The following is a 71,812-nucleotide window of genomic DNA, read 5'->3' as shown; positions in this document are numbered from 1 at the left end:
CGTGTTTTAACCTGTAAAAGACAATAAATACTTTAATTTTTTTGTGCCAATTAAACAAGACAATAAGTATAAACACATTCTGTGCATTGCAAGGTCTATATAAATGTATTTGTAAAATTCCTACTTTAGATGTTGTGATCTCACAGCTTTATTTACAGATTCGACTCTATTTGCCCCTTTTTGGATGAGGGGGCAACACACAGCTGTGTCCAAGATGAGTGTCCACGGCCTCTGACAGCTATTGCTGTGGTTCAGTGGACTGCAAACGTTGGAACCTCCAGAGCTCCGGTGGATAATCAGGAGTTGATGTTAGAATCTGTTGCCATACTTCTCCAATATGAGCATTGTGAGTGTGAAACTCGCTTTCCTCCTCGGGACATGCTTGCTGAGTGCCTCTTCCTCTTCCTATCCTTTTTACGTTAGGAATAAAGTTGGGTTAATTATACCTTTTCATCCTTAAGTGTCTACAAGACCACAGCGAAAATGAAGAGCAGATTTAAATGAATCTGTGACTTCTAGTCTCAGTTTACGTATTGTATGTCTGGAAAAATAAAGATCAGTAATTCTCAAGAGTTTCTTATCTCCTGGGGTTTACCGTATTTGTATATTTGTAAGAACTGTCCCTATCATCCTCTTTTATCATAAGTAAACTTAGCCGATTTAATGTGGTCATGTTTCTAGAGTCATGCAATTAATATAACCCAACATTAGGAATTATTTAGGACACAATGCTAAAGAAATGGAATGGATTTAAAAAAAGTGTATTATTTTCTCATAGAAATTCTTTTAAACTATAGAAGTAGATTTCTAGTTTTATGTATATATTTTAAAGTTTATTTATTTTGAGGGAAAAAGTGAGAGAGAGAGAGAGAGAGAGAGAGAATGAATTGGGGAGGGGCAAAGAGAGAGGGAGAGAGAGAGAATCCCAAGAAGGTTCCACACTATCAGTGCAGAGTTTGATGTGGGGCTTGAACTCACGAACTGTGGGATCATGACCTGAGCTGAAATCAAGTTGGCTGCTTAACCAACTGAGCCACCTAGGCGCCCCTAGTTGTACATTTTTAAATGACAAATGATGAAGCCTTTTTATTTTTTTTAATTAAAAATTCTAGGGGCACCTGGGTGGCTCGGTCAGTTAAGTGTCTGACTTTGGTTCAGGTCATGATCTAGCAGTTCATGAGTTTGAGCTCCGCGTGGGGCTCTGTGCTGGCAGCTCAGAGACTGGAGCCTGCTTCGAATTCTGTGTCTCCCTCTCTCTCTGCCCCTCCTCCACTCATGCTCTGTCTTTGTCCCTGTCTCTCTCTCTGTCTCTTGAAAATAAACAAAAACATTAAAAAGTGTTTCTAAGTTAAAAGAAATTTAAATTTTTATTTAAATTCCCATTAATTCACATACAGTGTAATATTAGTTTCAGCTGTACATTATAGTGATTCAACATTTCCATACAACCCCTGGTGTTCATCACATGATGAAATCTTTTTGATTTGTTTATTAAGCATACTTAAGCCCTCTATCATAGATTAGGCATACTGAAAGAGGATTTAACATGAATCCCTTCAGAACTTTGCAATCTAGTGAGGCAGAGTATATTGTTCAACACACGACTAGCCTGACAAAAGATTGTATGAAGGATCGTATACAGTCCTCCGTGTACTAAGCAGTGGGTAGTGTTTGAGCTCAGAGAGTAGCAGAGCACTACTGTCTATAGTGATAAAGATAATCTTTATGGAAGGGTAGATTAAACTTTTTAAAAATGTTTATTCATTTTTGAGAGACAAAGAGAGAACATGAGTGGAGCAGGGGCAGAAAGAGAGGGAGACACGGAATCTGAAGCAGGCTCCAGGCTCTGAGCTGTCAGCACAGAGCTTGATGTGGGGCTCGAGACCATGAACCATGAGATCGTGACCTGAACTGAAGTCAGACACTCAACCGACTGAGCCACCCAGGCATGGCTGGGAGGGTAGATTTTACACTGAGCCTTCAAAAGTGGGGACAATTTGCTCAAACTGAGTGAATACAAAAGGATATTCAAGGAGTAGAAAGGTCCTAAGCGGAAAAAGTCTAGGAAGCAGAAAGTGGAAAGAGTATGTAAAGAACCTTGGGATAAAGGCAGCAGGGTCAATGCTTCCTCTTTTTGATTATGGGCAACTCATGTCAGGGATGGCTCTGGGGCCAGCCAGGCAGTCCCTAGCAGTGGCTTTTTGGGACGGTGAGCACCATGTGCTTGGTGACCTCCGGACGAGCCCCTAGTGGCACCCTTAACTGACAAATGCACTTGGAAACTCCAAACTTTCAGAACAGACTATTGAAAACAAATACAGGTCCAACTGGGTGGCAGAAATTATGACATTATTCGTTTTCAATGACTTCACAATTAATTAGTATCTGCTACGGTAAGACATAAGCTAAATTTGTGGAAGTGGCAAAAAGGTGGATCAAACCTAGTACTTGCTGTGAAACAATTTCTGTTCTTAGGTAAAAGCGCTTTTGGTGCCAGTCATATTTCCCCAGCTATTTTTCTTGTTTTTAGAGTTTTTTTGAAATGTGTTTGTTTTGTTGATTTATTTATTTATTTATTTATTTATTTATTTGAGGTTGAGAGAGAGAGAGAGAGAGAGCAAGGGAGGAGCAGAGAGAGAGGGAGAGAGAGAATCCCAGGCAGGCTCTGCGCTGTCAGCACGGAGCCTGATGTGGGGCTCGAACCCACAAACCGTGAGATCATGACCCAAGCCAAAACCAAAAGCCACACATTTAACTCACTGTGCCACCCAGGCACCGCCCCCCCCCCCCCCCCCCCATCTATCTTTCTTCTGTGCTGACCACCACTTTGGCACCTTCTTCCACCACACGTATGCACATGTACGCAGCTCTCCTTACTGTTTGGGAACTTGTTGAAAGAGGGATAATTTCTCATTCATTACTGTGTTCCTAGAACCTAACATGATGCCTGGAATATAGTTGAATTTGCTCTTTTCACCATCTTATCCCCACCAGGTATCTAATTCCATCAATATACTTTGTTTTTGGGTGCCTGGGTGGCTCAGTAGGTTAAGCATCTGACTCTTGGTTCGGCATTCGCTGCTAGCTCTCTGTGTCTCTCTGAATCTCACACGCTTATTCTCTCTCTCTCTCTCTCTCTCTCTCTGTCAAAACAAATGAATAAACTTAAAAAAAACTTTGTTTTCTCCTATCTAGAAAATCATGATCTGAGAAACCTGAAAATAGGCCAACTTAGAGGGGAGGATTTCCATTTACCAGAAAAATTGCAAAATGAGATCAACTTTTTCATCCAGCTTTATTGAGATATAGTTGGCAAATAAAAATGGCATATATTTAAGTTGTATAATGTTATGATTTGATATACACCCATGCACACACACATTGTGAGTGGTTTCCACAATCAAGCTAATCAATGCATCCAAAACCTCACATACTCGCAATTTTAAAAAGCTTTCATTTTTAAGATGAATAAGTTTTGGGGATCTAATACACAGCTTGGTGCCTCTAGTTCAGAATATCATATTGTATACTCAAAATTTGGTATGAGATCAACTCTTAACCAAAAGAAATCAGTCATGAATGATAAATTTTATGGTATTAGAACAGCAGATACTTATTACACAATATTCTTCCTTATTCTTAAAATCAAATATTATCTATTTTATTTATACTTGTTCTAGCAATATTATTTCATAGGAGTCTACTGGAAGTGTATTTTAAACACAACGCTTTAAGTGTAGTAAAGATACCCACTGACAGCCCATGAATCATACATATTGCGAATAATGTTTAGTAAAATAAATCTCAGATTGCCCTATGATGGTGTGTGTGTGTGCGTGTGCGTGTGTGTGTGTGTGTGTGACTGCCTTGCCATGAAAGTAGTTTATTTTGGAACAAAAAGCTATTTGTGGGGTGCTTGGCTGGCTCAGTCACTAGAGCCTGTGACTCCTGATCTCAGGGTTGTAACTTTCAGCCCCGCATTGGGTGTAGAGATTACTTAAATAAGAAATTATATTTTGAAAAAGCGATTTGTAATTTGTTGTGTCAATATGTGGGGTTGTCTGATTGTAAAATGCAATATGATCCAAAGGCCAAGACAAATGTTCAGATTATCTGGTATACTTCATTGTAAGATGGATAAGTCAAAGTTGAGTCAACAAAAGAAATGTCTTAATAGTTATAGCCAGAGTTCCTTCCAATGTGCAATGTTATTCTGTGTTCTACTTTATTACTATTGAATTGAAGGTGAGCTGAGACCCTATATATAACTGTTAATGTGTTGTTTGACTTAGAGTAATCATTCTTGATAGATCAAACCCTTTCTCTGATGACCCCAGTAAGTCATTGATCCTCATTCCCACACACATAATTACGTGATTTATTTTCCACCACTGGCATGGTAGAATCAACTGAAAAAGTGCTAGGGTATATGTTGCCTAGGAGGGCATTCTCTTTAATTCTTAGGCAAAGGGTATAGGATTTGAGATGTTGGATCAAGTGAAATAACTAATATGAAAACCAACTTAGATACTACTTTGGAGATAAAATTATAGAAGATTGATCTGACTTTACACCTAGTTACTCTCCCATGCCTCATCTGGGGAAGTTTCTATAATGAAATCGAACATGGAGATCAAGAAGTCACGCAGAGATAGAAATATAAAGATAGAGAATGGTTTCGATGAAGTTCTCTTCCTTGTCTCACTCGTCTACACTCAAACACAAAGATTCAGGATGCTGTCACTAGGCAGAGAAATGAGAAAATTATAAAGTCAGGTGAACTGGTATAAGGCCAGGATGCTAGAGGTGGTTTTGTGTTTTTGTTTTTGTCTTTGCTTTTGTTGTTGTATGGTTTTGTTTGTTTGTTGTTCTGCTTTTTAACCCCTTTAAAACCCAGAGCCTTCCAAGGCTTTTAGCGCACTTAGGTTTGGGCCAAACTGTAAGATCCACACACAGCCTCAGATGCTCTCATTGTCACTGTCATCAGTACTAGAAACACCCCCTTCGGGAGAGTCTACCCAAGAGTGTGGGGCAGCCTCCACCAGACGTTGCTAGCTATTCTAGCTCTAACAGAGTAGAGGTCCACCACTGAAGGTCGTAAGTGGAGACACGTTTTTACATTTGGCCTACTTGTTATATTTTGCTAGGTGTTGATCCAAGAAATGCTAATGGTGCAGCCACATCTTACAGAGACTTCCACTAAAATTAGATTTTTGTTTTTTTCCCCTCCAATACCACGAAAAGGCAAAGAGAGAAGGTGCAGAGTCAAATCTCAGTGACAGCTCCGTACTGTTCTCAGATTTTATACCTCTCTGAGGGTGGATGTCGTTTATTTTACTAGGTCAAACTCATCAGATCAAGTTCCTGCTTTGTCTTCATTTAAATTCTTCAAGGGGCGCCTGGGTGGCGCAGTCGGTTAAGCGTCCGACTTCAGCCAGGTCACGATCTCGCGGTCCGTGAGTTCGAGCCCCGCGTCGGGCTCTGGGCTGATGGCTCAGAGCCTGGAGCCTGTTTCCGATTCTGTGTCTCCCTCTCTCTCTGCCCCTCCCCCGTTCATGCTCTGTCTCTCTCTGTCCCAAAAATAAATAAAAAACGTTTAAAAAAAAAAAAATAAATTCTTCAAGAATTCTTGGCCTTGATGTAAATGGAAACTTGAAGGTGGTCCCCATTATATCATGTGATATGTCCAGATGTGTCTGTACTGCCCACTGCCCACAGACACACCACATACACACACACACACACACACACACACACACACACACACACGGGGAAGATAAGGGGAAAGGACTTGATATTTGTTGAGTACTGATCCAGACATTTGGAAAACATTATCCCAGTTGCTAGCAGTAACTACTCAATGAGCTAAACATGGGACTCCATTTTACCCTTGAGATTACTCAAGCTCAGAGTGATTGCAAAATCTACTCAAGGCCACACAGCTGGCAAGTGGCAGATCCGCAAAGAAGCAAATCCACAAAGCCTCAGAACAGAGCCCATGCCCTGCCGCCCCAAGAGGAGAGTGAGCAAGAAGATGGCTGCTTATATTTGGAGAGAGAAAGAGGACGTTTAGTGTCTCCTAGGGGATTTAGCCCACATCACCAAATCTGAAAAGCAAACCGATTTGGAGCAAATATTTTCCCCAATAATAGAGCCGGTGAACTTGGCTAGAGAAGTATCTGCTAATCTTTTTCTCACTGACCTCTCCAAAAAATGCACCAGACTCATAATCCGCATAGGTATTCAGGTGATTCATGAAAAGAAGCCCCAGAAGTAAAGCCCCTTTTGTTTCAGGATTCTTGGACTCCATCTCAAAGACCCTGGGCACTGTGGAAAGGGGCCTAGAGAATAAGGAACACATCCAAAGGCCAAGCACCACAACATTCCCAGGTGGTCAGTGCTATGACTGCAAGAGATTCTTAAATGTTAGTGTGCTGAAAAATCTTTCAGCACATCTGGAAAAAGTTGGTCCCCCCCCCCCCACCCGCAAAGTTCTGATTCCATAAATCTGGGGTTGGAAAAAACAATCTTCAACTTCCGTAAGCATTCCAGAGAGGTACTGAATCAAGAAATCCTGGGTGTGGCAAAATGTCATCACCCAGTTTTGTCCTTCAGGGAATCCTTTCTGCAAGCCCAGGCCCAACCTCAGGAAGGCATCCCGATGAAGAAGAGAACAGGGCAGCCAAGTGACAGGAAAAATCATCTGGGTGGAGGTTTAGACACAGACCACAAACATATGCTGTGTTAGACACTATCTGCCCATGAACACCACAGTTAACCACCATCACTGAGGCCAACAGGTGGAAGGGGAAATTCCAGTTTTATGTATGTGCCCCAGGGTTTCACGTTGATTCTTTATGTCTTTCTCTTCAGGAGATATCAGGAATAGCTGTTTCAGCACAGGGAATATGATACAGTCTTGCCTTGAATACATGTTCCTCGGGCAGGAATCAGACAAGCCAGGTCTCAGATTGTGAGGTCTGTTAGCATGGTCTCTCAATCCCAAACTGGAGTATTTCTGGGGGAGCACAGGGAGGTAGCCACCTTTCCCTTTATTTTTTTATTTATTTTTAAAAAATTTTTAATGTTTATTTATTTTTGAGACAGAGAGAGACAGATCATGAATGGGGGAGGGTCAAGAGAGAGAGGGAGACACAGAATCTGAAACAGGCTCCAGGCTCTGAGCAGTCAGCACAGAGCCCGACGCGGGGCTCGAACTCACGGACCGTGAGATCATGACCTGAGCCGAAGTCGGACCCTCAACCGACTGAGCCACCCAGGCGCCCCTCCACTTTTCCCTTTAAAGTGAAGGAAAACACTTTATCCAGGTGAGAGTCCCAGAACAGTACAGTTAATGAATTGCCCATTAATTCCCAGCCCTTGGAGACAGAGCCTCACAACGCCTTCATTCTTGAAATAATTGTTGAGATCATGGAGGTACCTAATCAAGCGAATAAGTGATGGAGATACTGATTTAGGTGAATAGTTATTCCATTTTCCTTTATGGTCTCTGGAGTTTTTTTCATTTAGGAAAAGTTTTAATTGCCCCATATGGGACTATATTCAATTATGTACAAGGGAATCTTGTAATTGGGGATGCTACAGTATTACAGTTTCTACTTTCCATGATACCTTCAGGCGAGAGAACATTCGTACGTATGTACACAGTCCTCAGTGGATTCCAATGTTTATAACTGGACTTTCCATGGTTATCTGTCTTAGGAGTGACATGATTCATGATTTGTGCTCTACAGTTCTTTTGCAGATCCTAGTAAATGGCCAAATGTGTGCGTGGAGTGGATATTCAGAGAGAGAGAAAGAGAGAACACACATGGGTTTCTCATTTTGAAGACATTTTGAGATCCTTTCCTGCTATTTACTAGCTACTGTGTGGACTTTGGGTGAATTATCTCCTCTTTCTAAGTAAAGTTTCTCATTGATAAGATAGATATAATTCCAACGTGTTCTAACTGAACGTTAATGTTTTTTGAAGGTCAAATAAGAAATACATGCAGAAGTGTTTTATACGATATAAAGAGATTTGGGGTGCCTGAGTGGCTCAGTCGGTTAAGTGGCCAACTTCATTTCAGGACATAATCTTGCAGTCTGTGAGTTTGAGCCCCGTGTTGGGCTCTGTGCTGGCAGCTCAGAGCCTGGAGCCGGCTTTCGATTCTGTGTCTCCCTCCCTCTCTGCCCCTCCCCTGCTTGCTCTCTGTCTCTCTCTGTCTCAAAAATAATAAACATTAAAAAAAAATTAAAAAATATAAAGAGATTATACTAATGTATCTATGGAGTACTTGGGGAGGAAGAAGGGGGGCAGGGAAGACACAGTGAGGGAGTCACCGATGTGACCCCCTGACTCCTCTGATTCCACCCATTTTTCTGGATGGGTGCCTGTACAATTCATGAAAACCAACTTTTACAAAAAAAAAAAAAAAAGAAAGAAAGCAAACTATTTCAGGAGAATGTTATACTTTTGTATATCAACCCAATGGACTTTTGTGTGCTCATTGAAGTTATTTTAGAGTTTCTAACTGCCCATGCTATTAGCTGCATATAGTACCTTTTGTTGCAACCATGTAGAACCATGAACATGTGTCATATAACCAGAAACTGGAGGGTAACAAGCAAAAGGAAATTAGCTGTTGTTGTAGGATAGTAGGATTTATGACTTTTTTTCCTAAATATTCTGTCATGTGTTGTTCTCTTTTCTTTTTTGATTTTAATTTTTTTCTTTTCTTTAAAAAAATTTTTTTTTAAGATTTATTTATTTCTTTTTTTTTTTTTTTTTTTTTTTAAATTTTTTTTTTTTTTTTTCAACGTTTATTTATTTTTGGGACAGAGAGAGACAGAGCATGAACGGGGGAGGGGCAGAGAGACAGGGAGACACAGAATCGGAAACAGGCTCCAGGCTCTGAGCCATCAGCCCAGAGCCTGACGCGGGGCTCGAACTCACGGACCGCGAGATCATGACCTGGCTGAAGTCGGACGCTTAACCGACTGCGCCACCCAGGCGCCCCAAGATTTATTTATTTTTGAGAGACAGAGCATGAGCGAAAGAGGAGCAGAGAGAGAGGGAGACATAGAATCTGAAGCAGGCTCCAGGCTCCGGAGCTGTCAGCCCAGACCCTGATGGGGGCTTGAACTTACAAACCGTGAGATCATGATCTGAGCTAAAGTCGGATGCTTATCTGACAGAGCCCCCCAGGCGTCACTTTTCTTTTCTTTTTAATAATGATGCAAAATGCTTTGTTTCTCACCAGTTAGATCTCTCTTTGCCTTTTTTTAAACAGATATTTTCTAACTTTGTCAGTTTCTAAGTCATCAGAGACTAAAAACTTCTGCCTTTCCAAGATCTCTCTCTTTAGCTCTTGCTGTTAGAGAGGTAGAAGGGAATGAAACTTCATTGCAATACAAGTCCGTGGTGAGAGAAAATTATATCACCCATGCGGCCTCTTCTACATTTCCTCTGCAGCAACAACCTGGGAAAGAAAGCCCGGAGTTTTTTAACCCTCAAGAGAACCAAATGATGGGGCAAAAAAAATCACAGTACAGGGATTGGAATGGAGGACAGAAGACAAAATGGATGAAATAAAGAAAGCATATGTACTAATAACTGAGGGGAGAAAACATCTCACAGGTAAAACATGAAATACTCTGGTGACTATATACATAGAAATCCTATATCTGGGGGTAGAGATGAGGAACATAATTTGCTAAGCCTTCCTTTTCCAACACTTTTCTAACACCATAGGTCAGATCCTTGAGGTACTGCTTCCCTTATTCACATGTCCCCTCCTAGTGCATTTTGGGGTGGGGAAAGGTGGATGCTAGGGTGTGTGGTCAATGTCAGGGCGGTGGAAATTCATCTCCCCAACAAATGTTGTATAACGGGAGACAGGCACTATTTCAGACACTGAGGATACGATTATAAACCAAAAAATATGCCTTCTAAGAGCATATGGTCTATGAAAATACACATGCCTACAAAATATTTTAACATTTTGTAACAAATAATTCCAGAAGTATGGATAGGGTGAAGCAGAAGTACAGAAAGGAGACATTTATTGTTATGTATAATATGTGTTGAAAGGTTTGTTCCTGTCAAAAAATGAGACTTGGGGTGCCTGGGTGGCTCAGTCGGTTGAGCATCCAACTCTTGATTTTGGTTCAGGTCATGATCAGGCCATGATTTTGGCTCAGGTTGTGGGATGGAGCCCTGTAGGAGGCTCTGTGCTGAGCGTGGAGATTGCTTAAGATTCTCCCTCTCCTCCTTTACCCCCTGTCCCACTTGCACGCTTTCTCTCTAAAATTAAAAATTAAAAAAAAAAAATGCAACCTGAAAGTGAATGATTGAATGAATAATTAGATTCCTTTTCCAATACCAAAACCACAAAGACATTGTCCGGTCATAGCGAGAAAGAAGGTACTTGACCTACTCTTTGGTCGGATTTCAGCTATGCAAATCCCAAACACTGAATGAAAACAAAGACATCTCATTTCTCTTTTCTACAGAGATTTAATACCCACACAGAGGTTTAATACCCCACATATTAAAGTTACTGCTTGAGACAGTGAGCAAGATTAAAGAAAATCACCTCATTTAAACTTAAAGTTCAAAAGAAGGAAATCACTTGCCCACTAACCAAAAGGCCAGTTAGTGGCAGAATGGGGACTAGAGTGCAGGGTTGTTTTTTTTTTTTTTCCTGCTTGATAGCACCCTTTACATCGATTCACACAGATTGTTAAAGAGATTCCTCTTGGATATGCATGGAAATGTTTTACATTCTTCATAACTATTCATAGCTATATCTTAGAGGATATTCTATTCTCAAAGGCCCTAAAACTGCTCTGAGCATTTGGAAATTGCTTAAGTATTACAGGTAGTAATAAATCATCTTTGTTCCATAATTCTTCATTTTGAGACTGTTTCCTATGACACTGCTCAACATTTCTGTACTTTCTTCAATTTCTTGATGACAAATGAGGCAGAGAACCTTTACAATATGTTTTTATTTACCATTTGGATATTCTCTTGTGATGTGTCTGGTTCATGTGTTTTGCACATTTTTCTACTAGAAAATTTTTCTTTCTCTTATTTATTTATAGCAGTTCCTATATATTCTGGATACTAGCCCTATGTCAGAGATGTGTATTTCAAATGTATTCTTTTACCCAACTATAGGCTTTCCCTTTGACATAAATACAACCAAGGCTCTCTGGTGAAACTAAGGCTCTTTACTGGAACAATCTAGTGAATACTTCTGGAGGTCATGAAGGGCACCTCCTTACCATATAGTCCACAAATGCAGGAGCAGAATCCTACTGTGGTCTTGTCAGAAGGAAATAACAATATAGCAGTCTAGTAGAAAGTGAAATTTATTACAAAGATGGTGAAAAAAAAGCCTTAACACTCAGGTTTGAGTACTTAGATCCCGCGGAGCAGAAACTGAAAGGGCTCTACATAGGCCAAAGGAAAGACCATATCAAATGAGGCAAAATTCTGAAACTACGTCTCTGTCACATGAAGTGGATTATATACTCAATTTTGCAAATCTTTGCTTCCTCTTTTCTCCTCACCAATTCTGAGAAGCCTGGTTTCAGGTCTAGAGTATGTTCCATAGATTCCAGTGGACCTGGGGTCGATCAATGGATACACTTTTATCTGAGTGCTTTAAGTTTGGTAATACTTACCAATATCACAGGATGTAATATACCCCTGTTGCAACTTATTACACCAATGGTGAAGCATATTGCCTTGTGATGCTGGGTTTCTTCATTAGCAATCAATCCTCTTGGAGGAACATGGATGATAGATGTTAGCGCTCCCCATTAGAAGGGAAGAAGATCCTTCTGAGCAAACAATCCTGAGAAGAGGTCTGATGGAGAAAAAGTCATATGAAAATGTCAAACATAACCATCAGTGAACCCTAATGTAAACTATAGACTGGGGGTTAAAACGTTGTATCAATGAGGATTTATTAATTGTTAACAAATGTACCACTCTGGTGGGGGATGTTGATAATGGATGAGGCTGTGCATGTGTGGGGGCAGAGAACTGTCTGTGCTCAATTTTGATGTGACTCTAAAATACTCTTAAAACATCTATTTTAAAAAATGTAGAAAAAATTCCTACGACATAGAAAGCAGTGCAGAGAAAAAAAAATAACCTTAAATCCTGGCATATTAAAAAAGAATTTTAAGCTATCTTAAGAAATTCAAGGGGATAAAAGCAAAAAAAGGGGGGGTGGAATAAGGTAACAGCCTAAAGTAGTGAATATATTAAAAATTATGTTTTCGGGATACCTGGGTGGCTCAGTCAGTTAAGTGTCTGGGTCTTATTTTCGGCTTAGGTCATGCATGATCTCAGTTTGTGGGTTTGAGCCCTGCATTGGGCTCTGCTCTGGCATCGTGGAGCCTACTTGGGATTCTTTCTCTCCCTCTCTCTTGGTCTGTACCCTGTTTGCACGCTGTCTCTCAAAATAAATAAATAAACTCTAAAAAATGAAAATAAAAGACAAATATCCTACGATTTCACTTATATGTGGAATTTAAGAAACACAACAGATGAACACAGGGGAAGGGAAGGAAAAACAAGATGAGAATGGAGATGGAGGCAAACCATAAGAGTCTCAAATACAGAGAACAAACTGAGGGTTGCTGGAGGGGTTTTGAGAGGGGATGGGCTTTGTGGGTGATGGGCATTAAGGAGGGCACTTGTTGGATTGAACAGTGGGTGTTCTATGGAAGTGATGAATCACTGGGCTCTACTCCTGAAACCAATCCTACACTTTATGTGAACTAACTTGACTTTAAATAAATTAAAAATAAATAAATAAAAAGCTACAACCTGTAAAATAAATAAAATAAAAAAATGAAATTACCTTTCAAAAAATAAAAATAATGTTTTCAAATGGATAAATACATAAGGACCTGTTGAAATGATGAACAAAAGTGATAACCTCCTAATAAACCAGATTAAGGTGGGAAGGGAGAGGGAGGAAGTAAATCTACAGGAAAAAAATCAATCCTTATCTTTTTGTGACACAAACAAATATTTCAAGATGAAATTGTCTGCGATTGTTTCAGAATAATTCAGGGGAGGGCCATTGAAATTGGATGAAGGGTACCTGGGAATCATTATGTTATTCTCTATTTTTTCCAATATTGCACATTTCCCTCTTGAAACTACAATTCTACTTTTCTTTTTCCCTTTTTTGCTATTTTTGCTATTTATTCATTTAACAGTTGCCTGTTAAAAACAAAACAACAAAAACTGCCTGTCTCTCTTCTGCCTCCACTCCTGCCCTCATTTTACTGAAGATGCTGTGACCCAAACCACCAGTGACATTCTGATTGCCCATAAAGTGATATTTGTTCAGCTCCTACAAAATGTGATTTCCTTACAGCATTAGCTATCATTGCCCAATCTCTCCTCAAAACTCCAGCCTCTTTTTACTTCCTCAGCAACACTTGTATTTCTCTACCTTCTCTCTGACTGGTCCTCCTTTGCTCTTTATCATAAATATTGACGTTCTCCAGAATTTCCTTCTCTGTCTCTTGTTACATCCCTACATAAGGATATGCACACATGTTTCAACTGCCATCCCTAGACTGATTGATGACCCTTAATCTGTTGTCAAGTTCCAGAACAAAATTCTGTCTATCGTGTGCCCTGTAGACACCTTAAACTGAACCCAAACCAGTATTTACTAACTTCTTCAACAGGCTTGTGTTTCCAGCCATATTTTACATCTTACTTAATGGCATCGTTGACTACTGTTCTCCTTAGCTGAAAACATGATTTCCTCCTTGACCCGTCTCTCGCAAATCCCTCACATCCTACCAGTTTCTCTAATCTGGCTACATCTTTGTATCCTTAGTTCCATGATCTATAAGTTTAAAGGAGGCTTAAGTCTTTCAGCCCAGGAATCCTACTCTTAAGGATCTATTGCATAGAAATAAAAGCATCAATACGTAAGAGCATAATAATATAAGTTGCCATAGTGTGCTCTTATGCTATGACCCTCTTGGTCCTTCCACTACACTAGTCCCCAAGGGTCAAGGGTCAAACAAATAGGTGATTCTATGGCAGTTGGCAGCCCTAACAGCAAACTGGCCCTGGTAAAGAAAGGAAAGGGGAAGGGGGGAGCTCATTTTCAAGACTACCCGAGGTGCTGGCTGCTGAGGCTCGCAGTTCCTGAGAGATAAAGGAATTGCCCTGGACGCAGAAGGGAGTTACCAGCCCAGGAACAGCCTGCATTCCAGGGCAAACTGAGCTCTCTTGCTGCACTCAGGATGACTCCAAAAGCCACACCAGGTCCAAATGTGGTGTTGGCTAACATTTCTTTTCTTGCAACTGCATCTCAGCTCAACCTCTCCTCAAATCTGCTTCCTTAAACACTGGCAGATGTGACTCTTGGCTAAGTACTCCCCAATAAACTCTCCACACACAATTCTCTGCCTCAGAGGTGCTTTTCCAAGGAGTCCAAATTAATACTATGGTAATTGCCTACATGTCATTTGTTATGTGCCAAGAACGCTTTTTAAGTGCTTTACATTCCTAAACTCATGCAATCTTTTTACAAAATTCTTGTGTAGTAGGAAGCATTATTATCTGTAAGATCACAAAACTGCTCACCGGTAGAGCCAGGATGTAAAGCCAGGATCGTGAGTCCATTTTCTTAACCACGGAGCCTCCCTTGTGAGATTAAATATATTGAGCATTGTTTTTTACAAAAAAATTTAAAATAAAATATACCAAGATATGTACAGAGGTCTGGAAGAAAGAAAGCACAGCATGTTTGAAGCAATGAAAGAAATCCAGTTGGCCCATGGAAAGGTCAAAGAAATAGGCAGAGAGAGGCCATTAGATATGACTTTTATCTTAGTTCAGTAAAAGGCTTTTTTTCGGGGTAGGGGGAGGATTTTAATACAAGTCCTCTGACTGAGCTTACTGAATACCATAGTGGCCTACTCAAGGATCCATAAACGTTTTCTCTGACAAGTTACAAAGACAGTTGTCAAGAAATAATGGTCTGGCCTTATAAATGATATTGGAGTGCAATGCTTTGGTGTATCAAGCCAGCTTTTGTGGTTTCAAGGTGCTGGTCTACTTCCCAGATGCCTACCTAACTAAACTTCTTTAAGCGTTCCAAATGAGGACACAAGTTTCTCTAAAACATCCTATATTCTGAATGGTCATTCCCTTTTGTGGTACTAGCTGGCTGACTATTCCTGTCAACGATCTTGAATGCCTTTTTCTCTTCACTGATCCCTACCTAATGTCAAGTAATCCTGGAACATATAATCCTAGCTCTAAAATTGGGCCTATTTAGTCAGGCATGCCTAACCTCTTTCAAGGCCTCTAATTATCACTAAAGCTGGCAGCTCTCTCTAATATGTGATATTTTATCTCCCTCTATATTGGGTAGCTCTCTCATGACCTACTGTAGTCAGCCATGGTCCTCCTACTGCACCAGCCATCAGGGTCAAGGGTCAAGTCAATAGATGATTCCATGGCAGTTAGCAGCCCTGACAGCAGGGCAGGCCACATATAGGAGTAGTGGGGGTGGGATTTATCTTCTTTGGTCCACAGGCTTTATCAGCTCTGCCCCTGCCAATACTTCAGCAATCACTAAAAGTTTAGATTTTGCTCTTCCTCTTGTGAAGAAATAATCAAATCAGAGAAGAGCCATCTGAGATATTGGTGGTGGTCTCGGCTTGAAATCCCCACTCACAATGGGGAACATATCACCCAGAGGTATCCAGGCCACCAACATGGTCTTCTCCTCCTGGGCCTTAGTCTTCTTGGCCATAGGAATCATCATGGAAGAATGGGTTGAACTGACATTGGAAACAAAGAAAAATACAGTAAGCCACAGTCCCTGGATATGTTGCACTACTCTTTGGCCAGAAGGTCAGAACTGCACTATGGAAAGAGACGGGTGGAGAGGGAGGGTTCATCTTTCCTTGACTTCCATTTATCTCACCGGCTTACTCATTATTATTCTCTGGGGCAACTTCTGCTGGCTGCATTGCACCCAGCTCCATAATCAAGAGTCAAGGCTGACTCTAAAATCTCGCCATTTTGAATATTTTGGAGAAAAGTTTAGAAGCTCACAGACTTCACTGCTGGACATTTGAGAGACATTGGCAGTAGCAGCAGGGTGGTCAGCACATCTAGAACATGAGGGAATAAAAGAAAGGTAACTGGCAACAAGGAAAATAGCTTGTTTTGCCACTGGAGGAGGGCAGGATGAATTATATTTAACAAGAAATCTGTTCTGTGAAAAGAATAGAAGAGAAAGAAACTTACAGAAACACTAAGAGAACAGTTTCTTCTGGTTCTCTTTCCCACTCAGCTTAAGGCCCCCTACCTCTTTATTCTTTCCCCTTGTTCCTCTTTATTATTTAAAGAAATACTTTTACCTCATTCTGATTTTTACCTAGAGAATTGTGGAAATTTCCAGGTGGAAATGAGCCTAGAAAAAATATCTGTCCCTCTTTCAACATAGCGTCTGCTTTCCAACAGATGGCCTGGAAGTGGTCAGGACCATGATGATTTTGGTTCTCATCCTTTCCTTCATCCATAACTTGTTCCTGGGTTTGGAATCCACCTACCTGATTCCTCAAACTAAACATACCCTCTTCATCGCTGTCTTCCTCAGTTTCTTTACAGGTAACCTCTTGGCTCCCTTAACACAGGCTTGGAGATAAATTTGGTTTAAGGATCTAGGCTGCAACCATCCTAGTTCTTTGGCTCAGATACGCAGCTTCTGAATTGAATGTACCACTTAGCAAGGTTGGGTTTTTTTTTTTTAAATGTTTGTTTATTTTTGAGAGAGAGAGAGAGAGAGAGCACAAATTGGGGAGGGGCAAAGAGAGAGGGAGGCAGAATCCAAAGCAGGCTCCAGGTTCTGAACTGTCAGCACAGAGTGCAAGGTGAGGCTTGAACTCACGGACCATGAGATCATGACCTGAGCTGAAGTCAGACGCTTAACCGACCAAGCTACCCAGGGCCCCGATTTTTGAACATAGTGCAGTTGTATGTAGGAGGTTTGGAAGTCAAGCATATCTTGGGTTAAGACTTGAGTAGAAGAGCCAAAGTTCCTTAGAAGGGATTCCCCCCCCACCCCCACCCCCCGCCTTCTTTTGTCTGGACATTAGGTCTCCTTCTGCTCTGTGCACTCCTAATGTATCACCAAAAGCTAAGTCAAGGTAAATCCGTGTACTACTCCAGTTACAAGATCACCTGGATCATTTTCACTGCCTACTTAAATGTCTCCCTCTTTGTGGCCTCTGGTGAGTGTTTTCAGGGCCCCTGATAGGTGATTAGAACCAGTCTATCCCCGTTAGAGGAGAGTAAAAGGGCTAAAGTTCAGGTGACTCACTCTCTGAGGGCAGTTCCTTCAAGGGCAGAGTTGGAGACGAGGGCTGTGTGAAATATTCAATAAGCTTGCCTCAAGGGCAGCTCTCATTTCTGCCCTTTCTACTGTCTTTCACACCATCCCCACTTCAGGACAGAGATAACCATCCAAGTCATGACTAAGGAGAGTTGCTGATGGAGAATGTTTATTGATGTGGCAAGGGACAGTATACCCTGGGTGTCCCGTGTAGTGTTGAGGCACTTGGAGGTCAGAGACAAGCAATATCTGATGTTACGTGGTCACCTGACAACCCTGGAGACCCTCATTTTCTTAAAAAGTCTTGAAAATTTCATTTGGAATTGCACTCACAACCCAGAAGCATGTCTTCTTTCAAAATGACATGAACAGCATTTAAGCTATTGTGGATACACTTCTGGTCTCTTCCACTAAAGCATCCTCCTCTCCAGTGGCCTGGGGCAGTTCAAAGGGACCCACAGGGCTTTGGGTTGGAGTATCTCTGCTGACATAGAGGGAAGTATTTCTGTAACTCTCCATTGACCCCTCATCACCCTTCCCTGGCTTCTCTTTTCCCCAGGAGTCCTCTCTCTCCTACAGTACAAACAATCCATCAAGAGCTTTGCCTGCCTGACCATCCTCCGTACATCCAGCAGAGAAATTAAGGACAGACAGGAGTCTGAGAGTTCTATCAAAGTTATTTCCTTACCAGAACAGCCCGCAATGCTTCGTAGTATTGTTCACACAAAGGAAGATTTTCCAAACAGAGCACACATCCAAACACGTCGTGTAACCTGGGCTGTATGATTTGACAATGTATCTTTCAGTGTGTGCTTGTCTTAATAGAAACAACGTTGTGTGTATGTATGTGCATTGTGTCTCTACAGCCGTGGTGTCTTTGTTTGGCATTATTTAATGCATGTGACTGGGTTAGGGTCTGTAAGAAGATCTGGAAGGTGGTTTTTTCATTTTTATTTATTTTTTTTCGATCCTGACCTGCTGAACAGTTTCTTTTATTTGTTCTCACCATTTAATAACATTTGTTATTCATTTAATAAATATTATCATTAACTAATACTTGCTGTACTGTTAACTCTATACATCACACTTATTTTATTGTGAAATATTTCAGACATTCAGAAAGAATACAAAACATGATAAACATCTGTGCACACATCACTCAGCCTTATGAAATTTTACAATTATGCCCTATTTGCTTTAGATGTTTTCAAATTAAATTTATAGACAAAACGGATGTTCCTCTAAAAAGTTCCTTAATCTCATTTCCCTCCCTTGCTGCTCGTCACAAAACACTTTCAATGATGCATCGCTGATCATTTTACATTCATATTGTCATTTTTTAGAACTTAATGCATCTTTAAAAATTATATAGATTAGCTTTCCAAATCTTCAAAGATCATTAAAAGTCAGACTGTACAGATCATTTTTGCAGCTTGTTTTTTTCACTCAACTGCGTGTATGGTTTTGGGATTCATTACGTTTTGTTTGACTTCATTCATTGAAACTACTGCTAAGTTTTCCATTGTAGAGATATAATGTAACATATTCATTCTCCAGTTGATGAAAATCTAGTTGTTTTCTTTTATTCTGTTATAAATAGTGCTGTTATGAACTTTCTTATACACAACTCCCTCTGTCCATGAGCTAGAGTTTCTCTTAGGGTATTTATCTAGGACTAGAATAGCAGAAACTCTCTTTATTGGGGCGCCTGGGTGGCTCAATCAGTTGGGTGTTGGACTTCGACTCCGGATTTGTGAGTTTGAGCACCGCATTGGGCTCTCTGCTGTCAGCACAGAGCCCACTTTGGATCCTCTGTCCCTCCTCCCTTCTGCCCCTCCCCCTTCTGCCCTTCCCCCATTTGCACGCGCGCGCGCACTCGCTCTCTCTCAAAAGTAAACATTAAAAAAAAGAAAGTATCTTCATTTTCAAGTTAACTAAATATTGACAAAGTGATGCAAAAAATGGCTGTTATAATTTGCGCTTCTGCCAGCAATGTATGAAAATTCTAGTTTCTTTGTACCTTGCCAGTCCTTCAGTGATCAGTCTTTTTAATGTCTGAACTATCACTGAGTTTGCTCACTTTTTAAGAAAATGAGGGTCTCCAGGCTTGTCAGGTGACCACGTAACATCAGATATTGCTTGTCTCTGACCTCCAAGTGCCTCAACACTACACTGGACACTCAGGGTATACTGTCCCTTGCCACATCAATAAACATTCCCTATCAGCAACTCTCCTTTTCATTTCATTATTGAGCTTTTGGGTTTCCTCTTCTCTGAATTACTGTGTTTGACCATTTTTAAAATGAATGATTTGTCTATTTCTTATTGATTTGTAGTTCTTATATATTGGAAACTAATACTAACTGGTTGTGCCTTGGCTTTTAACCTTGTTTATGAGGTTTTTTTTGTTTTACAGAGGTATTCAAATGAAATGTAATACAATAGATCAACCTTTTCCTTTTAGTTGGTGCTTTATTGTGTCTTTTTTTTAAATTTTTTTTTTTAACGTTTATTTATTTTTGAGACAGAGAGAGACAGAGCATGAACAGGGGAGGGGCAGAGAGAGAGGGAGACACAGAATCCGAAACAGGCTCCGGGCTCCGAGTTGTCAGCACAGAGCCCAACGCGGGGCTCGAACTCACGGACCGTGAGATCATGACCTGAGCCGAAGTTGGACGCCTAACCGACCAAGCCACCCAGGCGCCCCTATTGTGTCTTATTTAACAATTCCTTCCTTGCTCTCTTTACTCTTATTGGGAATAATCTCTGCGTATTATATAAGGTAAAGATCCAATTTTACCTACTTTCCATGTGGATAACTATCTATTCAGAATATTTTTATGGCTTAATTCCTTATCTTACTGCGTTGTAACATAATCACCTACATACACCAAATATACATAAAAGTCAGTCTGTTTCTGATCTCCATAGCTTATTCCATTGGTCTATTTTTATATCCCTGCATGGCACAACGGTCTTTTTTTTTTTTTTTTTTTTTCATTTTTTCATGCACAACGGTCTTAATTACTATGTAGAGAAAGAAAGTGTTGATGTTCAATATGCCCAAGTCCTTATTCTTGTTCAAAATTATCTTGACTTGTTCTTGGTCTTTGGTCTTCATATAAATAGCAAGATTAGCTTGTATAGTTCCAGAAAAATCCTACTTATGATTTGATTCAGAATCATATTAATTTATTAACTAATTTGGGGATAATTAACAATGCTAATAATATTTTTTCATCCAATGCCAAAATATGATACTATGTATTTAGGTCTTCTTTCATGTCCTTCAATAATGTTGTGTGATTTATTTTTTCCAGACAGATCTTTCTGTTAAGGTTGATTCATAGGTAACCTGTAGTTTTATGCTTTTCTGAATTGAAATATTTTATAACATTTTCTAGTTGCCTATTACTGGTGTAAAGTTGTTGATTTTTGTCTCTAGAAACTTTACTGAATTCTTATTTTAGTACTTATAATTTTACCTGTATGCTCTCTTAGGTTATCCTTGGAAAAAAACATATTGTCCGCAGAAAAGATGTTCACTTCATTCCAATACTTATATCACTTACTTCTTTTGTGTTGTCTTATTCATTGGCTCAGATCTCCAAGATAAGGTTGAATGGGAAAAAAGATAGTAAGCATCCTTTCTATGTTCCTTATTTTAATAAGAATGCCTCCATAATCCTAATAGTTGATATTATATGCACTGTAGAATTTGTCATATTTGCCTCATCAAATTAAAGGACTTCTTGGGGCACCTGGGTGGCTCAGTGGGTTAAGCATCTGACTTTGGCTCAGGTCATGATCTCATGGTTCGTGGGTTCAAGCCCTGTGCCAGGCTTTGTGCTGACAGCTCAGAGCCTGGAGCCTGCTTCAGATTCTGTGTCTTCCTCTCTCTCTGTCCCTCCCCCGCTCATGCTCTGTCTCTCTCTGTCTCTCAAAAATGAATAAGCATTAAAAAAATTAAAAAAAAAATAAAGGACTTCTTCTATATCTAATTTGCAGAGTGAGTTTACCAAAAGTAAATGATTAATTTTATTGAAAATTTCTATGCGTCTATTGAGATCAGTGGATTTTTTTCCTATTCCAGTAATAGGATGTATCTTTTATATAAATTATAATTTGTGAAAATTTTCTCTGTATTTTATTGTGAAATATTTTAAACATACAGAACAAAGTAGAAAGCAATGTGATAACCACTTATGTACCTATTGCCTAACTTTTTAAAACTTTAACGCTGTGCCCCATTTGTTTTAGATTGTTTTAAATTAAATTTGCAGACTCACCTGATGTGCCTGTACAAATTTTACCACACCAACTTTCCTCTCTTGTTTCTCATTGTTAAACAGTTTGCATACCCGGGAAAATTCCCGTTTAGTCATGTTTCTCTTAATAAATTGCTGAAATAAATTTTCTAATTATTTTAGAATTCTTGAATCCATGTAAGGCAAATTTGGCTATGATTTCTCTTCTCGTACTCTCTTTGCCCCCTTTATTTTATTTTCATGTGTTATTTTGTTTTGGTTTTGGAAGAAAGTTTGAGTAACCTTTTTTGACATATGACATGCATATATACAAGTTCGCAAATGGTAAGTGTATAGCTCTTTAAGTGTTCACAAAGAGAACACACCTGTGTAATGAACACTCAAATAAAGAAACAGAATCTGAATAGCACTCTAGAAGTCTCCCTCATGCCATTTGAATATAATATTTCATATTATTGTTGTAAATTTTTATTATGAATATATTATATGTATTTAAAGTTTATTTATTTATTTTGAGAGAGAGAGAGCATGCTAGAGCATGAGCAGAGAAGTGGCAGAGAGAGAAGAGAAAGAATCCCAAGCAGGTTCCACAATGTCAGCACAGAGCCCAATGTGGGGCCCAGACTCATGAACCGTGAGATCATGACCTGAGCTGAAATCAACAGTCAGATGCTTAACCAACTGAGCCACCCAGGTGCCCCTCGTGGTAGTGTTTTTCCTTTTTAATGCTTATTCATTTTTGAGAGACAGAGAGACAAAGCACGAGTGGGGGGAGAGGCAGAGAGAGAGGGAGACTCAGAATCTGGAGCAGGATCCAGGCTCTGAGCTGTCAGCACAGAGCCTGATGCAGGGCTCAAACTCATGAGATCATGAGATAATGACCTGAGCCGAAGTCAGATGCTTAGCTGACTCAGCCACCCAGGCGCCCCTGCCCCTCATTGTAGTTTTGATTTGTATATTGCTAATGATAAGTGATGATGAACATCTGTCCATGTGTCTGCTGGCTGTCGGTATGTCTTCTTTGGAGAAATGTCTGTTCATGTCTTCTGCCCAGTTTCTAATAGGATTATTTGTTTTTGGGGTGTTGAGTTTTATAAGTTCTTTATAGTTTTTGGATAGTAACCCTGTATCAGATATGTCATTTGCAAATATCTTCCTCCCATTCTATAGGTTGCCTTTAGTTTTGTTGATTATTTCCTTTGCTGTGCAGCAGTTTATTTATTTAGTCCCAATAGTTTATTTTTGCTTTTGTTTCCCTTGCCTCAGGAGACATATCTAGAGAGAAGTGGCTGAAGCCCATGTCAAAGAAGTTATTGCCTGTGTTCTCTTCTAGGATTTTTGTGGTCTCACGTCTCACAGTTAGGTCTTTAACCCATTTTGAGTTTATTTTTGTGTGTGGTGTGGATAGATAGATAAAGATAGAAAGTGGTATAGTTTCATTCTTTTGCATCTTCCTGTCCAGTTTTCCCAACACCATTTGCTGAAGAAACTGTCTTCTTCCTGTTAAATATTCTTTCCTGCTTTATCGAAGATTAATTGATCATATAATTGTGGGTTTATTTCTGCATTTTTTATTCTGTTCTATTGATTGATGTTCCGTTTTGTGCCAGCACCACACTATTTTGATAACTACAGCTTTGTAACGTAACTTGAAGTCCCTAATTGTCATGCCTCCAGCTTTGCTTTTCTTTTTCAAGATTGCTTTGGCTGGTTGGGGTCTTTTGTGGTTCCATACACATTTTAGGATTCTTTGTTCTAGTTCTGTGAAAAATTCTGTTAGTATTATGATAAAGATTGCATTAAATGTGTAGATTGCTTTGGGTAGTATAACATTTCAACAATATCTGTTCTTCCTATCCATAAGCATGTAATGTCTTTCCATCCTGGGTATCTTATTATTTTGGGTGCAAGTGTAAACAGGATTATTTTTTAAATTTCTCTTTCTGCTGCTTCATTATTGGTGTACAGAAATGAGGCAGATTTCTGCACAGTTGGTTTTGTATCTTGAGACTTTACTGAATTTATTTGTTACAATAGTCAAGATATGGAAGCAGCCCAAGTGTCCACTGATTGATGAGTGGATAAAGAAGATGTATATACAATGCAATGTTATTCAACCATAAAAAAGAATGATATCTTGCCATTTGCAATGTCATGGATAGAGCTAGAAAGTATGCTAAGCCAAATAAGTCAGTCAGAGAAAGACAAATACCATATGATTTCACCCATCTGTGGAGTTTAAGAAATAAAACACACAAGCAAAGGGGGGAAAATAAGAAAGAGAGACAAATCAAGAAACAGACTTTTAATTATAAAGAGCAAACTTGATGGTTACCAGAGGGGATGTGGATAGGCAGATGGGTAAAATAGGTGATGTGTATTAAAGAGTGTGCCTGTTGTGATGAGCACTGGGTGATGTATGGAAGTGTTGAATTACTACATTGTACAACTGAAACTAATATAATACTGTGTATTAACTGACTGGAATTAAAATAAAACCTTAAAAAATAAAAGTAATTAATATATAAGAGGGGAAACTAGCCTCATGAGATATCAAAACAGACTCTAAGCCTTTATATTTAGAAAGTGTGATACTGACTTGAACAGGTAAGAAGACTAGTGAAATAGAATAGAAATTCTAGAAATAGACCAAAGTACATGCAAAGGTTAATATATGATAAAGATAGAATCTCAAATAATCAGGGCAAATTTGGAATTTTTAATACATAGTGTTGGGACAACTAGTTATGTCTTTGGAAAAACATAAAATTAGATTTAAAATTAGACTTCATATCATTTATAAGGATAACTAAATGTAAGAAATAACAATGTACAAGCATCAGATGAAAAGAGGTGATTTTTCTTTAAGATGGATTTATGGAATATTTTTCAACTATAACTCAAAATTTACATGCAACAGAAGAATAGATTGACATATTTGACTCAATAAAAGCAAAAAAAATTTTTGCATTAGAAAACACCATAAACAAAAGAAAATATTTACAACATATATCACAGAAAAAGTGATAATCTCCTCAATATATAAAGAATTCTTAAAATTTAGAAAAAATGTTCAAAACGTAGAAGAAAAGTGGGAAAACATATGAAAAAAAATTCACAAAGATATTCCAAAATAGTTCCTGATGTTCAATCTTACTAATGATAGAGGAAATGAAAATTAAAACCATAATGAGGGGCGCCTGGGTGGCGCAGTCGGTTAAGCGTCCAACTTCAGCCAGGTCACGATCTCGCGGTCCGTGAGTTCGAGCCCCGCGTCAGGCTCTGGGCTGATGGCTCGGAGCCTGGAGCCTGTTTCTGATTCTGTGTCTCCCTCTCTCTCTGCCCCTCCCCCGTTCATGCTCTGTCTCTCTCTGTCCCAAAAATAAATAAACGTTGAAAAAAAAAAATTAAAAAAAAAAAAACCATAATGAAATACCATTTTACATATATCATTAAGTTAAAAAAATTATTTTTCAAAATTAGATACAACCCTAGTAAACACTTTTGGTCAGTTTTATAAAAAGCATCAAAAAGTAATTTTCCAGGGGGCCTGGGTGACTCAATCGGTTAAGCATCCAACTTCGGCTCAGGTCATGATCTCACAGTTTGTGAGTTCGAGTTCTGTGACGGGCTCTGTGCTGACAGCCCAGAGCCTGGAGTCTGCTTTGGATTCTGTGTCCTTCTCTGTGCCCCTACCCTGCTTGCACTCTGTCTCTCTCTCTCTAAAAAATAAGTAAGCATTAAAAAAAAACAAGTAATTTTCCAGAATCCAGGAAAACTTGAGATAGTCCCCAATTCATTAGATGTTATCTGGATATCAAGACCTACCAAGACAGCATGAAATGTAGTCTTTAGACTGATTTCACCACTGGATTCATATGTAAAAGTCCTAACATTAATACCAACAAACAAAAACAACAGCACCTTAAAGTTTCACCCAGAAATTTTAGAATCTATTTATACTAAAAACTGTACATAAATTCATTTCATGTAAACTGATCCAATTATAAATATTGATAACCTCAATAAAATAAAGCAACCATCAAAAAAATTTCAGGGGCGCCTGGGTGGTTCAGTCAGTTAAGCATCTGACTTCAACTCAGGTCATGATCTTGGGGCTTGTGAGTTCAAGCCCCGCGTCGGGCTCTGTGCTGACAGCTCAGAGCCTGGAGCCTGCTTCTGATTCTGTCTCCCTCTCTCTCTATTCCTCCCCTGTTCACGCTCTGTCTCTCCCTCTCTCTCAAAAATAAATAAACGTTAAAAATATTTTAAAAAATTTCAAAATATTTAGTAATCTAGTAATAAAGTGATCTTCCCTCACAAGGAAAAATAAAAACCATAAGTATTAAAATAAGAGAAAGAAACCAAAGATTTTTGCTCTCACCATTACCTAATATCTTTCTGGATTTATCGCTAAATTCAAATCAGTGAAATATACATAAATGTATTAGTTTAAAAACAAGTAAAGCTAGGATATACTGGTATGAGAATTGATAAGACTTTTCAATGAAATAAAATCAAATGTTGAAACAAATCTTGATACATATAAAAAAACTTAGTGTATGACAAAAAGTATATCACAAACCAATAGCAAAGGTATAAGTTACATAAAAAATAGAGTTTGGAAATTTAGCTTCTTAGAAAAACATTAATGCTTCACTTAAACTTCCAGACTCTCTATAGATTTAAATGGAAAATAAATAAAGGAACAAAACTGAATAAAATCTAGGTAATCTAGGATGCACATTAACTGGGAAAGGCCTTTCTAAACATAAAAAACAAATTATGAAATAATATTTAAAGCACAAAAAAGTGGGGGCACCTGGGTGGCCCAGTGGGTTAAGCATCTGACTATTTTGGCTCAGGTCATGATCTCATGGTTCATGAGATTGAGCCCTGCATGGAACTCTGTGCTGACAGCACAGAGCCTGCTTGGAATTCTCTCTCTCCTTCTCTCTCTGTCTTTCCCCTTGCACATACTCTCTCTCTCAAAATAAATAAACAAACATTAAAAAAAAAATTTAAAACACGGGGTCTTGACCATTGAATAGTCAAGAACGTAATAGTTTATATAAATTATAAACACATATAAACACATATATTTAAATAAATACATGCCTAGTTACATATAAATATTCATGCACATGAATATGTAAATGGATGTTTATTTATATGTAAATACAGCTTCTCTTCTTAAAATAGCACAAAAATAAGAAAAAGTATACAAAAACAACGCGCCTGGGTGGCGCAGTCGGTTAAGCGTCCGACTTCAGCCAGGTCATGATCTTGTGGTCCGTGAGTTCGAGCCCCGCGTCAGGCTCTGGGCTGATGGCTCAGAGCCTGGAGCCTGTTTCCGATTCTCTGTCTCCCTCTCTCTCTGACCCTCCCCCGTTCATGCTCTGTCTCTCCCTGTCCCAAAAATAAATAAACGTTGAAAAAAAAAATTTAAAAAAAACAAAAACAACGCACGGGAAGTCTGGGAAAGGAACAGAAAAAATACTAATATCAATATGAAAGTCTTGGAAGAATTTTGAAATGACAAAAGAAATACTACCCTCAATAATAATTTAAAAATATATTAAAATTATATTTTTAGAAATTCTATTGAATATGATGTAAAAATTGATAATATCTCTTAGTGGCAAGAAAGTGATGAGCTTGGATATCTCACATACCTGAACTGAAATAAATTTTCTGGAAATCAATATACAACAAGCATTCAGTGGACTTTGCATATCTCTGAAGAATATGTTCTAAGTTGTCTACAAATTTGAGGATTTTGTGCAGTATATAATTTTCCTCATGAATATGCATAAATATTATCAAATATACAAATGGTCTTTTAAATCTTTAACAAGAATAATTGTGCAAAAACTAGTTGGCAGAGGATAATAAAGTCTGATCAAGGTATTGGTTCAAGGTAGTTGTCTGAACTCTTTCTTTTTCAGTGAACTTTGTCATTGGTTTATTTTTTTGCATTTAAATCTTTGATCTGTATAGTAATTTGGCATGGCTGTACAATAAGATGCAAGAGAAAGATGGGAAAAGAGAATTTGCAAACAAATAATTACAAATTTAATCTTTGAATTACGGGGCTGTGAGGTGATATAGAAACATCTCCAAACTAGAGGGAGAGCAGTTAATTTATCCTACAGGGATGGTTTACTAAAGTCATTGCCCTTCCCATGGTCTGGTCCTTTATGTGGTCCCCTGTGACTTTTGGCTTGGGAGAGCACCTGGCAGGTTTGCTTACCTAATGCCTGGTATTTTATGTCTTGCTCTGTCAATAATCCCTTTGCACTAAAACTAGCAACTTCTGTTCCCCAAAGCCCTCTCAAAGGCCTGATGGAATCTTGGCAGTATTAAATATTTTGGCCTGAATTTATATATCGATGATTGGGATATCTTAAGTGGGAAGCTCCAGGTAAGTGAGCCACAGCTATTTCATGTATTTCTTGGGCTTTTTCTCATTCTTTAGGGATATTCAAGCCTGAAATTATCCATTGGAGAAACACGGAACAGAATTTAGTCGTTGAGAACTTAGCAAGTCATTTTCTTTCTCTGTCCCTCAAGTCTAACTGAATGACCTTGTATTAAAATCTAAGACCATTTTCTTGCTATGGTCTCCCCACTTTTAGGAGGAGGAATAAGATTTATGATTAGACTAAGTAGTTCCTTTCTGTTGTTGTTGTTGTAGTTTATTGATTTTGAGACAGAGAAAACATGAGCTGGGGAGGGGCAGAGAGAGAGGGAGGGAGAGAGAGAATCCCAAATAAGCTCCACACTGTGAGCACAGAACTGGATGTGGGGCTGGAACCCATGAACCATGGGATCATGACCTGAGGCAAGCTGTAGTCAGACGCTTAACCGACTGAGCCATCCAGTAGTTCCTTTTTAATCAGCAACACATGTTGACTTAAATAGAGTAACTGAACAAAAAGTTCATGCATTCGTGATTCTCTTAGCCAGGGAAAATTCACAAGCTTTAAGTCATTACTTAATTTGAATGTTCAGGGGTGTCTGGGTGGCTCAGTTGGTTAAGCATTGGACTCTTGATTTAGGCTCAGGTCATGATCTCACAGTTTGTGTGTTTGAGCCCCACATCAGGCTCTGTGCTGGCTTCATGGAGCCTGCCTGTGATCCTCTCTTCCTCTCTCTCTCTGCCCCTCCCCTGCTTGTGCTCTCTCTCTCTTTCAAAGTAAATAAATAAACTTAAAAAAAAAATAAATTGAATGTTCAAATGCCACAGCTGGGCAGTAATAAGCCTACGTTTGATTCCCCCATCCCCCTGCTCATAAACTCTAAAACAGGAACTCTTTAACCTGACATTTACCTTTTCCAATATTATCTCTTATCACTATTTCTATTTTAAGTTAGGCATTTTCACTTTACTCAGACATTCCTTCCACTGTCACATCTCTACATATTTCCTCCATCTGTCCCTTTACCTCTGAAGTGTATCATTTCTGTTCTACCCTATTTCGGTCACTTAAAAATCCTTTCCGAATTTCAAGACCTAGCTACCATTTACTTACATGCAAGATAGTGCTATCTAGCAGTCTTCCACTAGGCTTTGGGCTAAAAGCTTTCTGTATGTTATCTGACTTCACACTTAACCCGATCCTACAGGGTAAGTGTTATGATGTTCATTTTACACTATAGAAAAGTACAAGGTAGGCATCGTTGCTCCCATTATACAGATTAGACTCAGAACAAGAGACTTTGCCCAGGTGTTCACAGTTAATGGGGACCAAAGCAAGGGTCATTACAGATGGTGCTGGATACCTGCTATCTCCTCTGTCAAAAGTTGATGGTATAGTGTTGGCAAATGTTAGTTACTGAGCATCTGCAGAGATCCCAAAATGAATGAAACATACTCCTGTCCTTGAGGAGTCACAGTTCTTTGGTCCTCCAAGGAGAAGGGATATTTTCCTCCCAATAAGGCTAGATCTATAATCTTTTGGAGACATTTATCACATTTGAAATTTATTCTTTGATTTAAAACATTTTTTTATTTTTTAAATAAATTCTACACAACACGTGGGGCTCAAACTTATGACTCTGAGATCAAGAGTCACATGCTGTATTGACTGAGCCAGCGAGATGCCCCAAATTTATTCTCAATTTATATCTTATTTTCAATTCACAAAGTGGTTATTTCCTTGTCTTTCCATCTAAAATAATATACATAACTTGCACACTATAATAAACAACTGAACCATTACGTTTTAGTTGCTGGCTCTCTCTGCTTCAAACAAAACATTCTGAGAACAAATCTTCACCGAATTGGATGGAATAGAAAATTCTCACATGTATGTATAGAATTGTACCTAACAATGTGTGTTGAAGAAAAGCCTCCCGTGCCAGTCAAAAATCTGAAATCTACCTTGACATTTCTAGTTATAAAATTTATTACAGTGAAGATCCCATAGAATCTAAGGAAAGGTTTCAGATATGATGAATTAGAGTAAAATCTTCTCCATCCTGTCCTATATGTAATAGTAAATCTGCTTAAAATCAGTTTGGGGAAAAAAATCTTACCTTATTTAGGACAATAATCATATCTTGTTTCTGTAGATACCATACTTATGATGCCTCAGTGAGGCAAACTGAGTATACTTTTTACCATTTTCATTGTACTGACAAGAAAACTCAAGTTGAGAGAGGTTAAGAAACTTTCCCAAGATCACATACATATGTCAGCAAGAAAGTAGAACGAGAAGCCAGGCTCTCTGATACAGTTTGCACAGGAATACGGGCTTTTGTCAGGCTCTTTACAGGACCTTGGATTCAAACTAGCGTATTCTCCGTTGGTCCAGGCAGAACGTCTCTAATTCTTCAAGATTTTGTGGCTGATCTTACAAAGTGTTTTGTATCAGAAACAAGATTTTTTGTAGTCATTGCTTACAATTTCCTAAATAACTATTTGGTGTCAGGGAGATATTGATAGGGAATTTGAAAGCAGCACCATATCATTGTAATACAATTAGCTTTGAAGGTTATTGCTCGATTTTCATACATGTCGTTGATCAAGTTCATTTTGAGATCAAAATAGGGCTTTATCCTTTCTTTCTTTCTTTCTTTCTTTCTTTCTTTCTTTCTTTCTTTCTTTCTTTCTCTTTGTTTTGCTTTTTTCTTTTAAGAGACAGAGAGTATGTGAGAGGTAGAGGGAGAGAGAGAATCTTAAGCAGACTCTGCCCAGTGCAGAGCAGACAGGGGGCTCCTATCTCACAACTCTGAGTTCATGATCTGAGCCAAAAGGTCATGACCTGAGCCAAAGGTTATTATTTTAGATGTTTAACTGACTGGGCCACTCAGGCACCTCATCTTTCTTTGTTTTAACAGTGTTGTTCAGTGGGGTGCCTGGGTGGCTCAGTCGGTTGAGCGTCCGACTTCGGCTCAGGTCATGATCTCACGGTTCGGTTCGTGAGTTTGAGCCCTGCATTGGGCTCTGTGCTGACAGCTTGGGGTCTGGAGCCTGCTTCAGATTCTGTGTCTCCCTCCCTCTCTGCTCCTCCCCTGCTCACACTCTGTCTCTCTCTCAAAAATAAAGATTAAAAAAAAATCTTTTTTAAGTGCTGTTCAGTAGAACTTTCTGTGACGATAGAACCATTCTGTATCTGTACTGTTCAGTATGGTGGCCCCTAGCCACATGGAGCTATTGACAGTGCTTGAAATGTGTCTAGTGCATCTTAAAAACTGATCTTTCAATTTAATTTTAATTAATTTAATTTTAAATTGTCACATGCGGCCAAGGGCTCCTGTATCGGGCAGCACATATTTAGAAGATTATCCTCATTGGAGCTGAACTGTTTCAGAAAGGTGGGGATTTGAGTAGATAGTAAAAAGCCTCCCAACTAATTTTTTTTCTAGTTTTTCCCTATATCCTCCATTTTCTGGTGTTTCATTTTACTTTTTTTTTTTTTTTTAATTTTTTTTTCAACGTTTATTTATTTTTGGGACAGAGAGAGACAGAGCATGAACGGGGGATGGGCAGAGAGAGAGAGGGAGACACAGAATCGGAAACAGGCTCCAGGCTCTGAGCCATCAGCCCAGAGCCCGACGCGGGGCTCGAACTCACGGACCGCGAGATCGTGACCTGGCTGAAGTCGGACGCTTAACCGACTGCGCCACCCAGGCGCCCCACATTTTACTTTTTTTATTATAACATTTCCTTTAACTTTTCTTCAGGTGTTATTGAAATACATTTACTACAAATCATATAATAGAGAGCACAGTTTTCTATAAAGTAGGCACTCAGTTGGTTGGATATAGTATTATCTGTAGACTCAGGCCACAGGGACTCTTGCCCAGACCGCTTATCTTCACAGGGACAAGGCATCAGAGGGACCACGGTAAAGTGCCTGTGAGTAAATCCTAGAATCCACTATTTTTCCAAGAAGTCTTGGTTCCTCTTATTAGATACTGCATTAGAAACCAAGGTCCGAGTGCTATGTGTTTTTACTACTGGGACCGAGCAAGGGAATATAAGAGTGTTTACTTATCCATGTAGGTACACATGTCTATAAATATTTCAATATGTAACCATCTGTATCTTTATTAAGATAAACACGAGATCCTACTGGTGACTCCAACTCTAGTCCATTACAACATGGGTCATTCTAGCCTTTTTTTTCTTGTTTACACTTTCCCAATAGTGAGAAACCTGACACTTTACCATAGCCATTCACTTAATTGTTCAATTCCTGTATACATGTAGAGTGGGGCCAGAATTGTTATCCTATAGCTCCAGGGAAAACTACTTTATAACCTACAGTGCAATGCCTTTGTATAGTTACCTGCTTTTTAGTCTTACTGACTGAACTCATTTCCAAAATTACTTAGGTCAGTTCCTTTGTCCCTCCCCCTCCTCAGTGAGGTTGTTTCATACACTTGTAATACAATTAGATTGTTTTGTAACATTGTGCATTTCATCCTGGGATCTCATGACCTGTTAAACGATTCTTTTTTTTGAATGTTTATTTATATTTGAGAGACTGCAAGCAGGGGAGGGGCAGAGAGAGGGCCACAGAGGATCAAAGTGGGCTCTGTGCTGACAGCAGGGAGCCTGATGTGTGGAGCTTGAACTCATGAACTGTGTGATCATGACCAGAGCCAAAGCCGGCTCAACCAGGTGCCTCTCCCCTACAGTGATTTAAAAAAAAATTTGCGGGGCGCCTGGGTGGCTCAGTCGGTTAAGCGTCCGACTTCGGCCAGGTCACGATCTCGCGGTCCGGGAGTTCGAGCCCCGCGTCAGGCTCTGGGCTGATGGCTCAGAGCCTGGAGCCTGTTTCCGATTCTGTGTCTCTCTGTCCCTCCCCCGTTCATGCTCTGTCTCTCTCTGTCTCAAAAATAAATAAAAAACGTTAAAAAAAATTTAAAAAAAATTTGCATACATTAAAAAATATTCACATACATTAAGGTTCAATTTTTGTAATGTGAAAGTCTATGGGTTTTAACAAATGCAGAGTGTCTTGTATCCACCCTTACAGTATGAAACAGTGGTTTCACTGCCCTAAATACCCACCTTGTGCTTTACCTATTGAACATTCTTTTTCCATAAACATGATAACCATTGAGCATTTTATCATCTCTATTTACATTTCTACCTTTTCCAGAATATCATATAATTGGAATCATATTCTCTGGCTTTTTCAGACTAACTTTTTTCACTTAATAATACGCACTTAAGATTCATCCATGTTTTTTGTTTGTGTTTCATTTTTGTGTGTGTGGTTTGACAGCTCATTTCATTTTATCACTGAATAATATTCCATCATACAGATGTACCCCCGTGTGTTTATCTATTCATCTATTGAAGGACATCTCGTTTGCTTCCAGATTTTGGTGATGATGAATACATCTGCTATAGACATTTATGCAAAGGTTTTTGTGTGGGCGTAAGTTTTCTAACCAGTTTGATAAATACCTAAGAGTGCGACCCTTGAATTGAATGGCAAGACAATGTTTGGCTTGGGAAGAAAATGCCAAACCCTCATCCAAAGTAGCTGTATCCTTTTTGCATTCCCACCAGCAATGAATGAGAGTTCCTGTGGCTGTCATAACCAGCAACTGATATTGTCAGCTAAAAAAAAAAAAAAAAAAAAATGTAGTCATTTTAACAAGTGTATTAGGTATATTTTTTCATTGCTGTTTTAGTTTGTAATTTCTTAATGACAAATGATGTTTAGCATCCTTTAATATGCTTATTTGCCATCCAGAGATCTTCTTTGGTGAGATATCTGTTCAGATCTTTTACTCATGTAATTGGATTGTTTGCTTTCTTGCTGTTGAGGTGTGAGGTCTTTGTATATTTTGGGTTAGAATCTTTTACCAGATATATTTTGCAAATATTTTATCCCAGTTGGAGCTTACCTTTTGATTTTCTTCATAGTGTCTTTTGCAGAACAGAGCCTTTAATTGTTTTTAATTTTGTATTAAAAATTTTTTTTCATGTTTGTTTGTTTATTTATTTATATATTTATTCAGAGAAAGAAAGAGAGACAGCATGAGCAAGGGAGGGGCAGAGAGAGAGGGAAAGAGAGAATCCCAAGCAGGCTCCATACTGTCGGTGCTGAGCCTGACGGGGACTCGATCTCACAAACCTTGAGATCATGACCTGAGCCAAAATCAAGAGTCAGATTCTTAACCAACTGAGCCACCCATGTGCCCCAGAAGTCTTTAATTTTAAGAAAGTCCAGTTTATAATTTTTTTCTTTTCTGGATTATGCTTTTGCTGTTGCATATAAAAACTGATCACCACACCCCAAATTATATAAACTTTCTCCTATTTTTTTGTAGAAATATTATAGCTTGAATTTTACATTTAGGTCTAGGTTTCATTTTGAGTTAATTTTCATGAACGGTATAAAATCTATGTACAATTTCTTTTTTGTATACGGATGTCCAATCATTCCAGCACATTTGTGGAAGAGACAATCTTTTCCCCATTGAATTTCCTTTGCTTCTTTGGCAAATATCAGTTGTTCATATTTGTGCATGTTTTTTTTTTTTTTTTCTGGACTGTCTATTATATTCCATTGGTCTATGTTTCTATTTGTCTCTATTTAGTGTCATGCTGCTTTGATTATGGTAACTTTGTAGGAAGTAATGAGATCACTTAGTGTGAGTCACCCAACATTGTTTGTCTTCACTATTGTGTTAGCTGTTTGGGTTTTTTGCTTTTTCATATAAATTTTAGAATCAGCTTACTGACATCTATAATATAGCTTGCTGGGATGCTGATTGAGATTTTGTTACATTTATAGGTCAGAGTGATGTGGGGCTGCTGAGTGAACAGTCAATAAAGAATGTTCCTGAGACATTTTTGGTGCAAAAAGATGTTTTGATTAAACTACAGGGGCAGGACTCATGGGCAGAAAAAGCTGCACTGTGATCTTGGGCAGTGATTGTTTATATACTTTTAAGTTGGAGGGTGGTAGAGATAAAGGAAATCTCTAAAGAGATTTTCCTACATTAAAGAACACTTACAGGATTCTGGAGGTCTGGCTCTCATTAAGCTAAGGTGGTCTTTTGCCTCTAGCAAACCATTAAGGTAGCTAGTGAGTTCCTTGAGAAATAGCCACGCTTTGCCTCAGGTATTTATCAGTGGGCTGCAAGTTGTAAGGAAATTTAATTGTGTCTACATTTCCTTTGCCTTTGTTCTCCAGATCAAGAGTCTTCTCATTTCCTCCCTCCCTGAGTGGATTGAATTTTGTACCCTCCCCCCATTCATATGTTAAAGTTCTACCCCTAGTGTCTCAGAATGTGACTCTATTTTAAGACAGCTCCTTTACAGTAGTAATGAGCTAAAATGAGGTCCTTAGAATTGGCGTTAATGCAATGTGACTGGTGTCCTTACAAAAGGGAATATTTGAAGTCACAGGCCATGTGAAGATGAAGGCACAGATGTAGGTGATGCTTTTACAAGCTAAGGAATGCCATGCATTGCCAGCAAACCACCAGAAGGAGGCCCAGAAACAAGAAACAGATTCACTCGCAGCTCCCAGAAAGAACCAGTTCTGACAACTTGAGCTTGAACCTTTACCCTCCAGAACTGGGACAATACATTTTTGCTGCTAGATCACTTAATTCGGGGTGCTTTGTTATGGCAGCCCTAGCAAACGAATGCACTCCCGTCCCTATGACATTGCTGTCATTCTTTCACTTACTCATGACTTATTTATTTACCCGTAACCTAATGTATTGTTATTTTTCTTTTAAGAATAAGAAAAAGTTAAAAAGTTATCTTCTCTTCATTTATTCTTTCTCTGACACTCTTCCTTTCTTTATGTCCGTGAGGAATAAGCCCTCTGACCCAGATAAAGGAGGGACACAGAGCCTGGGAGCGCAGTGAAGTGAGGCTGTCGCCAAGGTTCTCGCACAAGCGGGTGTCTGATGGACAGGCACACTCAGGGTCGTTACGGCAGACAATTTATCTCCTGGCGTGCAAATCCCTCCCCCGATTCCTCATTGGCTGAGTGCTACAGAGGCTACAGCCTTACCCAGAAGTCTCCGATGCTCATGTAAGGCCAAAAATATTCTGATTGGATCAAACGAACATTTCCCGGGGTGAGGTAGAGGCTTTCAGTCCCTCCTTTGTTCTTTGGCGCATGCTCATTGCAAAGCTTGGGATAACAAGCCTGAGAAACAGAAAGGGGAAGGAGAACCAGGAAGTGAAGTGTCCAAGGGCTTGGGACTCCGTTATGGGGAACAGTTTCGTATCTGTTTCCAATAGGCTGTAAACCTACTGTTAGTTAGGCAACACAGCTTTTCTTTGTTTGTTTGTTTGTTTTTAATTTTTTTTTTAATTTTTTTAATTTATTTTAAAAAAATTTTTTTTTTCAACGTTTATTTATTTTTGGGACAGAGAGAGACAGAGCATGAATGGGGGAGGGGCAGAGAGAGAGGGAGACACAGAATCGGAAACAGGCTCCAGGCTCCGAGCCATCAGCCCAGAGCCTGACGCGGGGCTCGAACTCACGGACCGCGAGATCGTGACCTGGCTGAAGTCGGACGCTTAACCGACTGCGCCACCCAGGTGCCCCTGTTTTTAATTTTTAAATGTGTATTTATTTTTGAGAGAGAGAGTGTGTGCAAACTCGCACCTGCAGAAGAGGGGCAGAGGACGGGCAGAGAGAGGGTGACAGAGGTTCTAAACGGGCTTCACGCTGTGGGACAGCAGAGAGCCCAATGTAGGGACTGAACTCAGGAGCAGTGAGATCATGACCTGAGCTGAAGTTGGAAGCTTTAAAGGACTGAACCACCCAGGCGCCCTTGGTATGTCTGAAAATGAATCATCTCCCTTACTTCTCACAATGTAATCCAACTTTCTGAACTATATCATTTTCTTTCTCTCTATAATAACTCCTTTTTAACATTTCTTGCAGGGCAAGTCTGCTAGCGATGAATTCTTTCAGCTGTTATTTGCCTGAGAAATTCTTTATTTCCCTTTAATGCTTAGAAAATAATTTTGCTGGATTTAGACTTCTAGACTGGTGTTCTTTTTTTTTTTTTTTTTTTAAGTTTATTTATTTATTTGAGAGAGATGGACACAGCATGAGCAGGGTTGGAGCAGAGAGAGAATCTGAAGTAGGCTCTGTGCTCCCAGCACAGCCTCCCGGATGGGGGGCTCGAAGTCAGGAACTGTGAGATCATGACCTGAGCCAAAACCAAGAGTTGGACGCTTAACCAACTGAACTACCCAAGTGCCCCTAGGCTGGTGTTCTTTTTCTCTCTTTCAACACTTGAAATGTATCAGTCCACTTACTTCCTGTTTTCTTGGTTTCAGACAAGACTTGCCTTGTAATTCTTATTTTTGTTCCTCTATTGTTGACAGTTTTTTCCCTCTAACTTCTTTCAAGATTTTTCTCCTTGTCTTTGGTTTTCTGTTGTTGAATATGACATCCCTAGGTGTATATTATATATATTTCTTTATTTTTGGTATTCTGTTTGGTGTGCTTTGGCCTTCCTGGATCTGTGGTTTCATGTGTATCATTATTTTCAGAACATTGTCAGTGATTATTATTTCAGGTACGTCTTTTACTTCATTCTGTTGTTCCTTCTGGTCTTCCGATTACATTATGTTGCATCTTTTAAAACTATCCCAGGGGCGCCTGGGTGGCTCAGCTCAGTTGGTTCAGCTTAGGACTCTTGGTTTTGGTTCAGGTCATGATCTCGAGGTTTTGTGAGTTACAACCCCACGTCGGTCTCCGTGCTCACAGCATGGAGTCTGCTTGGGATTTCCCCTCCTTTGCCCCTCCTTCACTCCCGCTGTCTCTGTCTCTCTCAAAATAAATAAATAAAAACTTGAAAAAAAAAAAACTATCCCCAAATTCTTGGATGCTTTATTCTGTTTTTCTTTTCCGTTTCTAGCCTTTGCATTTCAGTTTGGGAATTTAAGCTTACTTATTCTTTCCTTGGCTGGGTCCAGCCTACTGAGGACCCCATCAAAGCATTCTTTATTTCTGTTACAGTGTTTTGGACTTCTAGTATTTCATTTTGATACGTTCGTAAAATTCCCATCGCTCTCCTTACAGTACCAATGCAAGTTGCTCACTTTCTCTGTGGGAGTCCTTAACACAGTAATGAAAGCTGTCTCAACTTCCTTGCTTGATAATCCTAACATCTGTATGATACAGGAGTTTAGTTCTCTTGTTTACTTTGTCTCTTCAGACTGTGTTTCTGCTTGCCTTTTAGCACGACTCGTGATGTTTTTGTTGAATAGCCCAACATAAAATAATAGGAAGCGTCAGGTCATGGGAACTGAGGTGAAGACACTTTAGCGTGAGAATTGTTGTGAATCCGCCTGGTAGTTGCCGTAGTTGGGGAAGGCACCTCTTGCATTGCCTTCAGGCATCCTTAAGTACTTGTCCTTAAGAGTCTGTGTCTTGTGGTTGTTTCAGCTGTAACCCACTGTTTTCACACTGGAGCCCTGCTGGTGTGGAGAGAAGGTCCCTGAAGGAGAGAAGCTTTCTACAGTCTTGTGATTAAACTTCAGTCTTTAGTCAGCCTGCCTCCCTACACTCACCCCCATAGGTGATACCACAAGGCTATAGGGCGCTGAAGGGGGGAAAAATGTCCTTCTCCCAGGTGGGATACGGCTCTAGCAAAGCTTTTCATTCTAGACAATAGATATTTTACTTCTCCTCACACTCTTCCAGTGCTAGGAGAGTATCTTTCATCATTCTTCACTGTGGAGATCAAACCGTTGAAAGTGTAGGGTTTCCCTAAGATGGCAGCCCCCAGGAGTTTCCCACCGGCATGCTAGTCCACACTCAGCCTCCAGCAATTTGTCAGAATTGCTAGTTAGGTGCTCCTATCTGTGTATGACTCCAGTGTTCTGTGCCAGGTAAGTGGATCTCCACTACGACTTCCTCTTGCCTCCCTTGTCCCTCCAGGGTTTGAGGTAGCGTTTTGCCCTGTAACCTCCAGTCTCTGATGGCTCCGAGAAAAGTCATTGCCTGTCACGCTGTTTAGCTTTTTCTTATTTCAAAGATGAAAGTCTTGACTTCCAAGTTCTTCCCACTGGAAACTGACTGGAAAGCCCAATGTTGTGTATTCGAAACATTTCCTTGAAATGAAGATGAAATAGGAGTGCCTGGGTGGCTCAGGTGGTTTAAGCTCCCAGCTCTTGACCTTGGCTCAGGTCATCTCATGGTTCATGGGATCAAGCCCCACATTGGGCTCTGAGCTGACAGGGCAGAGTCTGCTTGGGATTCTCTATCCCTCTCTCTCTCTCTTTCTCTGCCCCTCCCCTGTTCACTCTCTTTGTCTGTCTCTCTCTCGAAATAAATAAATAAAATTTTAAAATTAAGATGGGGGTGCCTGGGTGGCTCAGTCAGTTGAGCGTCTGACTTCAGCTCAGGTCATGATCTCGTGGTCCATGAGTTTGAGCCCTGCGTTGGGCTCCGTGCTGACAGCTCAGAGCCTGGAGCTTGCCTCGGATTCTGTCTCCCCTCTCTCCGCCCCTCCCCCGCCCACGCTCTGTCTCTCTCTGTCTCAAAAATAAACATTAAAAAAATTAAAATAAAATAAAATTAAATTAAGATGAAATAAATACATAGAGATTAATAAAGAAAACCAGGGAAGCATGGGCTGAGCATGGCAAGTTCAAGGAACTTCGGGTAGCTCTGTATATATCATTGTGTATGTGTGAGGAGACTATGCATAAAATGATGAAGCTGGAGGGGTGGATAGGTGTCAGAAGGTGAAAGTTCTATGCAAAATGTGTCATGGGTCTTATTTTCGAAAATTTCTCAGTGTTTAATATAGTGCTTAGTAAATAGAAGATGCTTAGTACATGTTTATCGAATAAAGAAAGAACAAAGGCAGGAAAATATAATTGAAAAGTCATAATTAAAATTAAGGGCGGAATGACACGTCACACTTCCATTGAAGAGTATGAAGACATTAATTCTAGAAGTCTCACCAATAGCCAGCTTTTGAACATACTTAAATATACAAAACACCCTTTTTATTTTTAAGGGTTTCAAATGTTGAGGCAGCTTTGCACGTAGATAGTGATTTTTTACCTTCAGATAATATTTGTGGCCTTCTCTTGCTGCTTCTCATATGAAAAAGCAATTATTCTTTGGATGATTTCCCTGAAATTAACACTGACAAACACATTTTTGGGGGGCAGTTCAGTATTCTAGTTGCTTTTCCCTGTGTTTCCCCGGGGACTATAGTTTCTCTGGGTTTCCCAGAGCCACTGGACAGGAAGCTTCTTCTTCCACATGTTTTCTTATCTAACTTTAAGAAGACAGCAGTTCACGACCTTTATAGGTCTAAATATTTGGCCTGTGGGAATTTTTCGGGTTTTCTAAATAAAGGCTATCTATAGCTATGAGATATTAGACTGCAGGAGAGCGTGCAGGTATTTTGGCTAATTGACATCATGGATGAGGAGAGTGAGAGAGAATTTTGGAAGATCGTTCCTGTTTTAGACCACTAGGTACCGGGAGAAGTGACATTTACTTCCAGGGTTGCAGTTTTTTCTCTGTGTATCACTTCTCAAGTTTTGAAGGCTGATTATTTTTGATTTTCATGAACTATAAATAGTAGCAGTGTTACCCTGAGTTTTACGCTCCTGTGCTTGATTATACCAATATGGGATGTTCCAATGCGTGGTTTCCTATAGAACTTCTTAGGATAGTTGTCTTATAGTAAATGAGACAGGGGAGGATTCCCCAGAGAGGGCAGAGGAAATGATCACAGAGAAGCTGGTGGATCCCGTGACGAGTACGTGCGTTTTCTTCAACAGGTTCGCTTACCAGGTTATACCAAACAGATGAATCCAGCAAATCATTCCCAGGTGACAGGCTTTGTCCTCCTGGGGCTCTCTCAGGTATGGGGGCTTCGGTTCCTCTTCTTTATTATCTTCTCTGTTGTGTATCTTATGACCGTAGCTGGAAATCTCCTTATTGTGGCCATAGTGACCTGTGACTCACGCCTCCACACAACCATGTACTTTCTCTTAGGCAACCTTTCTTTCCTAGACCTTTGCTACTCTTCCATCACAGCACCTAGGATGCTGTTTGACTTGCTCTCAGACAACCCCATCATTTCCTTCGGCAGCTGCCTGACTCAGCTGTTCTTCTTCCACTTCATTGGAGGCATCAAGATCTTCCTGCTGACGGTGATGGCATATGACCGCTATGTTGCCATCTCCCAGCCATTGCGCTACATGCTTGTGATGAACCGCACAGTCTGTGGGCTCCTCATGGTAGCCTCCTGGGTGGGGGGCTTCATCCACTCCATTGTGCAGATTGGACTGACTATCCAGCTGCCATTCTGTGGGCCTGACAAGCTGGACAACTTTTACTGTGACGTGCCTCAGCTGATCAAATTAGCCTGCATGGATACCTTTGTCTTAGAGCTTCTGATGGTGTCTAACAATGGCCTGGTGACTTTGATGTGTTTTCTGGTGCTCCTGGGATCCTACACGGCACTGCTAGTCATGCTCCGAGGCCACTCACGAGAGGGCCAGAGCAAAGCCCTATCCACTTGTGCCTCTCACATTGCTGTAGTGACCTTAATTTTTGTGCCTTGTGTCTACATCTATGCGAGGCCATTTCGGACATTCCCTATGGACAAGGCAGTCTCTGTTCTGTACACAATGGTCACTCCCATGCTGAATCCTGCCATCTATACCCTGAGAAACAAGGAAGTGATCGTGGCCATGAAGAAACTGTGGAGGAGGCAGAAAGACCTTCTGGGTCCCCTGGAGCACTGACCGCCCCCCCCCCCCAGATTAGCAGAAGCAGAGACCTGAGAATCTGAGAGCTGTTTCTCTGGGGCAGCCTGCTCAAGAAGACCTACAGAGTAGCTAAAACCACTTGTCTACTCTATTACTTACCTGGATTACTACTTACTTCTGTGCTGTTCTCAACCTCAGTCAAGTTCTAGTGACCTGAACTTTTAACACAGCTAGAAAATGGAATGAGTACCCTAGAACTTCTCCCAAGTGCCTCCTAGAGAAAAAGTCTCAGCTGCTATGCAGGCTTGATGTTTGGGTCAGATGGCACTTGCTCCTATGATGATGTTGGCCCTGTTGAGAAAGTTCCAGCTGAAGTAGGCATGAGGGTCATACATCTGGTGTTTCTTTTCTGACATTTCTTCTTGGACACAAAATATATCCGAGGAGCCCAAAACAATTCTTTTTTAACAAGTTTTTATTTATTTATTTATTTTGAGAGAGAGAGAGAGAGAGAGAGAGAGAGAGAAACAGAGAGAGAGAGAGAATGCATAAGCAGGGGAGGGGCCAAGAGAGAGGGAGAGAGAATCCCGCTGCCAGTTGTAAAGTCATAACTAGCACATCTGTCTCCAAATCCATGCAATAGCTTCCTACTCCATTCTCTAAAATCCACTTTGTTTCCCTCTAACCTGTTGTCCCCACAGCAGCCAATTAATTTTTTAAAATATGATTTGATCACTTCCTTGCTTAAAACCCTTCAAAGGCTTTACATTGCCTTATGAAGGAAGAAAGCTCCCCATAAACCTTATAGATAAGGTCCTATCTGAACGGACCTCAGCCCACCTCTCCTTCTCCAGTCCTCATGTGCATTTGTTTCTCTTATTCCCTCATCTGACTCTGGGTCCTTGCAAATACTACTTGTTTTCTCCGGAATGCTGCTCCCCTACTTTCTCCCTGGATGATTGCTGCTCAGTCTGAGGCCTCAGTACAGAGCTCATTTCCTCGGAGGCATGTTCCCTGGTCTTTAATCCAGATTGATTTTCCTTACTAGTCCCTCTAACAAAACTCGGCTCTTTTCTCAAAAGCGTTTGTCACAGATTGCAACTACATAGTAATGTGTGTATTTAGGTTTTCTTGTTTGTTTGTCTGTATGTTTTTTCTTTTTTTGCCAGCCATCCCAATTACACTATAAATTGTATAAAAGTGAGGGCTCTGTCTATCTTGTTTACTACTACATACTCGAGGTCTAGCGTTGCAGACTTTGAGTCTGGAGTTCTCTCTTGTCCAGCAAGAAAGTGGATGCAGAATTGAATATGAGAGAGGCTAATGTCTGGGAAGAGACAAGAACCCTGAGTAAAGATCCTTGCTCCGTATTTATTAGGATCAGAAGGCTTATAAATGTGATACACGTGCAGAAAGAGACAGTAAAACAGTGGCCATTAACTCATGTGTGTGAGAGAAAGGGGGTTTCGAAGGTATGCAGTGTTAGGGGTTAGGGTAAATACAAATCAAAGTCCTGGCACTGAGCAGATGGCTGTTTACTGCAGGCACCAGGCACCAGGTCTGTCTATCTTAACTTTTCTAGGGGCTAAGACAGATAGAGCATGCTATCTCAGGGTTAAAAAGGCATTTTTCTTGCTAATTAGCTCTGGGCGTGTTGGCCCTGTAGCGGCTTTCCACTCTATGCTTGTTTTACTTAATGATAAATCCTGGGCATTTTCACCCTGCTGTGGCGGCTTTCTGCCTCTACCTGTTCTTGGACGCTTTTGTCCTGTGGAAGCGGCTTTCTGCTCTATGCTTTGTTCTATGCTGGGTGCTTTCACCCTGTGGTGGCTTTCCGCCCTGAGTCTTGTTAACCCATTGGTGCAAGCTCAGGAAGCTCTTTTTATTTATTTCTTTATTTATTTTATTAAAAAAATTTCTTTTAATGTTTTTATTTATTTTTGAGACAGAGAGAGACAGAGCATGAGCAAGGGAGGGGCAGAGAGAGAGAGGGAGACACAGAATCTGAAGCAGGCTCCAGGCTCTGAGCTGTCAGCACAGAGCCTGACGCGGGGCTCGAACTCACGGACTGTGAGATGATGACCTGAGCCGAAGTCAGACGCCCAACCGACTGAGCCACCCAGGCGCCCCATGGAAGCTCTTAAACTTATTCCCCACAGTCTAGCTCCACAGCCTAGATTTAAGAGCAGCAACGGAGGGGCCTTGATGCAGCACCAGGGAATCATATACTCTCAGGTTTGTGCACAGCCTGACCCTGTACTTGCACAACCACGTGGGTGTGTGTCTCTTTAAAATTTGTGCCCTAGACATCTCCCTTGGCCCTAGACGTCACCCTAGTCCCATCCCTGCCTAGCTCAGTGCCTTAATCCTACTGGGTATTTAATATTTCTTAAATAAGTGATTGGATGATTGGCTTTGTGTTTAGAGTCTATCAGGCAGAAGTTGACTTGGGAATTTGGGATATCTAAATATTTCACTGGTCACAGTGTTTTTCCTTCAGGAGATTCCTGTAGGAGCTGCTAGTCACCTAAACAGCAATGGCAAGTGAAGATCAAAGAAACAGTTATTACCGCAGCCCAAATGGAATTTCCCAATGTTCAGGTTCTGGTTAATCTTGTTTGTAATAGTCTAGATGGAAGTCATCAGAAGCCTTCTTCTTACTCCCCTCTAAGCTCCAGATCTGAGTCTCCATATTTTTAGCATTCTCTGATTGGCTTTGCATGACAGGACCCTGAAGCAATAGTAAGTACGCTTGAGAATACACATACGGAGGAAGAGGAACGGCGTCCCTGAAGGAAGTCCACACGCTTACCTGCCCCAAGGGAAATGTGTCCTAACTAGAATTCTGAAGTGTGGCCAACTGGATCAGCCTTCTTTATGGGGAGGGGAGGGCATCAGGAAGAGAGGAGAGAGGAAAACGAAGGCTCTCTCTCTCTTTCATGATGCGTCATTCTGGAGGCTAGTTTTTAATTGTCTGAGAAAAGTGCAGGGTGTTGTTGGACTGATTTGAACTTCAAATACATTTTTACAAATTGCATACATTTTTAACCTCTTAATCCAATATTTCCTTTTACTTGTGACCCTTATAGTCTCTCGAAGCCATGGTTCTGTGCCACATCAGGGCATCTCTTAGGGCCTGCTTCACCTTATCGTTGCGGAGACTGAAGATGAATGGGTTCAGGAGGGGTGTGATGATACAGCTCAGGACGGAGGCCCCTTTGTGGAGCAGCGTGGACTGAGCCTCTGACATACGGATGTAGAGAAAAATGGAGCTGCCATAGACAATGATGACCACTGTAAGGTGTGAGGCACAAGTGGAGAATGCTTTTTTTCGCTCCGCAGGTGTGGGGGCCCTGAAAACAGTGGCAAGAATGCAGGCGTAGGAAACCGAGGTCAGTGCCAGCGAGCCCAGTAACACTGACGTGGAGAGCACAAAAGCCACCAGCTCCAGTAAGCGGGTGTCTCCGCAAGAGAGCCTCAGCAAGGGCCAACTGTCACAGAAAAAGTGGTCAATACCATTGGGGCCACAGAAAGGCAAGTTGGCCACAAGGATGGTGGGGCACAGGACCCAGAGGAATCCAGCTAACCAGGAGGCCAGAACCAGTTGGGAACAGACACGGCCATTCATTAGAGTCTCATAGTAGAGAGGTTGGCAGATTGCCAAGTAACGATCTAGAGACATGACAGCTAAGAGGAAGAAGTCGGTGGTGCCTAGGAGGAAGTAGAAGTAAGACTGGATGATGCAGGTGGCGAATGAGATGGAGTGGTCCCCCGTAAGAATGACGACAAGCATCTTGGGAACCACAACAGACACGAGCAACAGCTCCAGGAAGGACAGATGCCTCAGGAAGAAGTACATCTGTGTGTGCAGGTGTCGATCCGTCCAACTGAGCCCAATGATGAGCAGGTTGCCTGTGGCCGTTACAGCGTAGGCTGCCATCAAAGCCAGGAACAGCAGGAACTGCAGGATGTGGCTTCTGGGGAAACCCAGAAGGACAAACCCTGTCACGTGAGTCCAGTTTTCAGGACTCATCTCTGGTCATCGGCAGGAGGAACGAAACAGAACTTCATAACTGGATCTACAGCCACAAGTCATCAATTAATCAATCAATAAAATAATAGGCACCTAGCACTTGATTACATTCTGAGAATATATTAATCTGTCTGCTTACTGGTGACTTACACAAAATTATGATAGCAAGAGCATACTAATAATAACACAGATGATATTGAACACTAAGTACGTATTGGGAACTTTTGGATGCAGTATCTCCTTTCATGTCAGCTCTCAAAGATAAATATAACTGTTCTCATCTTACAGATAAGGGAAGGAAGACTGAAGAAGTTTAGGGAAATTTTCTATGATCAAATAGAGAGCAGTAGAGGCAGAATTTCCTGCCAACTTTCTGTGGCTCTCACGCACATACTGCTTTCCCTGTTTCACTTAGCCTGGGTACCACTTGAGTAGTGTGAACTTAGAAGAATCCAGAAGAAGGAAGGGGTCAGAGAACAAATGTACTATGAAAAAATCTTACTGGGATCAAGAACTCTGAATGTTTGTGGTCCTTCTGTTTCCTGGCTTAGCATAAAACAACAATAAAAGTCAGGGCTTTCAGTGACTTTAGAGATCTTAGTTTCCTTAATCAGCCAGAGAGCCACAGGGCATGAAAACATGCAGAGCCCCTGTTCTGATTGTGTGTGTGTGTGTGTGTGTGTGTGTGTGTGTGTGTGTGTGTGTTTTACCAAGACTTCTTTCTGTAGGTTACAGACCTACAGACCTTCTTTCTGTAGGTCCCTCTTCCTGGGTTAACATTGACCAGTCTTCCCTCCTCCTCAGCTCTCCCAACATGTTCATGGCATAAGGTGAGAAGGGAGAGGGAACAAAGGGCATAGTATGTATCAACTTGCCTTTTCAACTTTTGCTTTACTTTGGAGACAACCTCATCTTGTCCTCGTAGCTTTGGGCGCCACATGAAATTTATCCATAGATTTTGAAGGGTTGGGTTTCACTAGAAATCTTGGTTCTAAGCTCCTTTTCTCACGTCCAGCATCAAATACTCTGAACTTCACAGCTTCTGCCTGTCAGTTCAGGAAAATGTTGAAAACATTCTGAGACAGAAAGAATACAAGTTACCGCCAACTTACTTTAGTTAATTGATAAGGAATGAAGCGTTGAGAGTTTTGGCATAGTTTAATCCCAGATCATCCATTAGTCTAGACTTCCAGCATTAAAGATGGGGAGTGTAAGTATTTTCTGTATTCTGTCTGAAGCAGCCTTAAGAAAAATGATCAGCCAAGGCAGGGAATCTTGGTTACAAGGCCGAAAGAGAAAGGCACTCAGGGCAAGTTCTGGTTGTGTCAATAAGGAATAGTCCTGGGATTGAGTAGCTAGCTAATAATAAAGCTTTATTCTGCTAGCCTAGAGATTATATCTCCCAAATCAATGAAATACCTCAATAAAACCCAGTGTAGGAGACTAGAGCACTATTTCAGGATGACATAGTCATTTCAGATAAGGAAAATGTGCTAACTGTGGCTTTTTCCAAAAGATCAGGTAAATATTATGATTAAAAATAGCTTGTAAAGCCTAGCTGTCAAATGTTTAATATTATCTTTTATCTACTATTATAAAACACATACACCACATACACACATTTCCCATTTGCTCTGCACCATGACTTAACCCACACAATTACATAGCTACTCTTGCTGTCCACTTTACAACTGAGCAAACTGGAACAGAGCAGGTTTAAAAAACCTCAGAGGTAGAGCTAAGATGAACATTTAAGGTTATCCAACCCTGATGTCAGACGGTGGCACTAGTAAGTATGGCTATTTTTACTTGAAACTTGAACCTGCCAGAGGGAAAAAGGGCATTGATTTGGAATAGCACAATATAATAATGCCTCATAATATAACAACAGCTAGCATTTACTCAGTAGCTATTATGTGTCAGGAAAGGAACTTTTCATTCATTTCATTTTTATTTTTTTTATTTAAAAAAAAATTTTTTTTTTACAACGTTTATTTATTTTTGGGACAGAGAGAGACAGAGCATGAACGGGGGAGGGGCAGAGAGAGAGGGAGACACAGAATCGGAAACAGGCTCCAGGCTCCGAGCCATCAGCCCAGAGCCTGACGCGGGGCTCGAACTCCCGGACCGCGAGATCGTGACCTGGCTGAAGTCGGACGCTTAACCGACTGCGCCACCCAGGCGCCCCTCATTTCATTTTTAAATCTCTCAGAAACTGCCAGATAAGCATTACTTAAGCATTACTTCCACCCTACAGGCAAGGGAATTAGTTAGAAATTAAGGACCCATATCTACTGAGTTAGGGATTGGAATTTTAGAAAGTCTGACTTTGGAGGCTTCACTTGTAACTGCTCAGCCATCATATCTTAGGTGAGAGAGAGTTTGTGACTATGAATTTGATTTGATGTCAGCTTCCAATTGTTATCCTGCTTCCTTTGTGGGCTAATGATAAGAATTCTACGTATAGAAATTAGTTAATGTAGTTTAAAGCTTTGATCTTGAAAAAATGAAAATACTCCTCAGAATGCGTGCTAGACTGAGCCTTATCTCAGAGGATTTCAGCTCCCCTTACAGAGCAATAACAGGTAGGTGTTTGGACCCCAATCACTCCTAAAGAAGATGGCCTCCCTTACCTGAGTACATTGCAGAAATTTGTGCTCCTTGTCTTTCAAGTTCTATCACAGGATATTCTGGATGTCTCTCATGTAGAAAGTGGAGCATTCTGCTTGGAGCTTATAGATCTAGAATCACACACAGGTACCTACCTACTTTATCATTCCCAATAGGTACTCCCTCATGGCATTACACATTGGGCTTCTTATCCTAAATCTGGTTGGAATCATCAAAGCCCTCCCATCTCCTTTTTGAAAGATAGGACCTTCCTGCCAGGACTTACCGTAAACCTATGCTTATGAGACCTCTTTCTCAGTGTCTTCACCCACAGGGACCATTTGGTCTTGTAAATTTCCAGTTTCCATGATGTATGTCCACGTGTCCGTTTAGTCCTCCAAGCTCCTTATCTTCCACCCAATGCTCCTCTTATGCTTCCCTTCTCCAAATCCTCCTCATTCTGCTGGCAACACATTTGCTTCGCTATTTTCTCTTTTCTCCTCTTTAGGTATGAGCTTGGCATCTTGAAGTTTGAGTAATTTTTAAATTTTTATTTATTTATTTATTATTATTATTATTATTTATTATTATTAAGAGAGAGCACACAGGCAGGAGAGGAGCAGAGGGAGGAGAGGATTTCAAGCAGGCTCCACACCCAGTGCAGAGCCCAATGTGGGGCTTGATCGCACAACCGTGAGATCATGACCTGAGCCAAAATCAAGAGTCAGGTGCCTAATTGGCTGAGCCACCCAAGCACCCCTTGAATGAATTTTATGCCTTATTAACCAAGGGTGAATCTAGGTTTATTGAATATTTCCTAAGAGCATGGAGAACCTGCATCAGAAGTTTAGTTTGTCTATTAAAAAGACATTTAGTTTGTCTATTAAAAATGCTGACTTTTAGGCTCTACCTATAAAAATGCAATAATTCTCTGGGGTTAGGGCCCAAGAATACAGGTTTTTGACAATTTCTCTGGGTTAATCTTATTTACCTTAAAGTTTGAGAAATACTGGGTTTAGAGAGAAAGAAGACAGTGAGAGTCGGGCAGTTCGAACGTGATTAGGAAATAGGGACTGAGGTATAAGAGAAGGCTAAGTGGAAGGCTGGATACAGAAGAGTCCACAAATGGGAAGCCTAGTTTTCTAAACTAAAACCATCACCAACTTTGTAATGTGGTAGTACAGCTAACTTTACAGACGACCAGAGAAGCAATAAATCCACACTTGTAATTCTCACAACATTCCAGATGGCTGGCTCATGCCCCAGTGTGCCCGTGAATAGGGAATGGGCCAGCTAAGTACTCCCCATACATACAAGATCAGATACAATCTTGAACACTTCGTGCCAGGAGTTCTCCCCGATACTGGAGACACAAAGTTGTGTAAATTGCTAAGGAGCCATAGTGTTGTAAGGGTTAGATATATTGATTGCAAGTGATAAGTTCCATTAGAATTCATTGAAGGCTCTGGTAAATGTAAAATCAAAGTCGTGTGGGGGCAGAGAAGAGAAAGGTACGTTTGTTTGGGGGCAGCATGGAATACTTCCTAAGGTTGATAGCATTTAACTGAGCCATTAAGGATGAATATTTGCAGATCAAGAAGGGATAGGAGACTTTCAGGTTTTAAGTAACCCAAAGTATCAAAACTTTTGAGCTTTTCAATAGGAAAATGAGATGATAAAGATTACTCGGTTTTTATTATCAAACTACTGCATAAAATACTCTTATAATTATTATGTAAGTATATTCCTCTTTAAAGATAGCCAAGACAAGCACATACTATTTGTTGGATGAAGAATGATTCAAACCTGATGGGGCTTAAAGGCTCGTAGGAACAAAAACTGGATTGGCTCTTGAGACAGACAGATGGAACTTAATTTTTACCTTTGGATCCTTCCCATTTCTGCTAGCAGTGTCTTGTATACCTATTACATGGATTTTTGCTTTTAGGTTTGTCGAATAATCATTCGAATTGTCGAATAATCATTAATGTGTTAATTTAAAAAGAGATGCGACTATTTTGACTTATTTACTTCTTAACAAAAATAATTTAGTTCTTAAAGGCTTGAAGTTGGGATGATTAACACAGTAACTGTAGAATAAAAATTTTCCCCGAAATTGTATTATTTGGGGCAGCGTACTTTGGGCTCTTTCAAATACAGTAGGTTACCAGTTACTTCTATACATGCAGCACATGATTCTCACATGAAACCTTAGTGAGAAGAATAAGGACAAAGTTTTCCAAAAGCTGGAGATGTGGTGCTTGAGCCCTTAATGAAAGAGAAATTTGTTAGTCTTATTATCTGGGTATTCAGAACATAAAAATCAGAGCTTCCTGTAGTGAGCACGATATTGGCTCAAGTATCGATCTATGTGTGTAGAACTCAACGGCCAAAAGTAGGAATGAAGAGTTCTCATTCCTATCTTCCTTTAGAAAAACAGAAATTGTATTACAATATGCAATGAAATGTACCGTATTTTTAGTACTCTAAAACTAGAAGCCTTAACGAGACTTAATTCCACCAAGTTCCTTTCTAATTCAGGAGTAAGAATAAATTTTGAGCATACAAAGTTGTCTGAGATTGGAAGCTGATAGAAATTGGCTTGTACCTGTTCTAATACTGCATTCCTGAGGCTTCTTCCCCTGGCCAATTTGAAGAATGTGCAGTCAGAGGACTTATGACTCCTGTGTATGGTCAATGAAGCACACAGAAGGCTTCTTGTTATCAATACCTGTGTGCTTCAAGTGATACCAAGAAAAACCCCTCTGTGGTGTTGAAAGAAAAGTTCTTATAACTTGCATGATTATTTCTTCCTATACCCAATCAATTAAAATTTACTTTAACTTGCTTTGAACTTGCTTTGAAATCCCAAAAGGGAACAACTTTGGCCCAACTTTATTGAAAATAAACAATGTAATTAGTCCTTTGAGGTTATAGGAAGTACAGTATTTGAGATTTGTCATAGACTGGCAGCCATACTCTTTAAAAAAAAAATAGAGCTATTTCTTGAGTAGAGGGTAGAAGAAAATTTGCTACTATATCCAACCTTTGGGAAATTCTTCTAAACTTGGTAGTGACTCAGTGAGACTTTGGGGATCTTGATAGTGTAATAAAATTATAAAAATTAAATCTATATATTCATAACACTAATAAGAAAATAAATCCTATTTTAAAAATACTGGATATTGAATTACATACTAGTTATGACACAACTAGTTGCATGAACTTGAATATATTACTTAAATTCTCTGAGCTTCAGAGAACATACTTACATCGGCAAAATGTGTTTCATAGGGTTTTTAAGAGAATGGGTTGTGTATAGTTTGTACTAAGATAATCAATAAAGATTAGAAAAATCATTTAAGGGGTGCCTGAGTGGCATCAGTTAAGCATCCGACTCTTGATTTTGGCTCAGGTCATGAGCTCCTGGTTTGTGGGATGGAGCCCCACCCATGGCGGGGAGAATCCTGCTTGGGATTCTCTCTTGCCCTCTCTTCTGCCCCTCCCCCCGCACACTCTCTCTGTCTCAAAATAAGTAAACAGACTTAAAAAAAAAGAAAAGTTATTTAAATGTTGTTCATTGTCAAGCAGAATAAAAATTCTCTTCTCACATACATGAATTCCACAAGCTCGGAGTGTCCATTTTTTTTCTCTGTTTCCTCCACCTCCCATCCCCTGAATAAATATTGAACTTACAGTCCTTTAAGGCAACACTGTGAACTGTTAGGAGCCTGAACTTTGTTAGATGCCACTCTACTAAAAAATTCTGCACACTCTGGAGCATGAAGTGGATTGTGAATGCTATTGGCTTAGCAGAGATATAATAAAATCAAAAGAACAATTTTAAAAGTTCCATTGACGGTTGTCCAAACTTAGTTAGAATTAAGAAATACAGTCATGTCAGACCGTGTATTGGCGATTTTTATTTGTAGCTAATTATGTCTTTTCCCCCTCTCTCCTCGAAAATGAGAAGATAGTCTATGATACTCTTAGCGGCTCATAGGCTAAATAAATTATGGTTTGAAATACACAATAGTTAAAAGATAATTTTGCACTGATTAGAATTATTGGTCTAGTGAAAAGCTACTGAGGGTGAGTTCTGCCCACTTCGATTCTCACCTCTCCAGTGGGTCAGATTTGCAGAGGACGAGGAGTCAATCCTGGAGTTCCAGTCTAGAATCCATTTCCTAAGTGCAGCTGGTGATTTTCTAAGCACTTAATTCCCTGTAATCCTCTTTGCTTAAAATTCCTAGAATAGTTTGTTTCCTTCACTGAAATCTAACTGATAAAATTCCAATTAGAGTGAGACTTCTATAAAGTGTGCCAGATAATCACCTTACCCTGAGGATGTTTTGGTGCTATACTTGACCCCAAAGCTTTCTCTCATAGGAACAGGCCAAGAAACAAGAAATGAGTCCAAATGGGTTGTTTAATATGCACCTTGTGATATCTACATTCATTCTCCTATCCAAGTACTAAGCAGGCCTGACCCTACTTAGCTTCCAAGATCAGATGAGATGGGGTGCATTCAGGGTGGTATGGCCATAGACAATTCTGAGAAAATTTCACCTTAGACTAAAGAAGGAATGTCAGTCTGAGGGGAGATTAGTATTATTGTTATCTTTTCCAAGACACTTCCCCTCTTCTCTTTTCTTCTTTTTTCTTTATGCCTGTTTGCTTTGGATAATCAATGAAAATGTTAGGGAAAATTGAACTCTCTACTGGCTGAGTTAGCTCAGAAAGTACTCTATAATAACATTAAATTATCATATGGGATGCTGTCCAGGTTGAGAATATGTGTTGAAGTATGTGAAGGTTGTCCTCGGTGCCTTCTAGATCCTTTTCTGGAATCTGATCATCTTCTTCCTAAACAAGATCATTTATTGGCTATTTAAATACTCATGGCAAGTACTTCTTATTCTTTGTCCCTCGCCATCAAAATTTACCCTCACTTGTCATCCAAGTTGGGTATATACAAGAAAGGGGTGGATTACTGACTGTGCCATAACACTCCCAAAGGCACTAGCATAAAAAAAGTCATAGTTTAGCAAAGAAGAGTACCAGATTGGTAAAATTTCAGGCAGGCAGTTCCAAAAATGAATGAAAAAATATCTTTCAGTGTGGGGACATCTGTGTGATGGTAGGGTTCTCCCTCAAAACCAACAACTCACGTAATATGTATTTTATCTGAAGTTATAAACAAAAATTCAGTTTGATTCCAAGTAGAAGCTGAGAGAGACTGAATTTGAATTATGGTAGAACATGTCATCTAGAGATGAATTATTGAATTGTGCTTTTATATTTTGAGGAAAACATGAAGGTGATGCATAGAATAGTAATTTAGTAATATTGGGAACATTGGTATTATTAATATAATAGTAATAACATTATTATTACACCAGTGCATATTTATTTGGCTGTTTCAGTTAATATGCTACATTCTTTACATTCATTAGCATACTCAGATCTCACAACAGTTCAATATGGTGATAATGACACTTGACAATGAGTGCTTTCTTTGTATACCGAGTACTTTGCAAGCAGAATCTTATTTAATCTTCAACAATGCTATGAAGCAGGAACCATTTTGTCCCTATTCTAAAGATTAGGAAATTGAGTTTTAGAGAAAGCAGCTTGCCTAAGATCAGGCAGCTAACAAGAAGATGATGTAAAATTTAAAAACAGCCATTTTAAAGAATATGTGGTATACACACACACACACACACACACACACACACACACACGTATATATACACAATGGAATATTACTCAGCCATCAAAAAGAATGAAATCTTGCCATTTGCAATGATACGGATGCAGCTAGAGTATATTATGCTAAGCAAAAGAAAGCAGTCAGAAAAAAGACAAATACCATATGATTTCACTCATGTGGAATTTAGGAAACAAAAGAGATGAATATATGGGAAGGGAAAAAGAGAGAGGGAAACAAACCATAAGAGACTCCTAACAATAGAGAACTAACTGAGGGTTGATGGAGGGAGGTGGGGGGGGGGATGGGCTAGATGGGTGATGGGCATTAAGGAGGGCACTTGTTATGATTAACACTGGGTGTTGTGTGTAAGTGATGAATGAACCACTGAATTCTACTCCTGAAACCAATATTGCATGGTATGATAACTAACAAGAATTTAAATAAAAATTTGAAAAAAAAAATATGGTCATTTGCCTTAGGAGCTAGGCTCTTACCCACTTCCCACTTTATTACACTGTTTTCCTCATATGTGTGATTATTTCACAAATATAATCTGATGGCAGCATCTATTCTTTGCCCCTCGCCATCATTGACATTATTTGCCATCAAATGACAAACATTTATTGAGCACCTGGTCTGTGTCAGATCCTGTTTCCTAGCATTTCAGAAATATTTATTCTTTCCTCTCACATTTCCATGGAGGAAAGGACTTCCTTTCTTCTCCACATACTGGAAATTTGGGCTTTTTCTACCTTTTACCCGATTTCATAAGAGAAGAGAAATAGCTAATATGAAGGGTCTAAAATTCTTTGAGCCATACCTTTACCACTAGGTGGAGCTATTGTGCTTCAAAAGCAAGAAGACCGCTCCCTCCTCCTCTTTGGACCAGTTCATTTATAAACAGAAAAATGACACTTTTTGGCACTATCTCACCACCCTTACTCCTGCAACGTAATTGGTACATGGAATCCCTTTTCTGTCTGTAGGGAATGTCCACAATTTCCTTTTGTTTACAGTGGATCAGACAAGAGGGAATAGGCAAGAGGCTTCATTTGGCTTTAAGATTAAGGTGTACTTTTCCAGTCTAATATTTACTAGAGAGTTCTGCTTTCTACAGATAATGGTCCACCTGCCCATTGCTTCAGCTGATTCATTTATCTTATTTGACTACAGGCCTTCGTGTATTTCTTTACTGATTAGATTTTAGAGAAGAATTAATCTTAGGATGAGCTAACTTAAAAAAATGCTTATGATTTATTCAGCCTTAAAAAAAAAGAAAGAAATTCTGTATCCATTCATCAGTTGATGAACATTAGGGCTCTTTCCATAATTTGGCCATTGTTGATAGCACTGCTATAAACATTGGGGTGCATGTGCCCCTTCGAATCAGCGTTTTTGCCTCCTTTGGATAAATACCTAGTAGTGCAATTGCTGGGTCATAAGGTAGTTGTAATTTTAACTCTTTGAAAAACCTCCATACTGTTTTTCCAGACTGGCTGCTTTTGAAACAATATAGATGGACCTGGAGGACATTATGCTCCGTGAAGTAAGGCAGCTATGAAAAGACAAATATTGCATGATTTCACGTGTATATGTAGTCTAAACATGTCAAACTCATGAAAGCAGAGAGTAGAATGATGGTTGTCAGGAGCTGGGGAGTGGCCAAAAGGGGGCGCTTCTCTTCAAAGGAGACAAAGTTTCAGTTTGCAAGATGTATAAGTTATGGAGATCATATACAACCTTGCAACTATAGTTAACAATACTGTATTATATACTTGAAATTTGCTAAGAGAGTTGACCTTAAGTGTTCTCACTACAAAAAATTCGTAATTACATGAGGTAATGAATATGTTACATGGCTTGGTTGTGATTATCATTTTATAATGTATACATATATCAAAACATCATGCTCAATGTTAAGATACATGGTTTCATTTTCTGCATCCTTAGAAAATATAGCATCACATAAAGGTTTAATTACCCCTGACTTTGACAGGTTAGAACATATCGGGTTTGAGTTACTTAAAAAGGAGTCAGGCGTGGGCAAGAGGTGCTATGATACATTTCAGGGAAAAGATGACCATTTAGCATTGTTATAACTGAATTAGGCTAAGGTGACCATTATGCAGGTGGGAGAAAGGAAGGGAGGAAATGAGAGTTTTGTGACATAAGGCTAAGCCCAGAATCTTCTATAATCACTCCACACTTGCCCAGAATCTCCTATAATCACTCCACACTTGCCCATATTTACATGGTGTGTATTAAACATGAAAAAATACTTTCAGCTCTAGCTTAGAACCTTAGCCCTAGATTTTTCTTATTAATGTGATTTGATAGAGTTTGGAGGGAGCATTTCTGGTTATTGTATCAGTTAAAAAAGAGTTTGTAACTTTCCATAGAAAATGCATTTTTACCAGGTGCCTGGGTGGCTCAGTCAATTAAGCGTCTGATTCTTGATTTCCGCTCAGGTCATAATCTCCTGGTTCATGAGTTCGAGTCCTGGCAGCGCGGAGCCTGCTCGACATTTTCTCTCTCTCTCCCCTTCTCTCTGCCCCTCCCCTGCTTGCGCACTCTCTCTCTCAAGATAAAAAAAAAATAAACTTTAAAAAACAACCTAAAAAAAAAAAAAAGAAGTTTTTCTTCATCACTGCTGCAGTCCAAGGCATATCTGTCCAGTGGGACACTGTTCAAGTTTGGTCTGAGGAATATTTAGTCCTCTAGTAATTTTGAGGGGTCTGAGAATGATAATTGGGACTCATTTCCGTCACTGTTTGGTTTTAAATTATCCTAAGCATAAAACCCACAATTGGAGGATTTCTCAAATTTTCTTCTTGCCCTTCTAATCTTTTTCTCTGTATTTTCTCTCACTGGGTTTTACCTGATCCCATGGCTTTAGCCTCCAGGGAAACCATCCCCAAATCTTTTTTCTCATGTACCAACCTTCCTCCTTTTCCTTCTTACATTTATTTGACCTTAATTGGGCATTTTCCTAACATGCACTTATGCTTGGAGGTCCTGTTAGCAGCTGGCACTCATCATGTTCAACACTGAATGTATGATTGTTATAAATATCTCCAATATTTTTGAGTTATTTTTGTTTGTAGGATAATAGCATAGTTTATCCAAACACCTAGGCTAGTATCTTTTGGAATTTTTTTTTTTTTTTTGTCTATTTCTACTTTCTTTGTAAGAAGTCCTAATGGATCTTCCTTTGCAACATCTCTAAGAGTATGTTTGTTTCTTGGAATTACTCACAGTAGCACTATTAATTCAGGGCACTTAAAAATCATTCACTGGTTATTGTGATTGCCCCCCAAAGCTGACCCTGCCTCTTGTCTTCCTTATACCAGTCCATCTTGCTGGTGCACACTGTGTTAATCTTCTCGAGTCTGCATTTTGATTATTTCAATCCTGTGCCAAAAAAGAAATAAAAATCCTAATGCCCTCCCATCATGAGTTGACCTGGATTTTGGCATTTTAGAGCTTCGTATACTAATCCAAATCTGTCTTTTGATCTGAGTGTATGCTGTAGTCCCTGGGGAGAGACATCGGGACCTCTCTGAGAGCATGTGGAAGTCCTCTATGTGACATTCAGAGAGGAGGAAGATTATATTCTTTCTTTGAGTTCAATACTTTTGATCTGAAGTGCTCCTACATGACCACTAAGAGTTCCGCAGTGGCCTTCACTTACCATACTAGTGTTTTTCCTGTTCTGCACTCAGGTGTGCAAAGAAAAGGGTTGACACCACGTAAGCCTTTGCCTGTGGGGCAAGAATTCTGTTGTAGTTAGTATCCAGGAAGGATGGAAAAAAGGGATTCTCATTCATTCATTTAATTAAACAAATATTTATTCAGTACCTACTATATATGCTTGGTAATACTTTAAGTTGCTACGGAAAGAGTACTGAAGAAAACAGACAAAAGCCTGCCCCTTTGAAACTTAAATTAACATGGATGTGAGTATATGAAGGTATGTGTGTATGGATTGTGAAAAGACACAACAAACCAACAAATAATGTATAGGATTTCATGTAGCAAGAGGTGCTGTGGATGCAGGAAAGATCATCTGCTTTTCTGCTTGGGGATATGCCCTATTTGGCAACAGACCAAAATGTATGTAAAAGGGTAAATTCCAATAATGCAGTGTCATTATAATGAACTAGGCTACAAATGCAGAGTAGGTAATTTTGCTACAAAGCCTGATCTCTGGGGAAAACACTGGGAGAAATGTCTTCCAATATTTAATCAGGTCTCTAGGATTTCCTAACTCATGAAAACCCTTGAGGTCATATTAGCAGGGGGCTCTCTGGGCATGAGTAGATACTATTTACTACCCGCTAGCCTGGAGAAAAATACTCTGGGCAAAGCCACCATTAGATATCATGATCTATAACTCACGGCTTCTCAGAAGTCTGTGCTCTGGTTCCTTTCATACAAAATTCGCTCAGAACAAACCCAGTAACAAAGAAGAATCTCCGTTTTGGGCTACTTGCCTGGAAAATTCATCAGAGCCCCCTGTGCCCCCTTGAAAATAAGGGAGAAGGGTTAGCACAGCCCAACAGTGAAATCCCGATGCAGAAGGGTGAGTGATGAATTTTATGTATCCCCTTATTTTTCCAAACCTCAGCTATGAGGCTGAAGATCTGAAATGCCATGATCTCCTGTCTGCTAAGACAGCCATTGAGCATTAGGGGGGGCTGAGGGACTGTGAAAGCTGAAGTACAGCAGAGATGACGGAGTCCTGATCCCTCACGGGGTACTCAGTCTTCCCCCTACAGCACTTGCCTGCTGGTGTTTTTGATAGACATCTTTAAACAATCTCAGCCTTTATCCAATGGAGACAGCAAAGGCACACAGGAGGGTGGGTGTGAGTTCATTCTCATTCTGGGACTCTGTCTCATTACGGAGGGATTGGGGGAAGAGGGCTGGGTGCTCATTTTAATGTCACCCTCTGTCCTGTTCTCACAGATACGCCCTAGGGAACAATGGCAGCAGGCAATGACTCTTCAGTGACCCAGTTTATCCTGCTGGGTTTAACACAACAGCCAGAACTCCAGCTGCCTCTCTTCTTCATTTTCTTAGGAATCTACATGGTCACCGTGATGGGGAACATGGGCTTGATTATTCTGATTGGTCTGAAGCCTCACCTGCACACTCCCATGTACTACTTTCTCTTCAACCTTTCCTTCATTGATCTCTGCTACTCGTCTGTCATAATGCCTAGAATGCTGATAGGTTTTGTAAAGCAAAACACCATCTCTTACGCAGATTGCGTGGCTCAGCTCTGTTTCTTCTCCTTCTTTGTCATTGATGAGTGCTATATTTTGACATCGATGGCCTATGACCGGTATGTGGCCATCTGTAAGCCCCTGCTTTACAAGGCCATCATGTCCCACCAGGTCTGCCTCATGCTGATGGCAGGAACATATGCAATGGGGTTTGTGGGTGCCATGGCCCACACCGGGTGCATGCTGAGGCTCACGTTCTGTGATGGCAACATCATTCATCATTACATGTGTGACATACCTCCTCTCCTTCAGCTCTCCTGCACAAGCACCTACGTCAACGAGCTGGTGGTTTTCATTGTGGTGGGAATCAATGTAATAATGCCCAGTCTCACCATCACCATTTCTTACACCTTGATCGTCTCCAACATCCTCCGTATCCGTTCTACAGGGGGCAGGTCCAAAGCCTTCAGTACCTGCACCTCCCACATAGTTACTGTTTCTCTCTTCTTTGGAGCATCGGCATTCATGTATCTAAGACCTTTTTCTACTGGGTATTTGGATCAAGATAAGGTATCCACAGTTTTTTACACCATTGTGGGGCCAATGTTGAATCCTTTTATCTATAGTCTGAGGAACAAAGATGTCAAAATTGCACTGAGTAAGACTTTTAAGAAAAGGGTGTTCTCTTGAGTAGAAACGGTGTTAGTTACAGATGCCAACTCCTAGTAAAGGCAGACAGTGTATGAAGCTATGGAGAGAACAGTAAGAAATCAAAGTAGAAATGCAAATGATTCAAATATAGGGTAAATTAAGCTAATTATTTATAAGTTATTTCACAAAGACAATATAAGGAGGAGGAGGATCAGTCCTTTACCTTTTCATAGGAAGTAAAAAAACAGTTCATGTGCCATTCTCCAGCTTATTTTTAGAAGTTATATAGTTTTTTTTTATTTTTATTTTATTTTTTTTTCAACGTTTGTTTATTTTTGGGACAGAGAGAGACAGAGCATGAACGGGGGAGGGCCAGAGAGAGAGGGAGACACAGAATCGGAAACAGGCTCCAGGCTCCGAGCCATCAGCCCAGAGCCTGACGCGGGGCTCGAACTCCCGGACCGCGAGATCGTGACCTGGCTGAAGTCGGAGGCTTAACCGACTGCACCACCCAGGCGCCCCAAGAAGTTATAAAGTTTTAAGTATAAAAGGTTCAATGATGGTAAATCCAAAAATGGTAACATTTGGGATTTTTGACTGAGGCATGTCTGGATTCCTGTGAAGCTTTGTCTTGGATATGTGGACTTTGGTGGACTTTAGATTTGGCCTTGTATTCATTTGTTCAATAAGCCTGTATGGAAAGATTATGGTGGCCATGAGAGTGGTCTATTTGAGTGCTGTAGGGCATTTTGTTCGGGGAGACTCCTTCATTTCCCAAATGAAGATAAAAATAGGAAGATGTTCTTCTGCGTCTGGTCTCTGGTCTCAAAGGACTGTGGTAAATGGAGATTTCCTCCTGATGCTGGATCCTAAGGACAAGAAACCGAGGTAACTTTATAGAGCCATCAGGAATAAAGGGAACCTATACTGGGTTTTACCTCTTGGGACTTCAGGGCAGGAAATATAGGTATTAGGAGAAGCTATATTAATTTTACTAGAAACATTTACCAATTATTGGTAGGAGAATGTTTGTCCTTTTCTCAAATAGACCTAATAATCTCTAATCCCATAGCAATCAGCATTTTTCCTTTATTATTTTCACTCCACCTTTTGTCTCAGAGGTTTACTGGCACAAACGATGTAGTTATTTAATGAGTAAACAGATACTGAGCACCTATCCTATACCAGGCTCTGTTTTTAAACATCGCAGACACAGAAGTAAAAGACACACAGTGTCTGTGCTCTCATAGGGCACATAGGGTTGTTTTCGTAGTCTTGAGATTTGGGATTTTTTATGTCTTCTGAATGCAAATTGTATCAGACATATGATTCATAAATATTTTCCACTAATCCACCTCTCTTTTCATTCTCTTGATAGTGTCTCTCAAAGAGCAGAAAATATTAATTTTAATGAATTCTAATGTCTCAATTTTTTAATAATGGATTGAACTTTTGGTGTCATATTTGCTTATCCCAAAGTCCCAAGGATTTTTTGCTTATGTTTTCTTCTCTATGTATCATGATGTTTAAACCCATGATCATTTTGAATTACTTTTTCTATATGGTGTGGGCTGTTGATCTGAGTAAATGTTTTTGCATATGGATATCTAATTATTCCGCAACCCTTTGTTGAAAAGTAGTTCAGACTCAAGATAGGTCAGCAAAGATATCTGGACCCAGAGGTAGTGGTCGAGGAGGAGGGGAGATGTGTGGATCTGGCAGTGCTGGTCACTGATGAATGCCCCTGTGCTTCTCAGGGGGTTATATGAAAGTGTGGGGAGGAGAATTGCTGGGCGAAATGGAAAGTCTATGTTTAACTTTTTATGAACCTGCCCTACTGCTTTCAAAAGAGGCTCTACTGGGTGGATCAGTCAGTTAAGCCTCCGACTTCAGCTCAGGTCATGATCTCGCAGTTCACAGGTTCGAGTCACATGTCGGGCTCAGTGCTGACAGTTCAGAGTCTGGAGCCTGCTTCAGATTCTGTGTCTCCCTCTCTCTCTCTGCCCCTCCCCTGCTCATACTGTCTCTCTCTGTCTCAAAAATAAATAAACATTAAAAAAATTCAAAACAAAACAAAAACAAAGAGGCCTTACTATTATTATATTCCCACCGGCAATACATGACAATTTTTCCCGCATGTTTTTGCCAACACTTAGTAATGTCTTTCTTTTTAATCATAGCCATTCTGGTGGGTGTGCAGTGGTAACTCATTTTGGTTTTAATTTGCACATTCTTAATGCATACTGATACTGAACATTTTTTCATATGTTTATTAGCCAATTGTATATCTTCCTTGAAATACCTGTTTGAAAAGTGTACCTACTTTCTTTTTTCTAATTGAAGTATAGGGGACATACATTGTTATATTAGTTTTAGGTGTACATCATAGTGAATTGACAATTCTATGCATGATGTGATGATCATCATGATAAATGTAATTACCATCTGCAAGCATACAATGTTGTTACAATATTATTGACTATATTCCCTATGCTGTACTTTTCATGTACTTTTTTGGATTTGGTTATTTCTCTACTCAATATTAAATTGTAAGATGCAATTAAGGAAATGAAAAGTCAAATCATATACCAAGATAATATATATCTGATAATGGACTTGTGTTAAGAAAATATAAACAACCTTTACAACTTATTATGTTTGTATGGTTTATTATTTTCCATTCTTTTACTTTCAACCTACCTATGTTGTTATATTTGAAGCAAGCTTCTTGCAGGTAGCCTGTGGTTGGGTCATTTTTAAATGGACCTTTAAAATCTTTGCTTTTTAATTGGCCTCTCCATTTACGTTATTTAGACCATTATTGATCTTTTGATGTCTGAGGGGCTTACCCTACCATTGTGTTATTAGTTTTCTATTTGTCTCCACTGTTTCTTATTCCTCTGTTTCCCCTTTTCTTGCCTTCTTATTGATTACTTGATCTTTCTTAGAATTCAGCTTTGATTTATACTTGGTAATTTGAAGTGTATCTGTCTGTATACTGTAGTATCACAACATACATATGTAACTTACATTGTTGGCATTGACATTTTATGACTTGCCGTAAAGTGGAGAACACTTGCTTCTACTTACTTCCTTTTATGCCATTCCATTAAAAAGAACTGTCTTTAGTATTTCCTCTACAAGCATTGAGTGTCATATCAGATGGTGTACTTTTGCTTCAAATGTCAAAAAATAGTTTTAAAAAATCTTCAAGATAGTCTGTTATATTTACCTCTATTTTTACACAGTCACAAGGTCTTCCTTCCTGGAGTTCCAAGCTTCCTCCTGCGATCATTTCCTTTCTGTTTGGTATACTTTTTAAAGACATTCTGTAAGGATCAGTATATTGAGGACAAATAATTTCAGAGGTTTCCTTCCTCTGAAAATGTATTTATTTCCCCTTCATTCCTGAAGGATATTGCCAGTGGATATAGAAGTCAAAATTGGCAGTTCTTTCCTTTCACTGGAAGCCCCTTTCCTTCATTATTTTATACGGGGAATCCACTGTCCTCTTAGTCATTGTATCTCTGTGGGTAATTTGTCACTTCTCTCTACCTTCATGGAAGATTTTGTTTGGCTTTGGTTTCCAAAGGTTTGATTATTATGAGCCATGACATGGCTTTCTTTGGATTTATTCTGTCTGAGGTTTGCACAGCTCTTGAATCTGTCTTCCACTGATTTTGAGAACATTTTAGCTGCTATGTCTTTGCATGTTGTTTTTAGCATTACTCACCTTCCCTTTGCTTTCTGTGACTCCAAAGATATAAATATTAGGGGTTTTGTTACTGTTCCATAGGTGTCTGAGGCCCTGTTTACTTTTATCTAGTCTATTTTTTTTTCTGTTATTCACATTATATACTTTCTCTTGATTTACTTCTGAGTCCACTGTTTCTTTCCTCTGTTGTCTTTAATCTACTCTGAAGCCCATTCTGTGAGTTTATTTCATTTATTGTAAATTTTAGCTGTAAAATTTCTCTTTGGTACTTTTTAAAAAAAAATTAAAATATAATTTGTTTTTAATTTTTTATTAAGTTTATTTATTTATTGAGAGAGAGAGAGAGAGAGAGAGAGAGAATCCCAACCCAAGAAGTTCCACACTGTCAGTGCAGAGCCGGATGCAGGGCTCGAACTCACAAACCATGAGACCATGACCTGAGCTGAAGTCAAGAGTCAGACACGTAACTGACTGAGCACCCCAGGAGTGCCTAATTTGTTTTTAAAGAAAAAATTTTCATGTCAAGTTCAAAACGTTAGTGACACTAGCTAAAGTTTATTATGTTAACATATTTAATCAATTGTTTTAAATATGATATTGGTACATTATTGGAGTTACGTTGTCCTGTTTTCTGTTTTCTTTTTTCTTCCTTTTTTTTTTTTTTTTTTGCTTAGTCTTTTTTGATTAAGGTTTTTATTTTGATATAACTGTAGATACACATGCAACTGTAAGAAGTAATAAAGAGAGGTCCTGTGTATCATCTACCCGATTTCCTCCCCATGTGACATCTTGCAAAACAATAGTATCAAACAACCAGGATCTTGACATTACCCTTTTATAGCCAAACTCACTTCTCTCTCAATCCCACCCCCTCCTTGACACCTAGCAGTCACTAATTTGCTCATTATTTCTACAATTTTTCCATTTCCAGAATGTTCCACACATGGAATCATACAGTACATAACATTTTGACATTTTTTTCACTCCGTTTAATTCTCTGAATATTTATTAAAATTGTTGCATGTATTAATAGTTGTCTTTTTATTACTGGGTTGTATTTTATGATATGGAAGTATGATAATTTAACCACTCACACTTGGAAGGAAATCCCAGTTCTTTCCAGGTTTTGGATGTTATGGATAAAGCTGCTAAAACATTTATGCATATGTTTTTTGTGTAAATATTTCTAGGATCAATGCCCTGGAGTGCAGGGCACTTAATATATATATATATATATATATATATATATATATAATATAATAAAATAAATCAGAAGAAGAAAGACAAATACCATATGACACGATTTACATGTAGAATCTAAAAAAAAAAAAAAAAAAAAGCTTGGAAAAACAGTAAAATGGTGGTTATCAGGGGCTGGGGAGACATTGTTTAGGGGTATGAACTTGCAACTAGTAGATAAATCTTTGAGATCTAACGCACAGCATAGTGATTATAGTCAGCAACACGATTATAAACTTCAAGTTTGCTAAGAGATTAGCTTTTAATTGTTCTCACCGCAAAAAAAGAACTACATGACGTGATAGAGGTATTAGCTAATGCTATGGTGGTAATCATATTGCAGTATATAAATATATCAAATAAACACATTATACACCATAAAATTTCACAGTATTATATGTCAACTATGTCTCAGTAAAAAAAAGAAAAAGAAAGTGAATTTAGATTGAGGAAAAAAAGAGAGAGACAGAGAGAAAAAGAAACTGCCAAAATCTTTCCAGAGTTGCTATGGTACAACTTTCCATTCCTTCCAGCAATATACGAAGGATCCAGTCCTTCCACATCTATGCCATCATTTGGTATTGCGACTATATTTCATTTTGGTCATTCTGATGGGTGTGAACTGATATGTCATTGTGGTTTTAATTTTTATTACCCTAGATCCCCAATGATATTGAACATATTTTCATGTGCTTATTTGGTAGGCATACGTCCTCTCCAGTGACTGGTCTTTTCATATCTTTTGCCCATTTTCTGTTTTGGCATTGCTGTTGTTGTTTTTACTATTGAGTTTTGAGAGTTTTTCTTTTCCTTTTTTCCTTTTTTAAAAATGTTTATTTATTTTTGAGAGAGAAAGGCAGAGCATGCACAAGTGGGGGAGGGCAGGGAGAGAGGGAGACACAGAATCCGAAGCAGGCTCCAGGCTCTGAGCTGTCAGCACAGAGCCTGACGTGGGGCTTGAACTCATGAGCAGTGAGATCATGACCTGAGCCAAAGTTGGACGCTCAACCGACTGAGCTACCCAGGCGCCCCTCTTTTTTTCTTCTTAAATACATTCTAGATTCGTTCCAGGAAGTCATTTGTTGGGCATGTGGATTATAGACATTGTCTCTGGCTTATATAATTTTGCTCTTATAATTTTTATTTCTTTTCTTCTGTGTTCTTTGGGTTTCTGCAGTGGGGATTTGTCTGTGCTCCTTATTTATTTATTTACTTATTCATTCATTCATTCAGTCAGTCAGTCATTTATATCACAGAGGACTGAGACATTTATTTTTTATTTTATATTTAAATTTTTATTATTTTTTAAGTTTATTTATTTTCAGAGACTGTGAATACAAGTGGGAGAGGGGCAGAGAGAGAGGGAGAGAGAGAATCCCGAGCAGGTTGTCAGTGAAAAGCTCATTGCAGGGCTCAAACTCAGGAACCCCAAGACCATGACCTGAGCCAAATCAAGAGTCAGAGGCTTAACCAACTGAGCCACCCAGGAGCCCCTATTTCACATTTAAATTATAATCCATTACTGCTTTATTTATTCTGTTGCTCACATTATTCAAATTTTGGCCATTGAGAACCCTTTCAATTGGTTCTTGTGTCTCCGACATAACCCTATCTGTGTGTGTGTGTGTGTGTGTGTGTGTGTGTGTATAGTTTAGTACTTTTTTGCTTTGTGCCACTACAAAATGCTCCAGGCTGATCTTTTCTGCCCAAGTTCCTTTCCTGGTTTCTTTTTCTTCTTGTTCTTTTTTTTTTTTTTTTTTTTTTGGAGAACACCATTAGAAACCAATGTCTGGGCATTAGATTTACTTGCTGTTACTAGGGTATCATTGCTTCTAGGCCCTCTAAGCTGACAGAACAAGGGTATATATGTGTGTGTGTGTGTGTGTGTGTGTGTGTGTGTGTGTGTGTACATTTCTAGAAATATGTCCATATGCAATCATCTGTAGCTATGTTATGTTAAACATGAGTTCATACTGATGACTCCAAATCTAATCCCTTATCACCTTCTTTCTCTCCTTGCTTGTTTGTAAGCTGCCATTCTCACAGTAAGATACTTGTCTCCCACCATCTGCCATTGATTTATTTACCCAAGAGTTTAAGGAGCTATTTAAAGGTCAAGGAATAATTATCTCAAAGAAGACTTCCCTTAGTTAAAGGTCTAGCATAACATTGAGACCTCTAAGGTAATTGGGAGTTTATTAACAGCAAAGGCTAGATTCAACTGTCTAAGATATTATGGTATAATCGGAATGTGAGGGCTCTGAAGCCACAGAGATGTGAGTTGAAATCCTGGCTCCAATTATTACTGGCTGCATGACCTTGGAAAAATTACATCACCTCCCTCAGTCTCAGTTTCCTTGTCTGTATAATGTGATCAATAACATTGTCTCAAATATAGTTCTAAGGAGAAGTAATATAAAGTAATAGGTACAGTCCCTTGCACATGTGTGTGCCCAAAATGATTATGATTACTGTTCCAGTTCCGACACTCTTTCAGTCTGTTCCCTTTAAAACACCTGTAACACAATTCTGTAAAATGCCTCTCCATCTCCAATGTTATCACGCAAGTTAGACAATGTTTTCTCTCATGTCTAGGATGTTATAATAGTCTATTAACTGGTCATTCCACCATTTGTCTTTTCCTCTCTTCCACGTATCCCATGTTTTAGCATTTATGAATGTGACTTCTTCTTCTTCCTAAAGGACAGGAGCAATAAAGAGGCAGATTGCCTGGTGCATAATCCAAACTCTTTAGCCTGACATTCAAAGCCCTTTTTCAGTCCATAGAGTAGTTCAGGGTCATTCACACCCTTTTTTGAATACAGCACGGCTCCACCCATTCATATGGCAAGCTGCTCTAACTAGAGGCTTGAGTTATTATTTGTCACCTCAAAGTCTAGAAGTACATATATTTTTGTAGTTGCTTCCTCCATGTTCGACAAAGATATCAAAACCCTGCCAGTTCTTCAGAGATACTTTGAACCTTAGCTAGTATAATAAGTTCTCTTTGACATCTTTAGCCTGCTTGGTAAGAAATGGGAACATTTATTTTGCACAGGCACATAACACAATTATACCATTTACTCATTATAAAAGCCTACAAAGTAGTTATTTTTAACATTACTATTTTTTTAAACATTTTCAAAATTCATTTTTGAGAGACAGAGAGAGACAGAACACTAGTGAGGTAAGGGCAGAGAGACAGGGAGACACAGAATCCAAAGCAGGCTCCAGGCTCTGAGCTGTCAGCACAGAGCCCGACATGGGGCTCAAACTCACCAGCTGTGAGATCATGACCTGAGCCGAAGTGGGAGGCTTAACCGACTGAGCCACCCATGCACCCCAACATTACTATTAATAGAAGACATTGCATATTATTAAAAAGTTTGCACAAGATTCTACATCTACTACTGGTGGGATCAGGATTAGAATACTGGTAGGTCTAACTGACTTCAAAATCCATGTTATTTCTACTATTTCATTATACATCCTGAGTGGGAAAATAAAGATGATGACACTTTCTAGGTGACCTTGAGCAAGTCACTTTTCTCTTTGTAATTATATTTTATTATCTTAAAAATGTGGTTTGTTCTCTTAAGCTAGGTGATATACAGTAAATTTTCATTTATTATTTGTTGGTTACATCTTCATTATCAGTATTCTTTCAACAAATTTTTTTTCAACGTTTATTTATTTTTGAGAGACAGCGGCAGAGCATGAGCAGGGGAGGGGCAGAGAGAGAGGGAGACACAGAATCCGAAGCAGGCTCCAGGCTCTGAGCTGTCAGCACAGAGCCCGACGCAGGACTCGAACCCATGAGCAGTGAGATCATGACCTGAGCCGAAGTCAGATGCTTAACAGATTGAGCCACCCAGGTGCCCCATTATTAGTATTTTTTAATATGTGCTACTAATTTAATCAAATTGTTGCATATGAAATAAAAAAGAATCACTTTCTAAAACAAATGAGCATTCCACATACCTCTGAGCCATGGAACCTAGATCTTGGAGGTGAGACATCACCTAAGCAATCTTTCCATCTATAGATGAAGAGTTTGTGACTGAGACATTGATAAATGTCGCTTGGCCAAAGGGAAGGGGGAAAGTTCATGGCTGAGCTGAAACTCAGTGGTGCTGATTTTCACTTGAATGATTTCCCCTCCCCATTTTGCTCCGGGGCTAGTCGTTTTCTTGGCAGGCACATTAAGAGTCACTACGCGCAGGTCAGGGGGTGGGCTGGAGACTCTCGGCAGCCTCCGCGCAGAAGTCTTTGCAGAGCCCGCTTGACCTCCTTGTTCCGCGGAGTGTAAATGAAAGGGTTGAGCGTGGGGGTGACGATTGTGTAGAAGACAACAGGGGCCCCAGCCCCTGCCCCCGCGGAGCGAGGCTGCAGGTAGATGCATACAGGTGGCATGTAGTTCAGCAGCACCATGGTGAGGTGGGAGGTGCAGGTGGAGAAGGCACGCTGCCGGCCCTGGGCAGTGCGGACCCGCAGCACGGCCGCCACACTAAAGACGTCCGGTATGATGATGAAGGGAAGACACCTGCTGCCACAAGGCCGATGTTGACAAGGTGAGGAGTTCACTGATGGTGGTGTCTGCGCAGGCCAGCTTCAGCACAGGGGGCATGTCACAGAAGAAGCGGGCGATGTGGTGAGGACCACAGTAGAGCAGGCGAAAGGTGAGGGCGGTGTGGACGGCAGAGTGCCCAGCACCTATGGCCCAAGTGATCCCAGCCAGCCCTGCACACATCCGTCTGTTCATGTCCCCTGGGTAGTGTAGGGGTTGGCAGATAGCTGGGTAGCGGTCGTAGGCCGTGAGGGCGTATAGAAAGCACTCAGTGCTGGCCAGGAAATGGAAGCAGTAAAGCTGAACCGCACAGCCCTCAGAGGAGATCACCTTCCCATGCACTGTCAGGAGGAGGCCTGCCATGACCTTGGGCACTGTCACTGTGGACAGACAGGCATCCAGGGAGGAGAGATACCCCAGGAAGTGGTACATAGGGGAGCAGAGGTGAGGCTCAGAGCCCACAGTTAGGAGAATGAGGAGATTCCCAGTCCAGGCGATGCTGTAGATGAGGAGGAAGAGAAGGAAGAAGAGGCCAGGATGTTCAGCTGTGTACATGAGACCCTCCAGGAAAAAGTGGCTCAGCACAGCCTGGTTGGGGGCCTCTGTCTCCATGGCATTCTCCTCACACACGGAGTGGCTACTTATCCTCTTTGCGACACAACTGTCACCAACAGACATAATCAACAGCCATTCCTCCTTCCTGAAATGTCATTAGCCCCTGGGCTATCAGCTTGGTCTTGCCCCATAAATGAGGCAGACAGGCTCATTTTGTCCTTTGGACTTGTTCTAGTGTTTTCTGGCTGCTGCATATTTCACTAGGGGACCCCCAATCTTTTTGAGGCACATAAAGGACTGTAACAATTATTTGGCGAAGTGCATTCCCTAAATAACACCAATATAAATATGGATTCGCAAATCTTACTCTCGTGGACCATATCTTTTTTGCGAATATTCCGGAACTGAGATGCCCTCGCTCTCCTCATTTTCTCTGCCATATTGTGGAAGTAGATAAGCAGGATCTTATTGCCGTGTGCCATCAGGGAGTTGTGTCCCATCTTCTGGGGATACTTGCTCAGAGTTTAGGTGCTGTTATGTCAGATGCGGGCCTAGTGGTTCAATCCGTTCCTCACCCAAAGAGAGCTCTTTGAATTATAGGTACCCATGGCCAATTCTCAAGTGTGTGGCAACGAAGCCTTAGAGAATTGGCTGAATAATTATAAGGACAAATTGTTAAGTACATTTCTTGTTATTCCTGTAAGTCGTTTCAGCCTTTTGGGAAATGTTTTCCTGTGACTTTATTGTTGAGTCTGGATTGAAACCTAAGAGTTTTCTTCGATTCTTTCCATCCTTTAACCTCCTAAACCTAATTAAGTGTTACTTTCTGTGAAGATTTTCTTTATTTAAAAAGAAATGTTTTATATTTATTTTTCAGAGTGAGAGAGAGCATGCATGTGCGAGTGGGGGAGGGGCAGAGAGAGAGGGGACATAAGATCCAAGGTGAGCTCTGCGCTGACAGCAGTGAGCCCCGATGAGGGGCTTGAACTCGCGAACTGTGAGATCATGACCTGAGCTGAAGTCAGACGCTCAACAAACTGAGCCACTCAGGCGCCCCTGATGATTTTTTTCTGAACTCCTGATTTCTATTGTATCTTCAATTCCCATGGACCTAACCCTGCATATGCCTATTTTACACCTAGATGTTCCCAATGATTTTTTGCCCCATCTCTCTCAGGTCTGGAATGTAGCAAATAGTCTGTATTCAGCTTCTTTGTCAGTCTTCTTACAGCAACATTGTTTAATTTATCTCTCCTCCCCGCTGCCTCAGGCATAAAATATATCTGTCTGATATTCAAAATTATCTATACATTGCTTCCACTAGTATCAGAAAATCTTTTATCTCCTGCAATCCCCTGAAGAAACCTCTCTTATCTAGGGATGCTGTTTGCCTCATCTTCTCTGCAATTTGCTCTAATCTCTCCCTGATCTCCTCACTGCCTTCCATTTTTGAACATGAATGAAATTCCTTTAATCTCTCACAAATTTACTCTCTGTAGTGAAGTTGGGACATTAATTCCTTTACAAGCCCTTTATGAATATTTTATCTCACACTGATTTATTCATACCTGAAATCTCTAGTGTTCATGGTAATTATGCATAAACACCCAAGCATGTGGTCTTGGACT

The 71,812-nt window shown here is 39.9% G+C and overlaps 5 protein-coding genes across 5 annotated transcripts; 3 read left to right on the top strand and 2 right to left on the bottom strand.

The window, feature by feature from the left end:
* The first annotated feature begins 15,506 nt into the window (after positions 1-15,506).
* On the top strand, positions 15,507-18,461 carry TMEM225 (transmembrane protein 225). The gene is made up of 4 exons (XM_025929138.2): positions 15,507-15,919; positions 16,535-16,681; positions 17,170-17,304; positions 17,965-18,461. The coding sequence occupies exons 1-4, from the start codon at positions 15,742-15,744 to the stop codon at positions 18,189-18,191; spliced, it is 687 nt and encodes a 228-aa protein (XP_025784923.2). The 5' UTR covers positions 15,507-15,741; the 3' UTR covers positions 18,192-18,461.
* Positions 18,462-40,964: 22,503 nt separating this feature from the next.
* Positions 40,965-41,909, top strand: OR4D5 (olfactory receptor family 4 subfamily D member 5). The gene has a single exon (XM_025928542.2). The coding sequence runs from the start codon at positions 40,965-40,967 to the stop codon at positions 41,907-41,909; it is 945 nt and encodes a 314-aa protein (XP_025784327.2).
* A 3,034-nt stretch (positions 41,910-44,943) lies between these two features.
* Positions 44,944-45,906, bottom strand: OR6T1 (olfactory receptor family 6 subfamily T member 1). The gene has a single exon (XM_025928869.2). The coding sequence runs from the start codon at positions 45,904-45,906 to the stop codon at positions 44,944-44,946; it is 963 nt and encodes a 320-aa protein (XP_025784654.2).
* A 9,957-nt stretch (positions 45,907-55,863) lies between these two features.
* On the top strand, positions 55,864-60,147 carry LOC147576895 (olfactory receptor 8B3-like). Its single transcript, XM_086676383.1, has 2 exons — positions 55,864-55,872; positions 59,209-60,147. The coding sequence occupies exons 1-2, from the start codon at positions 55,864-55,866 to the stop codon at positions 60,145-60,147; spliced, it is 948 nt and encodes a 315-aa protein (XP_086532509.1).
* Positions 60,148-69,274: 9,127 nt separating this feature from the next.
* OR10S1 (olfactory receptor family 10 subfamily S member 1) lies at positions 69,275-70,256 on the bottom strand. Its single transcript, XM_025928868.2, is given in 3 exon segments — positions 69,275-69,606; positions 69,609-69,635; positions 69,638-70,256. Coding segments are annotated over 3 exon segments (963 nt in total). The 5' UTR covers positions 70,242-70,256.
* Between the last annotated feature and the right edge of the window lie 1,556 nt (positions 70,257-71,812).

The sequence above is a fragment of the Puma concolor genome, chromosome D1 (genome assembly GCF_028749965.1).
Source record: "Puma concolor isolate L17-30 chromosome D1, mPumCon1.1.hap2, whole genome shotgun sequence".
Classification (NCBI taxonomy): domain Eukaryota; kingdom Metazoa; phylum Chordata; class Mammalia; order Carnivora; family Felidae; genus Puma; species Puma concolor.
The sequence above is the reverse complement of the archived record's forward strand: the minus strand, read 5'-3'. Positions and strand labels throughout refer to the sequence as shown.

What these genes read in the sequence shown, in the direction of transcription:
- OR6T1 (XM_025928869.2), bottom strand. Translation starts at nt 45,906, where the DNA reads ATGAGTCCTGAAAACTGGACTCACGTGACAGGGTTTGTCCTTCTGGGT.
- OR4D5 (XM_025928542.2), top strand. Translation starts at nt 40,965, where the DNA reads ATGAATCCAGCAAATCATTCCCAGGTGACAGGCTTTGTCCTCCTGGGG.
- TMEM225 (XM_025929138.2), top strand. Translation starts at nt 15,742, where the DNA reads ATGGGGAACATATCACCCAGAGGTATCCAGGCCACCAACATGGTCTTC. An exon ending in CTTCCTCAGTTTCTTTACAG is followed by an intron (nt 16,682 to 17,169) that starts GTAACCTCTTGG and finishes TCTGGACATTAG; the next exon opens with GTCTCCTTCTGCTCTGTGCA. An exon ending in CTCCCTCTTTGTGGCCTCTG is followed by an intron (nt 17,305 to 17,964) that starts GTGAGTGTTTTC and finishes TCTTTTCCCCAG; the next exon opens with GAGTCCTCTCTCTCCTACAG.